This window comes from Polypterus senegalus, chromosome 8 (genome assembly GCF_016835505.1).
Source record: "Polypterus senegalus isolate Bchr_013 chromosome 8, ASM1683550v1, whole genome shotgun sequence".
In the NCBI taxonomy this organism is placed as follows: domain Eukaryota; kingdom Metazoa; phylum Chordata; class Cladistia; order Polypteriformes; family Polypteridae; genus Polypterus; species Polypterus senegalus.
In genome coordinates, this window is record NC_053161.1 from 188,782,127 (window position 1) to 188,847,617 (window position 65,491).

At 41.5% G+C, this 65,491-nt stretch overlaps 1 long non-coding RNA gene across 1 annotated transcript; it reads right to left on the reverse strand.

Annotated features, from left to right (window-relative positions):
* Positions 1–26,327: 26,327 nt before the first annotated feature.
* Positions 26,328–39,171, reverse strand: LOC120534536. The gene is made up of 4 exons (XR_005634788.1): positions 39,137–39,171; positions 30,975–31,148; positions 28,248–28,421; positions 26,328–26,981 (listed from the first exon to the last, which is right to left on the reverse strand). It is a non-coding gene; the product is annotated as an uncharacterized LOC120534536 (long non-coding RNA).
* Between the last annotated feature and the right edge of the window lie 26,320 nt (positions 39,172–65,491).

The window sequence follows — 65,491 nt, forward strand, 5'->3', positions numbered from 1 at the left end:
CCTATTAGCAACATTTACAGAAGCCAGAGATAACCAATCTCTTCCACAAACCTTTCGCCAAGCACTAATCACTGTTTTTCCAAAACAAAATAAGGACTTATTACAATGTGCATCATACAGACCAATTTCACTTCTGAATAACGACGTTAAAATACTCTCTAAAATCATAGCTAGAAGGATGGAGAAAGTGCCCCTCGTAATATCACAAGACCAAACTGGATTTATTAGGGGCCGACACTTATCTTCAAATCTTCGACGCCTGTTTAATGTAATATACTCACCAACTAAATCAAACACCCCAGAAATATTATTATCATTGGATGCAGAAAAGCATTGACATGATTGAATGGAAATACCTTTTTACTACTTTGGAGAAATCTGGGTTTGGCCCGAACATTTGTGCATGGATTAAATTACTGTATACTAACCCAGAAGCTTCAGTTTGCATCAACAACATTTGCTCAGACTACTTTAAACTAGAACGTGGCACTAGACAAGGATGCCCTTGTCACCGCTGCTGTTTGTGATTGCCATTGAACCACTGGCAATACATTGTCGAAATACTGATCAGATAAAGGGGATTAGCAGAGAAGGACTGGAACAGAAAATCTCATTATATGCAGATGATATGGTACTGTATTTTCGGACCCAGAAAATTCTCTGCCTGCAGTCTTAGCAGCACTCACAGAATTTCAAAAGATCTCTGGTCTCAGAATTAATCTGAATAAAAGTGTACTCTTTCCAGTGAATTCTCAAGCATATAATATTAGATTAGATACCCTACCTTTTATCATTGCATTCCAATCGGTGAGCTATCCAGATCTGCATTCACGATCGCAGCTTTGCTCCCTTTTTCGCTCTCAGCCGGCGACGATGAAGCGGACCGTGGTCCCGAGGAGTCTGTGCTTTCGCCCATCTGATCCAGGTCTGTCTCTGAAAGGCCGTATCTTGAACTGGGGCTTGCTGATCACAGCTTGGGTGTAGCTTTAGTTTTCGATTCTTTCGAACCCCCCTTCTTGTTGGCCATGTTTATATGTGCTTACATATACTTTAGCAGTCCCTCTCGGGTTGAATAAATACAGGATATCTCAGGATAATAGGCAAATAATATGAAAAATAACACCGCTGCTAGCGGAGCTTCACTTCAGACGTCCATCTCTCGCATCGGATGAGACCAAAGCTCTATATCAACAAAATGTTGCCGGCTGCATGGAAAAGATTAAACAAGACTTGCATAGATGGTCAACCCTTCATCTCACACTAGCTGGAAGAATTAACACTGTTAAGATTAATATTCTTCCTAAGCTCCTTTTTTTATTTCAAAACATTCCAATATACATTAATAAATCATTCTTTAGGCAATTAGATTCAACAATAACCTCATTTATTTGGAATTCAATACATCCACGCATCCAGAGAGAGACCCTACAAAGAAAAAAGGCAGAAGGCGGCATGGCTCTACCTAACTTCCAGTTTTATTACTGGGCAGTAAATATACAGGTGATAAGAACCTGGAAACAAATAGAAGAACATACACAGGCTTGGACTGCAATAGAAGTTAAATCCTGCAGTACTTCTTTGTATTCCTTGCTCTGTGCTCCAATAAACACACGTTATTGGTAATATACAAATAACCCAATTGTGCTCCACTCACTTAGAATATGGAACCAATGTAGAAAGCATTTTAAGACGGAGAAGTTTCTATCTGTGGCACCTCTGCAAGAGAACCACCTCTTTCAACCTTCACAAACATATGCAGTTTTTAATATCTGGAAAAAATTTGGAATGAACTTGCTTAGAGATCTTTATTTAGACTACGTCTTTGCTTCCAATGAACAATTACATTCCAAATTTAACATTCCAGCTACACATTTCTTTCACTATCTTGACTCAAATCATGAACTTTTTTAAACAGAACCTTCCAGATTTTCCTCATCTTGCACCCTCATCCATGCTGGAAAAAATATTGCTCAATCTCAAGGACTTAGACTCCATCTCTACAATATATAAAATCATTTTACAATCCCTCCCTTTCAAAGATCCAAGAGGACACTGGAAAAAGATCTCTCAATTAATATATCAGAAAAGGAGAGGAAAGTAGCAATGCAGAGAATTCACTCGAGCTCCATATGCGCAAAGCATACAATTATACAACTTAAAATTATATATCGAGCACATCTGTCTCGACTAAAACTCTCCAAAATGTTTCCAGGGCATGATCCAACCTGCGAACGCTGCAATCAATTCCCAGCCTCACTGGGTCACATGTTCTGGGCCTGCTCCAAATTAACATTATTCTGGACAAAAATTTTTAATTACCTTTCAGACAGCCTTGGACTCACAATCCCTCCTAACCCATTAACAGCTGTGTTTGGGGTTCTTCCAGAGGGTTTAAAGTGGAGAAAGACAAACAAATTGTGATTGCATTCACTACACTTTTGGCACGCAGACTCATTCTGATAAACTGGAAGAACCCAAACTCTCCTCTTTTAAGTCAGTGAGAAAATGATGTGTTATACTATTTGAAACTGGAAAAAATCAAATACTCAGTTAGAGGATCCGTACAGACTTTGTTCAAAACATGGCAGGATCTAATCAGTAATATTTTAAAATAAGTTCATAAAGCATAGAGAATTTATTCATTTAGGTATGTTTACAAGCCTTAAATTTTATGCCGTTTAGCTTGCTCTCTCTCTCAGGGGTGGGGATCGATCTGTTCTTAACTCAATTTTTCATTTTGTAAAAACTTGATTGCTTTGTATGGATTGCAATAAAATGAATAAAAAATATATATTAAAAAAAATAATAATAATAATAATAATAATAATAATAATAATAATAATAATAATAATAAAATTAACAACAACTGCTCAGACTTTTGTACGTACATGCTACCGAAAGCCAAATGGACCGTTTCATTTTAGTTATATTAGCGGTGTCCCACTGTAAAAAAAATCACAACTGGTAGAAGGACAGAACGCTTCAAGTGAGAGAAAAACTTACAGCTTGATCGTTTTTTGCCACGGGCAAAGAATGAAATTTTCTTACTTCAGGCAGTTTGTTTGCAGTGCTTCTACTTTATAGCCTACACATCCATAGAAAATCCTGCTGAACCTTGAGAGAAGTTTTTACTCTTCAGATTATACACCGTTAAGTCTTCTGAAGACCCTGCTCACTTCCTCCGGAGGATCTGACAGAGGCGGGCTCCATTGATGTCAAACACGTATCCGAGTCTGATATCGTCTGTGCCACTGCACATGGCCGACTACAAGGTGCGCACGCTTTTGTAACTGTCTCAACAAACTCATCATTTTCAATGACATTTCTTACAACCTGCCCTGCTGTGTTAATTTTCATTACAAAATACAAAAACTATCAATTCTGATTTTATTTTTTTATAACACTCTTGAGAAACTTCACTCACAATCGATCGTTCTTGTGAAGAATGTCTCATAAAAAAGTAAATATACTGCACAAAAACGATGAGTATATGCATGGTATTAAAAAATTAGTTGAACTTCATATATATATATATATATATATATATATATATATATATATATATATATATATATATATATATATATATATATATATATATATATTTAATATCTTTAGGTTAACCTATTTCATTCCACTGTATTATGACCCCATAGAGTTTATTATACATTTGCCTGAGTCCTTTCACTCCATTATTTAGGAATGATGTTATATATTCAAGTTTTAACTTTATATATTCAGTAATGACCTTATACATTCCAATGATGACTTTATGCAATCAGGAATAACTTTACATATTCAGAAATTCGTTGTTATTTGGCCGCTTGGCACCATAGTATATATATATTGTAAAAGATGCAACAATAAACAGCATAAAGGTTTGGGGTTTTCCGGCCCCGTATATTGCAGACGATCCACAATTCAAAAATCAGGTAAAATATATAAACAAACAGGTTCATATGCGCGACGCCATTCTAGGCGTCGGCGGCCATTTTATAGGGGAGGAGCCGGAAGTGGAGGAATGCTGGGAAGGAACCGTGAGGGAGGATGGGATTGATGACGTCAGGACAAGATGGCGGAGGAAGGGCGGAAGTGGACGTACTGCGGGCAGGCTTATGATGGCGGAGCGTCTTGCTTCCTGGAAGACAAAGGAGAAAGGTTAGTACCGCCACTCCCTGCCGGGCTAACGTCTTGTGAAGCGGTTCAAGGTCCGTCCGCAGCCTCCTAATCGCGGCGTGCGTGACAATATATATATAGAGAGATGGGACCCGCTGTCCATCACAATATATATATATATATATATATATATATATATATATATATATATATATATATTGTGATGGACAACCGGGTCCCATGCCCAGCCGGGATGCCTCTGCTGCATACGCCCCGGGGGAGCCACCATGGACAGTGCAATACCTTCCCCGGGGCGCCTGGGGGCAGTCTCCCTGGCCGTGGTTCCTTCCTCAGTCTCCCCGCGTGGCTCCATGGGACATGGAGTCCACCACAGCCCGGTTGGGAGATGGGGTATCCGCTAGGGGGTGCTGCGGAGAGCCAGCCGCCACAAGGGACAACTTACCAGCCCCACCCGGAGGTGCAATTAAGACCAGCTGGTCAGGCACCTGGAGCACTTCCGGGTGGGCTATAAAGTGGGCCAACTTCCCTTCATTCTTGGCCAGAATCGGGAGGAAGAGGACGAGGTTGCCTGGGAGGAGTGGTGGTGCCAGGTAGGGTTGATCATAGTTTGTGTGTTGTGCTTTGGGACTGTGTATTGCCTGTGGGTCACAGGGAAGACATGCGCCCACGGGTGAAGAAAAACAATAAAGCCTGTGTGTTTTGTACACAGGCCTCTGCGTGGTCTGTGCCGGGTCGGACGCTATATAACACTTTTTACTATATATATATATATATATACACATCAGCAGTTATCTAAAATTGAATTCCAGGCAACAGATTAGTTGGCCTTTCATTTCCTGAAAGTCATCGACATTTCTACATCTGCTCCCCAATGACTGTGTCTGCCTTTACTCACAAAGCAGAATCCACTTCTGTACAAAGTCTGCCAATTGTCTGACAGTGTCTGGCAGTATTCAGAGTGCTCAGCCAGCCAGTTATACATGTGGACAGGAGAACATGTGAATTAGCACCAAGCGATTCTGTGAGTGAATGTGGCTCATGTGTAATGTTTTCATAGACACAGCAGATAACACAAGATAAAATACAAGAATTCATTGTCTGTTTTCTTTGTTGGTGTACACATCACTCATCAGATATATGCGATTCAATGTGAAGTTGTGTGTGTATGTCATTTAGAATGTGTAATAGCATTTCACTTACATTGGTCTGGCAGTTCTCATATTATAGCAGTTGAGGACCAGCAGTTTTTGGTACACATTGAATTTTCTGGAGAGCTACTTGCTCTCATCAGGCATATCCAAACTCTCCCACCGCTACTCTTTGATTTCTTCATTCACTATGTGCCACTTTGCAGGTTCTCCCTTCCCATTATAAAATTTATGCTGACTTTGTATTTCATGGTGTTTAAACAGACAAACAAACAAATACATGAAATGAAACATTTCAATGCCGTTTCAAATAAGTTTCTTTTTGTTTTTCACCTAACTGGAGTGATGTCAGTTTTCAGGGTTGTTTTTGTTTCTCTGGCTAAAGGAGCCTGGCTGGTAACTCAGAGGTTGTCGGTTCAAATCCTGGCAGTGCCAGAAGGGATGCTACTCCATTAGGCTCTTGAGTAAGGCCCTTAACCTGCAATTGCTCCAGGGGCACTCACAGTACAAATAGCCAACCCTGCGCTCCTCCTTGTAAGTCACTTTGGATAAAAGTTTCTGCCAAGCAAATAACTGTAAATGTTTTCTTTATCAAGTGTAATGAAACAATGTGAATAATCATGATTAGGACTTTTTTTGTCAGTATTCTTGTGTGTTATCACTGACAAAATCATATCAGAGTGAAAGCAGTGCACTAAGCGTCAAACTTATTCCTTTTAGTCAATGGGAGTAGTCAATGCTAACCTGCCAACAGCGAGGCTCACTTCATCTCCACTTACAAAAAGTGATGTACCTAATTAGCTGAAGGGCTCAAGAGTTTCTGTAAAACATCGCGAAAATGTCTCAACCTGAGCAAACATCAGCTACTGTACAAGCTGGGTGATTTTTTTTTTCTGTTTTTTTATTACTAGTTATTGCTTTATCTGTGAATATTTATAAGTCACATTAATTTCACTCTGCCAGGCTTCCAAGTGTAAACTTAATCATCCCAACTTCAAAAAGATGACAGAGCTCTAATAAGGAAATTAAGTGCAACACGAAGGAAATTGAAAAAGCTCATGTCTGTATTCTGACAGTAAGTAACTGAAATTAAACTGAACTTCACCTTCAATGTGTTTGTTGTGAATAGTTTTAGTACGGCGGTACAGCAGATGGAAGGAGTCCAATGGGAAAACATATGAGGTCAAACTATTTATAGATGTTTGAAATATGCAGGTTGAATACTTTGCCATTAAACTACTATATGTGTACCATTTTATTTAAATTAGATCAGCCATTCAGATATTTAAAGGAAGCTTGAAATTTTTATTTTGGCTTTATCTTGAAGTCTGAAATAAAGCCAACCACAATCAGAACAGCATCTGGGTCAGACAATAGGCAGTGTGTCACATCAGCTCAGTTATGACATCACACACACTGTAAATTGTTCACGCATACATAAAACAGATCAGGCAGCACTGAAAAGTGTTTTATGAAGTAGGCTTTCAATACACATGAATTAGGATTGGGTAGTGAGAGTAGCATCACTGCTGAGAGTTAGTAAGATCACGTGACTGGACAGGGACACAGACGAGGTAGAGTGCGCCAATCACGTCTCTCTCTGTCTCTCTTGACCTGACATCTCGTGACTCGACTGTACAACACAGGGAGAGAGTGGCGGGGTTTGACCCACTAGTCCTAATAGCCAGTCCATCCATGTAATGGAAGGTAAATTCATGACGTGACGAATTTATAGAACTGCTGTTAAGAATGTTAAGAATTTAATCCAATGCCTGTAATCCCTCCCTAGTCACTTCTTTATTTATTTATTTATAAGAAAGCCAGGGAGAGTCTTTCAAACTCACTGCTGAAAGGCATGGCGTTATTAACGAGGTGAAAATAATCAAAAAATGCTTCAAGTTTAGTTTGAACTGTTGAACCAATTTTAAAACTGACCTAGAGTGACATCTTTAAAGGTCCCTAAATGGTTACCTGCTAACATTTCCAGATAAAGTCCTGAAAACAGCTAAAGAACTTTCCATTGTAATGTTACTGCAACATTGCCAAGTGGCGTTCTTGTAACATATATGTGACCTTCTGATCAACACTGTAGTAACATTACATTATGAACTGGTGAAACGTGTAGACGTCTCTGTTTGCAACATGTCCTCTTGTTTAGATTTACAACACAGCACAACAGTAACAGTAACAAACATTAGCATCTGAGCTCAATGAGGCCAGTGATTAAAATACAGAGCAGGACACAAACCTTTTAGTTTCTTTTCATAATTGGTGACAAGAAATGCCCCCCAAACAATACCTTAGCATGTTAACCCTTCCATTACATGCACACCCTGCAATACTCACCCCTAGGACCCTCAGCAGTGACAGGCTGCACACTTCTGGACCTACAAATTACAGTCTGGACCTTTCATTTGGCTTCACTCAGGTTGTCCACCACTGTGAGTGCCACACAAAGATGACCTACAGGATGTGAATCAGATATTAAAGCAACCGCTAATGTCTCGGTGACTTGTGTCAGTGAATACAAGGTTTATGTCAGTGACGTAAAAACAAACTTTATGTCAATTTGACATACACAGGTTTGTTCTTCAGAGAAGCAACACTTATCAAACACTAGGGCTTAATTAAATGAAATCACACAGCCTTAACAGTTTAATTTCCACACAGCAGGCTTCATGTCAGGTGGGCTCCCTCAAGCAGTTACAGAGCTAGGAGTCTTTTCTTCCTGAGCCAGCAAAGTTGCTTCTGATCACTGGAATGCTGTTGTAAGTGACAAACTTAATAATAATGTCCAAAAGTAAAATGAAAAGAGAATAAAAGGTGTCCCCAAAGACACTCTTGTATACAGTTTATATGCTGGTAAAACGAGATGACACATTTAGTCTCATATCTTATATGAACCAAGAGTTATGCCCTGCTAAAGTCAAGGAACAGATCACCTGCCATTGGTCTTGTTCCTAATACAACAACACTTATAGTCATCCTCACAAGACAACCCCCCAGTCATTTGTTTTATATCTCCACACAAACACACACAGTGTTTCAGAGTGGTCAGCTCATACAATCCACACTTGTGGCACTAGATGAACATTTACTCTCAATGTGTGTGATGCAGCGTTTCTCAACATTTAAGTATTTGCGACCCGAGTTTTCATAACAGTTTTAATCGCTTCCAACGTTTTTCTGAAAGGAGCCCACTAATACCAATTTGTTCTTTTTTAATTAATGATATATCATAGATGCATAATTTATTATACCTACTTAACCTTTATCAACATTTATCTAACTCTATATTTATTTTTCTAGTATCAGAATGTAGTTTAAGTTAATTTGTTTTGGTTTCAATAGATGTATTTTTCATATTTTCGATTCTTGTTTTCTTTTTTTTACATCTTTGCGCACCCCCTAGGGGGGCCCACCCCACAGGTTGAGAACCACTGGTGTAACGCCCATCAGGGCGCAGACAGTTCAGCATCTGCTGACATTCCTGTCTACAAACACTTCAGCTCGTGTGAAACTCCTGTCAGATGTAACGTCACTCACAGAGTCAGCCATTGCATTATGAGCTCTGCGGTCTTCTTTACATATTTTATTCATTTACAAGGTGTATCTCATCTACAGTAATAATCTCATCTAATAATATTATATCCCTTTTAACACACCACATATATTTAAATATCATGAATCTTTGTTTGCACATGGTATAAAAATCATTATTCTAACCCTTTTATATCTTGTTATGTCAAAACATGGAGTATCAGTATGCCCTTATGATAATAATATTTATGTTTCTATTTTTTATTCTTCTCGACACAAATCTGACATGGTTGTTTTATTGCACAGATTTCATTTCTGTGGTATAAAAATATAATCCATATTCCCCCAAAATCCATCTCAAAACCTATGAAAATAATTAAAGTAATGTGACATTTATAAGAAAGGTGACATGGAGGGAATGACAGAGAGAAAAATGTGAGATGAAAGGACCACAGTGCTAGTTTGAAATATCAAAATGAAAATCTTCCAACATCTTCCAGCAGGCTTTCCAAGATGCTTACAATCCAATCCAATGGTGATATTCTCAATGCAGTTTGAGTAACACATTCAGATAGAGGTGAGAATTCCTACATGGAATCCTGATTGGAGTGGGAAACTTCTCTAAACCCTTAACTCTTTGTGTTTGACCATCGGCCTCGTGGTGATAACCAGGCATTAAGTTGACAGTACCACTCAAGCAATCACAAAGACTTCTCCAAAACTGAGGCATAAATTGTGGTCTACAATTTGCAATGATTGATTAAGGAAACCCATGTAAGCACGCAATACACAAGAGAAACTTCAGGAATTTCCTTTCTTGAAGGAAGTTTTTAGGGGGAATGAAATTAATATATGTAGAGAAGTGATCAGCCTCTACCAGTAAAGATGTAAATCCCGTAGAAGGAGCCAGTATGTGATAAAGTCAATAGAAACCTTCTGCTGTTATTTAAGATGGAGCAAGAATGGGCTGCCATAACTTTACTTAAACTTAACACCCTGGTGAAGATTTAGGTCAGGTACAATCATTGAAGGCTAAAACATCATCTCTTGTTACTTTGCACATATTTTCCCATTTCCACTATCTCTTTAAAGTGGACAAGCCATGGCGAAGACAACTCTCTAGGGGATGAACACCTCAAAATCAGTGTTCCAGGTCCTCTGGGTGGGTTAAGCACAGGGCTTACAAGACAGTCTGAGAAAAAATGTAGCAAAGTCAAATAATGAAACAGGTGGGATGGCAGATCATAAATAAAAACAACATGAGGCTGCTGCAATAATTTATACATGACCAGTCCTTGGGGCTTCACGTTTTATATATTTCCACAGTTACAGTTACATAACATGAAACTTTAAGACAGACACGGTAAGAAAACTGTGTGTTTCCACGGCTTTATTAATCCACAAATACCAACTTATAAAACTTCTTGATCCCTTTAATAATAATAAAGATAATATTTTTTTTTATTATTTGTATTTTCATTTGTGTGTATGGATGTTTAATTTAGGTATGCATGTTTGGATTCAGATATATGTTGTCCCTTATACTGTATTTTCTCCTTCCTAGTCTTATTATATTTAAAAATCATGTCTATGTAAGTTTATTGATGAAAAAAAATGACTTTCCCACAATGGGAGAATAAAGTTAAAGTTACAAAGTTAGTTACAAGTCATGTAGTGAGCATTCAACGTCCTTGTATCTCCTGCCACCTACTTATTTTAATGATCAGCTGAGTTTGTTTCACCTTTAAATCTTTGATGTTTTTTGTATTTCTGGAGTTTCTTAGCACAAATCAAAACTTTCACACACCTCAACTCATTTTAATGACTTTACACAGTTACTTAAGGAACTTTGCAAGAGTTAGACCTCTTATACCATTTTAAGATGCTAAGAAATTAACTGAAGCTTTTGTTTTTAGTCGACTAGATTACTTTAATGCACTTCTAGCAGGACCACCTAAGACATCAGTCCTCTTCTATTCACTCAGAATATAGCAGCAAGAATCTTAACTAGAAAAAGAAAATCTGAGCACATCACAGCAGTCTTAGCATCGTTATATTAGTTAATCGTGTCCTTTAGAATCAACTTCAAAATATTATGAATGGTGTATAAAGCTTCTAATAATCCGCCCCTTCCTATATTTTGGTGTGTCTGCCCCCCTACACTCCAAGTCATGGCTTTAGATCTTCTAATAGTGGTCTGATTATAATTCTATGAGCCAAGCAAAAAAGAAGCGGTGAGGCGGCCTTTTGCTGTTATGCATCTAAAATCTGAAATAAGTTACCAATAGAGATACGGCAGGCTAACACTGAGGAACATTTCAAAAATCCCACATTTTAAATTTTTCTTTTGTAAAGCTTTAGTTTACTTCTACTCCTGATACCCTAGCTATGCACAGAACTGTCATTCTCTTTAGTGAATTTGCACTCATTAATCTTTATATTTCTGTTTTCTTTTCTACGCCAACAACACCACCTGATCAAGGTTCTGTGCAGATGCCTGTGATGTCTGAATGAAACTCATCACAAGACCTGCCGCATCAGATCAACCAAGATGAAGCCTGAAAAGAACCAATAAAGAGCAACTTAGAACATTTATGTCAGGCAGACTGCCCAGTGGCCGCTCGGAGGTCTTCTGGCCTGGGACCCTTGTTTTTTTTTTTTTCTGTCATTTACAGACTTAAAAACAATTTTCTATTTAAGGACTCTACTTCTCTTAATTATACATCTTTTCTATGTTAGTGTGCATTTTCTATTCATCTTTTGTTTGTTATTTATTCCTTAGTATTCTTTTCTAAATGTAATTTGTTTTTCTTTGCATGTCACTACTGCACTGACATGTTGCAAACCACTTTGAGAGCATCCTTCATGGGAAGTTGTGAAACAGAAATAAATGTTACTGTTGAATTAGTATGCATGAGAAAGACACTTTATAAATAAAATGTATTATTATTATTATTATTATTATTATTATTATTATTATTATTATTATTATTATTATTATTATTGTCAAGTCATCTGGGTTTACTGCATCAGTGTCTGCCTTAACTTGAAAAAGGCCTTTAGCCTGATGATGAACAAGTTGCAAGAGCGGTGGCACAGTGGTAGCCCTGCTGCCTTGCAGTAAAAAGACCTGGGTTTGCTTCCTGGGTCCTCCCTGTATGAAGTTTGCATGTTCTCCTTGTGTACTCTGGTTTCCTCCCACAGTCCAAAGACATACAGGTTCGGGGCATTGGCAATTCCAAATCGTCCCTAATGTGTGTGTGCACCCTGTGATGGGCTGGTGCGCCCTGCCCGGGGTTTGTTTCCTGCCTTGTGTTGTCTGGGATTGGCTCCAGCAGACCCCTGTGACCCTGTAGTTATGATATAGCAGGTTGGATAATGGATGGATGGAAGTTGCAATAGTAACAACAGGATTAGTAGCAGGTTGATAACCTTAAATAAACAAAGAAATTCCAAGAACACTCATATTTTCATTCATACTACAACATTTTTGCATACACATACACTCCTTTATTATTCGGACACATGCTAGTCAGTACAAATAGCTATGTTTGTGTGATATCATGCACTAACTTACTAACATTTTTCATAAATAACAAGCCGTCACTAGTCATAAATCACATTAAGTACGGGAGTTTTATAAAATACCAGTGATGTCTCCAAAATCAGCTAAAAAAGCATCACAGAAGAATTGGAAAGCTCAGTGTATTATTTTTCTTTCACAATTGTATTCTCAAAGCCTTCTTTTTACAACTGAGTGTCCCTTCCGTGTGGCAGCACACTGACCCCAATCTCCTCTGACCCTCTTTACACTTCATTTTTATTTAAATAAACATCCACATGATCATTCTTTTTTCTTCCTATTCTTTTCAAATGCATTAAATTAAATAATAATGCCTAAAACTCAGATAACTATTATTATTATTATTATTAAGTAATTTTGGGCATTATTTTTGACTTTAGCGTGCCATTTAAAACACCTATTACATTGTTTTTTTCGTTTTAAAAAATAAGCAGGATACTGCAAAATTAATTCCTGCATTTGGAGAAGGTGTTTGAAAATTACAGACCAAAGAGGGAGAGATAAGGATTTATAGAACGGCAAATGATAGGAACAAGGCTGGCAATGATTTTAGTCAGATAAAGCAGGTGAAAGATGAGCACAGTGTGGTCTGGATTGAACATGATAGGATCAGGAACAGATGGAAGAGGTACTTTTAAAAGCTGTTGAATCAAGAAACTCCAAGAGTAGTATCTGAGGATGGTGTCCAAAATGAAGGGTTACTACCAATTATAAGGAGGGAGGAAGTAAAGGAGACAATGAAAAGAATGAAGAAAACATCAGGACTAGATGAAATACCAGCAGAACTGTGGAAGAGTTTAGGAGAAGAGGGAGGAGATGTCCTATAAGATCTAATGCAGAACATCTATGAACAGGAGAGAATACCAGAGGGATGGAGGAACACTATATAGGAAAGGGCGACATTTTTGATTGTTGAAACTACAGAGGGATAAAGCTGATGTTTCACACAATGTAAAATTGAGAAAGAGTTAAAAACAAATAGCTTAGAAAAGATATCACCATAGGGGAGGAGCAGTTTGGTTTTATGCCTGGGAGAGGAACAACTGATGCAGCCTTTGCATTGAGACACTCATAGAGAAGCATCAAGAAGAACAGAAAGGACTGCATATGGTGTTTAATGATGTGGAGAAGGCTGATGATGGAGTGCCATGGTAAGAAGCCTGGAGGTGTATGAGAGAGTAAGGAGGACCAGAGAAGTGTGTGAGGATTGTCCAGGATATTTAAGGGAGTGAGGACTCTGGTTAAAAGCAGTGCTGGGGTAACAGATAAGATCTCAGTTAGAGGAGGTCTGCACCAGGTGTCTTCTTGAAGTCTTTACCTCTTTGATCTGGTGTTGGATGTGTTGAGTTACAGGATAAAAGACCAATCCCCCTGGTGCAGGCTTTGTGCTGATGACACTGTGTTGTGTATCACCAGAAAAGGCAAAGTGGAGAGAAAGTTGGAAGAGTGGAAGAACTTTGGAAGACAGAGGATAAAAGGTAAATAGGAAGAAGACAGAATGTATGAGGTGAAATGATGATCAGGATTCAGAAGTTTGTCTGCAGGGAGAGCTGTTGAAAAGAGTGGATCAATTTAAATGTCTATGATCAATGGTAGCCCAAGATGGAGAATCAGATGCAGAGATAGGCCATATACTGCAGTGGGGATGAAACGATTGAAAGAAGGTTTCAGGAGTACTGTGTGATTGAACAATTAAGGTGAAGGTTAAGGTGAGGTTTTTAAGACAGTAGTAAGACCAGCAATGATGTGTGGAGCTGAGACATGGACAGTAAAGGAGTGCAAGTTGGATGTGGCAGAAATGAGAATGTCGAGATGGATGTGTAGCATTACAAAAAAGGACAGAATAAGAAATGAGACAATCAGAGGTACAACAAAAGTGTGAGAGATATCTAAGAAAGTAATGGAAAGTAGCATGTGGCATTATCATGTGATGAGGAGAGAAAATGAACATGTGGGCAAAACAGTGATGGAAATGGAAGCCAATGAGAAGAGAAAGTGAGGGAACGGAGGTGGTGGATAAAGTAAAAGAAGATCTGAAGGAAAAGGGCTTGACTGGTAAGGAGGTGCAGGACCAAGCTATTTAGAGAATGTTGATAAAGCACATCAACTACACATAGGAGTAGGAGAAGATGAAGAGGATGAAGATGAATTCAGGTGTCAATTAATTAAAAATGCTGCTTCAAGAATTATTACACAAACCAGAAAGTACAAACACATAACTCCAGTCCTGAAGTCCTTGAACTGGCCAAATCCTCCTTTTAACATATAAAATCTTAAATGACTGAGGCCCTGCTTACTTACCTGAACTTGTCATTACTTACAAACTGAAGCACATATTAAGATCTCAAGATGCTGGCCTAATTAATATTCCAAGGATTAATAAAATAACGGTGGGTGGTCGAGTTGTTAGTTCCAGAGCAGTGAAGCTGTGAAATGATCTGTTCATTAATATTAGAGATGCCCCTTTGGCCTCAGGCTGAAGACTCACAACTTTAGTCCAACGTACCCTGACTACAGCTAATGATTGGAAGTGCATACTGCATCTCTGTTTGTAAGCCATTTGTACAAAAATAAAAGTAATACATTATTTATAAATCTTTATTAATCCTCCTCTGTTATATAGCTCTTCTTGATGTCTGGATGTTTCACTTGGTGCCACTGCTCCTGCTCTCCTACGTATGAAAATTCATCTGAGATGAAGAAGCATTGGACTCATCAGATGGAAAGAATCTTTGATCAAATTGTATGGCCCAGCATTGAGTCCATTTTCAAATGACCAGGAGCAGGTGAGCAGACAGTTAGCCGAGGTCTCCAAGACAGAACACATCTGACTTTATTTTTAACTTTCTCTGTTCTAACCAATCATGGACCCTCATTTTTTTTTTCTCAGCTGATGCTGCTGAATGAGTTTTTCTTTTCCTCTCCTGCAGTGTCACCAGGCTGTAGTTCAACAGTTCTTTAATGAACAGACAGAGCTGGGCTCCATTTATGTTAATCACTACAAATCTTAACAGACAGTTCAAAAGACACAATTACTGGTCACACAGCTACTTCAGTGTCTACTCCTGTGTTACAGATTAACATTTAGTGAAGCTTATCAGACAACCTGAGATGGCCACAGTTATTATAGTCCTGAAATGGATAAACAAAGTGCAACATGATGTTGTATTCATATGCTTTAATTCATTATCAGCAATTACAATGGGGCATTCTAACCGTAGGTCAGATATTTTAGAGAGTGGACATATCTGGAGGTGAACCTTTACATCTGTGGGGCCTGAGGAGCTGCAGCATAACTGCTTATTTCTTATTATTTGGATTAACAGAGCCAACATCAAAGCAAAGAAGTCACTTCAAATTAAAAGCATTTTCACACCTAGTTTATTTTGATTGTTCTTTTTGAACTCTGGAGCATGTAGTCCAGAGTAGTCGATAATTGTACACATTAATCGCTCTTCACTGACGACCGAGAACTTTTAGAGATGTTGGTCTTAATAAGTGAACTCTGGAGCTGTCTGTGTGATGTATGACTGTGATTCAATATCGAACTGATGTCTTCTTCTTCTTACCAGCAAATACCAACAAATTATTTCTAAGAAATATCAGGTGTACTAATTGATAATGTTCTTGACATAGTAAATTCGTCATTAGATACTGGGGTCTTCCCAGACTGTCTTAAGAAGTTAATCCCCTACTTAAGAAACATAATCTCGACCCCTCGGCTCTTGAAAATTTTACACTCATCTCTAACATTAAGTAAAGTTCTAGAGAAGGCAGTCATTATGCAGTTAAATGACCACCTAAATAAACCTGCTATTCTTGATAAATTTCAGTCGGGTTTTAGAACAAATCACAGCACAGAAACTGCACTCGTTAAAGTAGTAAATGATTTGCGGGTGAATGCAGACAGAGGCCATTTATCTGTTCTCATCCTCTTACATCTGAGTGCCGCATTTGACACCATTGATCACAACATTCTTAGAAATCGCCTTAGTCAATGGGTGGGCCTCTCTGGCAGTGTCTTAAATTGGTTTGAATCCTACCTGACAGGGAGAAAATTCTATGTTAGTTGTGGTAATTACAACTCGAAGACACATGATATCCAATATGGTGTTCCACAAGGCTCTATCCTGGGTCCGCTGCTTTTCTCAATCTACATGCTTCCGTTAGGTCAGATTATCTCGAGGCACAACGTGAGCCACCACAGCTATGCTGATGACACACAGCTGTACTTATCTATAGCACCTGATGACCCTGATTCTCTTGATTCACTAACACAATGTCTGACTTGTATCTCAGAATGGATGAATAGTAACTTTCTCAAGTTAAATAAAGAGAAAACTGAAATCCTAGTGATTGGCAATAATGGATATAATGAGGCTATTAGAAAAAAACTGGATACAATAGGATTAAAAGTCAAGACGGAGGTTAAAAGCTTTGGGGTAATTGTTGACTGTAATCTGAATTTTAAATCGCATATTAATCAGATCACTAGGACAGAATTTTTTCATTTAAGAAACATAGCAAAAGTTAGAGCTCTTATATCACTGAAAGATGCTGAGAAATTAGTTCACGCGTTCGTTTTCAGTCGACTAGATTACTGTAACGCACTCCTCTCAGGACTACCCAAAAAAGACATAAATCGTTTGCAACTAGTGCAGAATGCAGCTGCTAGAATCCTAACCAGGAAAAGGAAGTCCGAACACATTTCTCCAGTTTTGATGTCACTACACTGGTTACCTGTGTCATTAAGGATTAACTTTAAAATTCTGCTTAATGTTTATAAAGCCTTAAATAATCTCGCCCCATCTTATATATCGGAATGTCTAACATCTTATATTCCAAATCGTAACCTCAGATCCTCAAATGAGTGTCTCCTTAGAATTCCAAGAACAAAACTTAAAAGTGATGAGGCGGCCTTCTGCTGTTATGCACCTAAAATCTGGAATAGCCTGCCAATAGGAATTCTCCAGGCTGATACAGTAGAGCACTTTAAAACACTGCTGAAAACACATTACTTTAACATGGCCTTCTCATAACTTCACTTTAACTTAATCCTGACACTGTATATTCAATTCATCATAATAACTATTCATGGTGGCCGTAAAATCTGTACTGACCCTTGCTCTCGCTTCTGTTTCTTTTTCCGGTTTCTTTGTAGTGGCGGCCTTCGCCACCACCACCTACTCAAAGCATCATGATGCTCCAACAGTGATGGATGGATTAAAAGCCAGAAGTTCACATGACCATCATCATCAAATCCTTCTGTGAGAACCCTAAATCCAAAGAGGACTGTTTCATTTATGTTAGGTAGAATGCTCAGAGGGGACTGGGCAGTCTAATGGTCTGGAATCCCTACAGATTTTATTTTTTTCTCCAGCCGTCTGGAGTTTTTTTTTTCTGTCCACCCTGGCCATTGGAACTTACTCTTATTCTATGTTAATTAATGTTGACTTATTTTATTTTCTTCCTCCTGACTACCAGTAGTTCAAATTTGTCCTCTCTGGAGGACATATGTAAACCTGAATATCTCCAACCCACTGCATACTACTGAATTAACTCCTTTTGCCATCTACTGAGGACATTTAGAGCTTTTCAATGATGCCAAATGTGAAGGGGTGGGGCTTTGGTACCTTTCTCTTTTTCATTAAGGAAAATGGCGTCCATCACTGCAGGCACATTTTATGGGAAGAGGAAAAGTAAGTGCATTGTACTTTTTATTGAGCAAATTCTGGCTTGAAATGTTGGTGGCATATTTAATGTAAGTCTTTTAACAACACATTTAAACATTGTCTGAATAATTTTAACTGTATTTTAGTGTAGTATTTAAGTGTTAAAAAAATGTCCTCTGTAGTGGACATTTGTAGTTATTTCCTCCACTTTGTTCTGAATCCATGACCAGAAATCGGTTTTACAAGCTGAGAAATTCCATTAAGATCGTCAACGACCTTGATGTTCCAGACGATGAAAAAAGAAGTGATCTCTTGTGGAGAATCAGGCCCCTCTTGACCAAAGTAAGGCAAGGATGTCTAAATCTGCCTAGAACAGGAAAATTGTGCATTGATGAGCAAATGGTTCCATTTACTGGTCGCTGCCCAGTGCGCCAGTATGTACCGGGCAAACCATACCCAACTGGACTGAAGGTGTTTGTCTTGGCTGCACCAAATGGTCTGGTCTTGGATTTTGTAGTCTACCAAGGCAAGACTACTTTCAGAGATACAGGAGGAAAAGGCATTGGAGAACAAGCTGTTCTTCATTTGGCAGAGTCTGTTCCCCAAGGAACCCACCTGTTCTTTGACAGGTTCTTTACAACGGTCAACCTCCTCGACACCCTGATGACAAAAGGGCTGACAGGAACTGGAACCCTCATGAATAACAGGGTTCCAAAGGAGTGCAAGATCATAGGGATAAGCCCTTCAAAAAGAAAGGAAGAGGGACATCAGAGATGGTAGTTAGACGAAACCCTCCTGAACTTGCTGTCATAAAGTGGTTGGACAACAAGCCAGTTGTCATGGCATCCTCTGCCTATGGCATTGAACCTCAGGACACACGCAGAAGATGGTCCAAGAAAGACAAAGGTTTGTCCAGGTGTCAAGGCCACTGGCAATTGCTGAGTACAACACCAACATGGGTGGTGTGGACTTGGTTGACCGAATGTTGAGTTTCTACAGGATGGCCTCTCGCACTCGGAAATGGACAGTGCGTGCAGTATTCCACTTTTTTGACTTGGCAATCACCAACTCGTGGCTTCAGTATAAGAGTGACTGCCAGTTTCTGGGGAAGAAACCACTGAAGTTCCTTGACTTCAAACTGCTCCTTGGTGAGGAGTTGATTACCCGGGCTCAAGCAGGAATCGCAAGTGACAGCGAAGATGACTACACTCCCCCACGTCAAAAGTGGAAACGGCAGCCAAATGCAGCTCTGAGACACTATGGCGCCATCCATCTTCCAGAGATGGTGGACGAAACACATGCATCAAGGTGTCGCAGATCTGGCTGCAAGAGCAAAACATATGTGATGTGCACGAAGTGCAAAGTATTCCTTTGTGTTTCCAAGAAGGGGAATTGCTTTTTGAAGTATCATACCAAATAAGCACAACAAAGCAAAATAAAACAGACAAACAAAAGTTATGATTGACAGTTATGGATGTTAAACTCATTCTTATGTTGACTTTTTTGTATTTTCTTTGGCACTAACTGATTGCCATCAAGATTCAGTTTCACGTGTATGGCGTTCCGATGTCCACTGTTGTGGACACATGATATCTGGAAAATAAAAACTTTTTTTTGAAAAAAAATGTTTTCAGTATTCTAATTACCCTACAAAGATTAGAGAAGTTAAAAAAAAATGTGATTGGACAATATTTTTTTTCCTGGTAGTCAGGAGGGGTTACAGTGACTTTTATTTTTCTATTCTTCATTATGTAAAGCACTATGAGCTACTTTTTGCATGAAAATGTGCTATATAAATAAATGTTTTTGTTGTTCTTCTTTCGGCTGCTCCCGTTAGGGGTCGCCACAGCAGATCACCTTCTTCCATATCTTCCTTTCCTCTGCATCTTGTTCTGTCACACCCATCACCTGCATGTTCTATCTCACCACATCCATTAACCTACTCTTAGGCCGTCCTCTTTTCCTCTTCCCTGGCAGCTCTATCTTTAGCATCCTTCTCCCAATATACCCAGTATCTCTCCTCTGCACATGTCCAAACCAACACAATCTCGCCCCTCTGACTTTATTTCCCATTCGTCCCACCTGAGCTGACCCTCTAATGTACTCATTTCTAATCCTATCCATCCTTGTCACACCCAGTGCAAATCTTAGCATCTTTACCTCTGCTACCTCCAGCTCTGACTCATACTTTCTGGTCAGTGCCACCATCTCCAACCCATATAACATAGCTGGTCTCACTACCGTCCTGTAGACCTTCCCTTTCATTCTTGCTGATACCCGTCTGTCACAAATTACTGCTGACACTCTTCTCCACCCATTCCACCCTGCCTGCACTCTCTTTTTCACCTCTCTTCCACAATCCCCATTACTCTGTAATGTTGAGCCCAAGTATTTAAACTCATCCACCTTCGCCAAATCTACTCCCTGCATCCTCACCATTCCTCTGACCTACGTCTCATTTACACACATGTATTCTGTCTTATTCCTGCTGACCTTCATTCTAATCCACTCCAGAGCATATCTCCACCTCTCCAGGGTCTCCCCATCCTGCTACCTACTCTCACTACAGATCACAATGTCATCAGCAAACATCACAGTCCACGGGATCTCCTGTCTAATCTCGTCTATCAACCTGTCAATCACCATGGCAAATAAGAAAGGGCTCAGAGTCGATCCCTGATGTAACCCCACCTCAACCTTGAATGCATCCATCACTTGTACCGCAGACCTCACCACTGTCACAGTTCCCTCGTACATATCCTGTACAACATTTACGTACTTCTGTGCCACTCCCAACTTCCTCATACAATACCACAGCTCCTCTTGAGGCACCCTGTCATATGCTTTCTCCAGGTCCACAACGACGCAATGTAACTCCTTCTGGCCTCTAAACTTCTCCATCAACTTCCTCAGAGCAAACATCGCATCCATGGTGCTCTTTATTGACATGAAACCATACTGCTGTTTACTAATCATCAACTGACTTCTTAACCTAGCTTCCACTACTCTTTCCCATAACTTCATGCTCTGGCTCATCAATTTTATCCCCCTGCAGATACTACAGTCCTGCACATCCCCCTTATTCTTAAATATCAGTACCAGTACACTTCTTCTCCACTCCCCAGGCATCCTGTCACTTATCAAGATTCAATTAAACAATTTGGTTAAAAACTCCACTGCCATCTCTCCTAAACACCTCCATGCTTCCCCTGGTTTGTCATCTGGACCAAAGGCCTTTCCATTCTTCAACCTTTTTATAGCTGTCCTTACTTCCTCCTTGCTAATCCATTGCACTTCCTGATTCACTATCTCCACATCATCCAACCCCCTCTCTCTCTCTCATTCTCTTCATTCATCAACCTCTCAAAGTCCTCTTTCCATCTGATCAACACACTCTCCTCACTTGTGAGTATGTTTCCATCTTTATCCTTTATTACCCTAACCTGCTGTACATCTTTCCCAGCTCGGTTCTTCTGTCTAGGCAATTGGTCCTTTTCTTCTTTCTTAGTGTCCAACCTCTCATACAACTCATCATACACCTTTTCTTTAGCCTTCGTCACCACTCTCTTCACCTTGCGCCTTATCTCCTTGTACTCTTGTCTACTTTCTGCATCTCCCATACCATCCTACTTCTTCTTTGCCATCCTCTTCCTCTGCATACTCTCCTGTATTTCCTCATTCCACAGCAGGTTTCCTTTTCCACCTTCCTCTGTCCAGATGTCATGCCAAGCACCCTTCTTGCTGTCACCCTTACTACATCTGCTGTAGTTTCCCTACTGTCTGGTAACTCTTCACTGCCACCCAGTGCATGTCTCACCTCCCTAAACTCAACCTTGCAGTCTTCCTTTTTCATCTTCCACCATTTTTGATCCTTGGCTCTGCCCTCACTCTCTTCCTCTTCTTGATCTCCAATGTCATACTACAGACCACCATCCAATGCTGCTTAACTACACTTTCCCCTGCCACCACTTTGCAGTCATCAATCTCCTTCAGATCAGCTCTTCTGCATAGGATGTAATCTACCTGTTTGCATCTTCCATCACTCTTGTACGTCACCCTATGTTCCTCCCTCTTCTTAAAATATGTATTCACCACAGCCGTGTCCATCTTTTTGGCAAAATCCACTATCCCCTGACCTTCTTAATTCCTCTCCTTGACACCATACCTACCCATCACCTTCTCATCTCCACTGTTCCCTTCACCAACATGTCCATTGAAATCTGTTCCAATCATCCCTTTCTGTCCCTTGGGTACACTGTTCATCACTTCATCCAACTCACTCCAAAAATCTTCTTTCTCACCCATTGCACACCCAACTTGCAGGGCATATGCACTAACAGCATTCATCATCACACCTCAAATTTCCAGCTTCATAATCATTACTCTGTCTGACACTCTTTTCATCTCCAAAACACTCTTGACATACTGTTCCTTCAGAATAACTGCTACTCCATTTCTTCTCCCATCCACACCATGATAGAACAATTTGAATCCACCTCTGATCCACCTGGCCTTACTCCCTCTCAATTTAGTCTCTTGCGCGAACAATATATCAACCTTCCATCTCTCCATCATATCTGCTAACTCTCTCCCCTTACCAGTCATGCTGCCAACATTCAAAGTTCCTACCCTCAGTTTCACTCTCTTTACCTTACTCCTCTACTCCTGCCTCTTGATACTTCTTATCCCTCTTCTTCTTGTTCTTCTTCGGCCAACAATAGCCCAATTTCCACCAGTACCTTGTTGGCTAACAGTACTGGTGGCAGTCATTGTTAACCCGGGACTTGACCGATCCGGTTTGGAAATTTGTATTGCTGTCTGCATATTGATTTGGCAAAATGTTACACCAGATGCCCTTCCTGACGTAACTCTCCCCATTTATCCAGGCTTGGGACCAACATGAAGAAATACGCTGGTTTGTGCATCCCCTGTGGCTAGGACTGATGTAACTACAGGAAATGCTGCACATATTGGAATAATTTATTGTAATACTAAATTATATTGCAATGTTGGTTATTTGAACATAATAAATAAATCTTCATGTGCATAGCTAGAAAAAATCACCAAATACAACAGCAGTCCATCTGATTAGTCATTGCACCTGACTCGGCCTCAGAGTTTCTTTATGTTGCTCACCATTAGATCTCAGCTGATTGCCTTAAAACACAAACCCCTTGTGATCGGGTCGAGCAGACCACATTTAGAGTTGATCAGAAACTCATTTTATGTATAACTGATAATCAAAGCCCCTCATCTTAACCCATCATAGTGACACACACAGCTGGTGTCCTCTCACTGCATTTTCTCCTCTGGTGTGCTGTGGGCACTGGAGACACATTAACTTTGACACCACATAGTGAATGTGAAGTGGACATTGTCATGAAAGCAGACCACACTGGCCTACTAGTGATAGCACAGCCTAAAAAATGGATTGGGTCAGAGACGGACTGGAGAGATTCACATCAAAAAATCCTAAAATTGGCTTGTGATGATGTGACTGTCAGTTTGTGAAACTTAAACATGGAGTCATTTTTAAAGGGATTTAATGTAAATTACAGAGTTCACCTCCTTGTGTACTGCTGGATGGCACAGGGTACCGACCTTTTGAAGAGTCACATTTATCATCCTAAAGTGAATGTTATTAACAAATATTTACAGCCTTAAAGACAGTAGAGATGTCTAAACACTTGTAGTAGTGTCACTGTCAACATGGAATTGAAGTGGTCACATCAGTGTATGTCCTCATCAGAGCTCGTCACCTTCTGTGGAGTCGTCCAGATGAAACGTGTGCTTTCTGTGGCAAAGGAAGTCACACATCACTGTCATGTCCTCTTGTAGTTCTCAAGTCGTCATCATCTGTTCACAAAGCTGCATTTGGTAAATTTACCACATCATCACCGCAAATACAGTGGGGCACAAGATCAGCTCTTGTCCACCCTTTGTGATGATTTTTTTTGTGAGAAAATTGTTTCTGCCCAATGAAAGACCACAGCACATCAACAGGGCGTTTATTGTGACTTGTGGTTCACTTGAAAGTCTGCTGTGTGAATCTCAACAGAAATAACTGGGGACTGAAAGAAAGTCACTGATCTTCTGCTGATTCGACACAAAGCCAGCAGACTGCGAGTGTGAAAACACCTTAGAAATGGAGTGGGATAGCATGGAGTAAAAGGGGAAGAAAAAGCCATCATTAAAAAATCAGTTCAGTCACAGAGCTGGGATAAAGAAAAGAAAGGAAGATGCCCTCATGAAACAGAGAGAGTGCTGGGAAATAAGAGTGTGAGAAGTAAGAGAAGGGAGGAAATGATGAGAATTACAACACGATTATATCTTAGACATGCTGGACGGAGTGGCTCTTTATTCAGAGTGAATACGCTTGACACGAGTGTTTGTAGAAAACGCATTTATCTAACACTGTGGGATTTTCTTTATATTGAGGGCTGTGCTGTGCACCAGGAGGAGAGAGGAGATTTGATCTGAGAAACTGAGATATTTAGGACAGCAGAAGAAAACAGTGACACTTATTTTAAAACAGCGTAGACAAAGTGACCAACCTGAGTGCTTATTGGAGTGTTCAAAAGGCTTTGGACTTTATGATTTTGTTTTTCTTTGTTGAAAGTTACAGCAGACTCCAGCACAGTAGGTGGCACTAATGCACTCTATGATGTTCTGCCAACTGGGCTGGGGGATATTTTTATTACAATTAAATCATTGAATTCAAATTAAAGTTTTAAAGCAAAATTCAAACATGAAAATCAAAAGTTTTCATTTATTTATTTTTTTGAAAACCAAATACTACATTTATACAATCACTATAGTTTGGTCAGCTGGTTACTTGTGAAAATTCAAAACATATTAATGCAAAGAATATGAGGATGTCAAACAAACTGAATTAAAATGTTAATTTGCAAAAAGACCCCAGCAGTTCAAAGTGTCAGCAGGTGCAGTTTATCTCAACAGTTAAAGCAGAAGAGCAGAATGGAGCAAATGTGAGAAGATAAAGCTGGTTCTCCTTGACAGCTCAGCGGTCTTCTTCTAACTGCTTCAGCACACACTGCACAAGGCGTCCTCCATGATATAGAGCAGGATTATGTGAGGAAGAGAGAGGGCTTGTCTGGGGCTGCATGGGGGGCTGGAGAATGTGACAGAGGCGTCCATCATGCCTTCCTGAACTGAAGCAGTGGGAGGACAATGGTGGAGTGTCATACTTTAAGTCCATCTGTCTGCACTCTGCTCCTTGTCCAACTGTCCTGGTGAAGCCCACTTTCACGCTGAGGTCTCACACTCCCTTATCCAGGCCCTCAGTAATTGGACTCACTCTTCCACTCACTCTTATTTTCCAGTTATGTTTGGTGTCCCTCCATTTGTTGAACCCATTCAGACCAATTCAAGGTCACTGGGCACTGGAGCCAACTCTGGGTGGGCTGTCAGTCCCTCACACTTTCTACACCAGCAGACCTGAGCTCTCCTCATCTTTTCTTTTTGCTCTTGTTCTTTTCAAATTGCTCACTTGTTCATGCCACTGCTTTCTAAAGAGGACATGAGTGGAGGTGACAGTGAGGTGATTAGTAGGGAGTGACAAAGAAGACAAAGAGACCTGTGCCTTGTGTGTGTTAAGGTGTCACAGAAGTCCAAACCATCACATGGTAGAGTCTGTTCAGTCACAAACAGAAGATGACATGAATTGTGTACAAATGAGGCAGTGACAAGGAGTGGAGCAGACACGGGTTCAAACAACACCACATAATGTTAAGGAGCAGTATGTTTATAAGGTTTCAGCTCAGACCTCCATCAGCTTGACCTGTGATGGCCTGGTGCCAGTCCAGAATTTGTCACTAATGCCAGGATTAGCCTCACTCTCCATCACCCTCCAACCACACTGCCCACCTGTGTTTGCTCCTGCTGCTCCCCTTGGTGGGCTTTGTGACACCAGATGTGGTCCTCTGGCTGGTGAAACTCAGGGGTCTCTGGTCTGAGCTTGTGGAGTTTAATGACAAGTTCAGAGTGACAGGGTGAAGAAACACAAGTGAGTTTAAAGAAGAAGCACACAGGCTGAGAAGAAGACATGGAGAGTTTATTGAATGTGGAGGAGAGCTGAGGGGTGTTTTCTGATATGAGGCGCTAGCTCCCTGGTTGGAATAAGTTCTTTTAAAATTGCAGCATCTTAAGTAACCTGAAACTATAAAAATATAATATTAAAGAGGCAATATCCCTCCCATAGTAATAAGGCGATAAGAAATCACATAAGAGAACATAACTTGGCTTTCTTTAATGATGATTTACACAGCATTACAGATGAAGATAGCAAGACTTTTACCGAGGAGAGATCTTAATGTATACAGTCTGCCATTTTTGTCGCTGCACTGGAAAGATTTTCAGGATCGGATGGCATAATCTTCCATCCATCCGTCAGCTTCAAAGGTGTGCTGGGCAATGTTCCAAGGCTTTCTACTTTTTCTCCATTTGCAGGCCCTAACTAAGGTAAATCACGCCATTCCAAACAAGGCAAAGAGAGGATTCAGTTTCATGCTGACTCTGACACACAGAAATAGTACAATGCCCATTTCCTAGTTGTTCTTGTCTTGTCTTAATGCTAAGCCCCTGTGTGCTAAATCTGGCCTTGTGATAGCTGAATTTGTGAGAAGAAGCAGATTTATAAAATATTTATTGTACAGAGCACAGTGACATATTTAACATATAAACTCATTACAAGGGGATTATAAAAGAATAAAGAGAAGAATTTAGAGGGACTGGACAGGGGCGCCGTCACTGGGGTCAGTTGAACACCACGTCCAGTTTTCATTTGTGTGAATATTCACCTGCCGTCCAGTACTGTTCAGCTCCTCCTGTAGTGAACTCAGGTTCTTCTTCTCACTCTCACTGATTTCATTACCAGACAGCCTGTGAAGGACACAAGTGTGAGTTACAAACATAAGAGGACCCCACCTCACACACTGTACTATCACAGTGACACGCCCACTCAGGTCAACTTCCAAGAATTCTCCTCAGTATCCCTAAGTCACATGACATGTGTGTCACCCTGCCGGTCACTCAGTTCTCTGTCCAGTCAGGTCACCATCCTCTGAAGGGCTTTTGGTTTCATCTCATCTCAGTGAAGGTGTTCTGCTCAGGTTGGGGGTCCTCCGTGGCTCCTACTGACAGTTTTATTTTTTTTTTATTCTCCTTAATTGTTTTTCATTTTTTTTATAAAATTGTTCTGTTCATTTATTATTTGTTTAATTCTGCATTATCAGTTATTTTTATTTAACTTTGTTATTATTGAGTATCTATGTGAGCATATTACAGTCCTGTCATGTATTTTGTTGTTAGATCCCAAGATGCAGGACCACCTGCACCCCAACTCTCTAAAGGCTGCGGCTCAGTTGACTACTCTCTGCTGTTTGGTGGTCTTTGTGAGTATTTTACTCTTTGTTTTTTATTCTGATTATTGTCTTTGAACCTTTGGCTATTGAGTTCAGATTCTCTTACAGTTTGTGCTCCTGTTTGTCTGCGGTGGGCCTGCCTGGGGTGACATTTGTTTGGTGGGCTATTCTAGAGGCATCACCACTTTATTATATTGTACTATTAGAGCAATCACATCAGAAGGTGGTCTGTCCAGGTGACATGGTGTTGACCCCTCTGTGGTCACTTCCTGTGTCCTGCTCTCTTCATTATTGTTCAGTCTCTCTTTATTATTTTCTTTCCCACTCCTTCTCACTCTCATGTCTTCTCTTATTTTCTGTCATCTTGTTTCTTCTTGTTGTCACCTCACCACCCTGTCCACTAACATTGACTCTTCTCTTTCTTGTTAGTTCCAAGTGATCCCCATAACCTTGTCCACCCTCTCCTCCTGTCCTGATCCTGTCACCTCTCCTCCCTGTGTCCTTGTCCCTCTGTCTGTCCACCTTTTCTGCTCTTCCTTTTCTCAGTTCATCTCACACTCCTCCCCTTTGTTGTTCTCCTTCTGTTGTCTCTCATTATCTTTGTTGTCCTCCCTGTCAGTCACTGCAGTCCAGCTCCACTTGTCCACTGCTCTTTATCCTTCTTGTCCCACTACCTGTCCTTCTCCTTCCTTCAGTCAGTCCAAGTGGTGTCCTGTGATCAGTCCGTCCATCAGGCCATCAGCTGTGACTTCATAATCCCACACACCTCACCGTGTTTACTCACCAAAGTGTCTTTAATTTACAGCTGGTGGTCCGCAGACCCTCACACAGCTGATGAGCTCCTGAATCTCCCAGTTTGTTGTTGCTCAGGTCCAGTTCAGTCAGCTGTGAATGTGGAGAAGAGAGGACTGAGGAGAGAGATGAGGAACATCCGGAGGTGATATGACATAACAACAGGCTGTGGAGTTAAAGAAAGAGAAGTGAGGACATGAGGAGGGACAGACAGAAGGCCACAGGTCTCAAAGGGTCAATGACTGCTGACATTTTTACTTTTTACTGAGCCTGTTTGAATCCGAGACCACCGCTGTTCTTATAAGTAAGTCAACAAACACCTGAGAGGGTCTCCTGCCTTCATGCTGTACTGACAGGTGAGAAGTCATTGAAACAGACACACGGACATTAATATTGAACATTAACCTCAAAGAAATGAGACTGACAGCATCCTGCACTTAAGAGGCCACATGGACTTGTAGAAGGTGACAATGGTGAGGGAGGGTGACAAAGTGGGATTTCTTTGTGTCATTCAGGACTCAGGATGTGTAGACATTTTGTCTGATTTGTAGGACATCATGCAAAGACAACTGTGAGACATTCTGGTCACTGCAGAGTTTAACACTCAGCTGTTTGTCACGATGGACTCTCCTCGTGTCACAGTAATTAGGTGATGACGATGACACTCTGTTGGTTTAAAAGGACAAACACTGGGCCTGACTTTAGGAGTGATGACATAATGGACATGGAGAGCAAGACTGACATGTGACACTTCTGTCCTCGGCCACTCAGACCTCACATACTGATCGGTGACATTGACCAGCTGACCTTTGTCCACTAAACACCTCAGTGGTGCTGAGCTCAATTTTCTTATTCCTTCTACTAATTTGCAATAAAGCTGGAGGACGAGCTTCAAATGGGCTGTCAGCATCCCAAAGTCCAGTCCAGTGGGCACAGAGGTGGCCTGAGTAGACTGTGAAGAGACCCCCATGACTGCTGACCACTGCTGTCCATTCCCAGCTCTGCCCATAAGTGATTTGATCAAAATGACAGCAAAGGAAATCCGCAGCACTTTATCAGCTGACTTCATGGGACATGTGGGGATTCACAAGAGTGACATGTTTGTGTCCTCACAGTTTGAATTTGTCACAACAGCAGCTCATTTCTTTATGTCATGCCTTTTCAATGATGTCTGTTTTATAAAAGTTAGGACAGGCCAGTGGACAGTAAGGGGGTGGAATACAGATGGTGGGGTCTTTACAAGGCTTTTATTAATAATTTCAGAAATAATCAAACAAAATGTTACAAATATGAAAATCAATGGACTTGGGTTTGAATTGTTGCACCGCAAAGGCCATCAGTCACACAGACGTCACAGATTGGTAAGGCGTCATCTCATTTGACAAAGATTGGAGACAAATGAAGAATGAGAGCAACACAGTCACAATGTCAGGTGCCAGATATATCAATAATAATAATAATAATAATAATAATAATAATAATAAAATAACAGTTTTTGTATTCTCCTTAATTGTTTTTATAACATTGTTCTGTTCATTTATTATTTGTATAATTCTGTACTATCTGTTATTTTTATTCTATTCAGTTATTACTTTGTATCTCTGTGTGTTTCTTGCACTTCTCTCACATTCCTTGTATTTTGTGGTTTGATCCCAAGACACAGGACCACCTGCCCCCCAACTCTCTAAAGGCTGCGGCTCAGTTGACTACTCTCTGCTGTTTGGTGGTCTTTGTGAGTTTTTTACTCTTTTGTTTTTAATTCTGATTATTGACTTTGAACCTTTGGCTCTTGAGTTCGGATTCTCTTACAGTTTGTGCTTTTTGAATGTTGTTAGCTTTGGATTGCTTTTGGCAGCCCCTTTGGCTCTTTAGTTAATAAACCTCGTCTTTTATGAAGACCACTTCTGGACTTGTCTCTGCTCCAGCTGGAGTTTTCACGGTTCTCCCTCTGGTCAGACTCACTTCACGCCTCTGAGACTCTTTTTGATTTTATTTTGAATTTAAAAGCCTGAGCTCCTTTGTGAGGCCTAGTCAGGCCTGAAGCCTCCTGTTTGCCTGGAGTGGGTCTGCCTGGGGGTGACATTTGTTTGGTGGGCTATTTAGAGTCCTCACCCCTTTGTTATATTGTGCTGTTAGAGCAATCACAACAGAAGGTGGTCTGTCCGGGTGACATGGTGTTGACCCCTCTGTGGTCACTTCCTGTGTCCTGCTCTCTTAAATTAATGTTCAGTCTCTCTCTCTATTATTTTCTTTGCCACTCCTCCTCAGTCTCAGGCCTTCTCTCATTTTCTGTCCTCTTGTTTCTTCTTGTTGTCCCCTCACCACCCTGTCCACTGATATCGACTCTTCTCTGTCTTGTTAGTTCCAAGTGACCCCCATAACCCTGTCCATCCTCTCCTCCTGTTCACTCTGCCTGCTGTCCTGATCCTGTCACCTCTCCTCCCTGTGTCCTTGTCCCTCTGTCTGTCCACCTTTTCTCAGCTCATCTCACACTCCTCCTCCTCTTTGTTCTCCTTCAGTTGTCTCTCATTATCTTTTTTGTCCTCCATGTCTGTCACCTATGTCCAGCTCCACTTGTCCACAGCTCTTTGTCCTTCTCATCCAACTGCCTCTCCTTCTCCTTCCTTCAGTAAGTCCATGTAGTGTCCTTTGATCAGTCCGTCCATCAGTCCATCAGCTGTGACTTCATAATCCCACACACCTCACCCTGTTTACTCACCACAGTGTCTTTAATTTACAGTTTGGGGTCCTCAGACCCTCACACAGCTGATCAGTTCCTGAATCTCCCAGGTTGTTTCCGCTCAGGTTCAGTTCAGTCAGCTGTGAGTGTGGAGAAGAGAGGACTGAGGAGAGCGATGAGGAACATCTGGAGGTGAGACGACAATAAGACAGGCTATGGAGATAAAGAAAGAGAAGAGAGGACATGAGGAGGGACAGACAGAAGGCCACAGAGCTCAGAGGCTCAATGACTGCTGGCATTTTTACTTTTCACTGAGCCTGTTTAAACCCGAGACCACCGCTGTTCTTATAAATAAGGAAGCAAACACCTGAGAGGGTCTCCTGCCTTCATACTGTACTGACAGGTGAGAAGTCATTGAAACAGACACACGGACATTAGTATTGGACATGAACCTCAAAGAAATGAGACTGACAGCGTCCTGCATTTGAGAGGCCACATGGACTTATAGAAGGTGACAAAGTGGGGTTTCTTTGTGTCATTCAGGACTCAGGATGTGTAGACATTTTGTCTGATTTGTACGACATCATGCAAAGACAACTGTTAGACATTCTTGTCACTGCAGAGCTTAACACTCATCTGTTTGTCACGATGGACTTGTCCTCATGTCACAATAATTAGATGATGACGATGACACTCTGTTGGTTTAAAAGGACAAACACCGGGCCTGACTTTAGGAGTAACAACATAATGGACATGGAGGACAAGAGTGACATGTGACACTTCTGTCCTCAGCCACTTAGACCTGAAACTTGTGAAGCTTTTGCTGTATTTTTTAATTAAAAAATGATTGATCTTTTAAATAATATAGTACATCTCCCCAATACTGATCCTCTTAATCCCTGGTTCTCCAAATTAAATTACCTGGATAGATTTACCTGAGTTATATAAAATCATTTCTCAACTGAAATCCTCCACCTGTGTCCTTGACCCAATACCTACACGTTTTTTCAAAGAAATTTCTGGCCTGCTAATTGAGAATATTCTTGACATCGTAAACTCATCATTAGATACAGGGGTCTTCCCAGACTGTATTGTTTCACTGGCCCAATGTCTTATTTGTGTTTCAGAATGGATGAGTAGTAATCTTCTCAAACTAAATAAGGAGAAATCAGAAATATTTGTGATTGGTAAAAATGGATATAATGAGGATATTTGAAATTAACTTGATCTGTAAGGCTGGAAAGTCAACACGGAGGTAAATAATTTAGGGGTAACTATTGTCTGTGACCTGAATTTTAAATCACATGTTAATCAGATTACTAGGACAGCATTTTTTCACTTAAGAAATATAGCAAAAGTTAGATCCCTTATAACTTTGCAAGATGCTGAAAAATGTTCACGTTTTTTTCAGTCAGCTAGATTACTGTAACGCACTCCTCTTGGGACTACCAAAAAGACATCAGTCATTTAAAATGAGTGCAGAATGGAGCTGCTAGAATCTTAACAAGGTAAAGAAAATCTGAGCACATTTCTCCAGTTTTGATGTCACTGCATTGATTACCTGTGTCATTTAAAATTGACTTTAAAATACTGCTGATGGTTTACAAAGCCTTAAATAATCTCACTCCATCTTATATTTCAGAATTTCTTTCACCTTACACTCCAAATCGTAACCTTAGATCCTCAAATGAGTGTCTGCTTAGAGTTCCAGGAGCTAAACTTAAAAGAAGTGGTGAGACGGCCTTCTGCTGTACTGCACCTAAAATCTGGAATAGCCTGCCAATAGGAATTCGCCAGGCTAATACGGTGGAGCACTTTAAAACACTGCTGAAAACTCATTAGTTTAACATGGCTTTCTCATAGCTTCATCTTAGTTTAATCCTTATATTCTGTATATTCAATTAATTATCATTATTATTCATGGTGGCTCCAAAATCTGTACTAACTCCTACTTTCTCTTCTGTTCTTTTTCTGGTTTTATGTGGTGGTGATCTGTGTCACCACCCCTAATCAAAGCACGGTGATGTCCCTACATTGATGATTAAAGACCAGAAGTCCACATGAGTGTCATCATCAAGTTCTTCCATGTGAACCCTGAATGCAATGAGGACTGATTGAGATCATTGATGTTAGGTAGAATGCCTAGAGGGGGGTGGGTGGTATTGTGGCCTTGAAACCCCTGTAGATTTATTTATCTTTTCTGTCCTCCCTGGCCATCGGACCTTACTTTTATTCTATGTTAATTAGTGTTCCCTAATTTTATTTTTATATTTTGTCTTTTTTCTCTTTCTTCATTATGCAAAGCACTTTGAGCTACATCACTAGTATGAAAATGTGTTCTAGAAGTAAATATTGTTGTTGTTGTCAAGACAAGCGAACAAAAATGAAGTGCAAATGCAGCTGTAATGAGAATCAATTCTCAAAGTGCCGCTGAATGCAGCAATATAAGTAGTGCAAACACATGAGCAGGCCAGTTCTATGTATTGTCACACATGTGTCCTCACCTGGAGATGACCTTCCTGTCTCTGTGAGGTAAGTGATACCACTCTGAGACGAGAGGGGGCGCTCACACTGACTGTCTCTCCTTATCCACCTGCAGCTCTGAGAAGAAACCAAATGAGGGGAACTGACTCAGCCGCAGTGCCCAGAGCTGCCCCTGTCCTTCTGGTGGGACTCTTGAAAAGCTGCTGACCCCCCAGAGGATGAAGTCTGTAGTTGGATCCAGAAACTCAACATGAAGCAAGCGCCATCATGTTCAGACAACTGCAAACTAAATTTGTCTATTGGTCAGAAAAGGTGTGTTTTGTTGGGCCATCACATCCACTTTTGTTTTGTTTCATTTGACTTCATTAAAGGGGGACAGCCAGTTGGTACCCCGACATTACAAAGCAACTTGTGCAGGTCTGTCCTCCAGTCACCATATCAGCAGACCAATATTGTCTGTTTGGATTATGTGTATTGTCCTTAATTATGTCCATTATATCTGGATTTATCTATCACTTTATATATAGTTTATTATAACTGTATACTTTTACCTATTATTAGTTGTCTTCATCATCATTTTAAAATTGTTTTCTTTCTTCCTTGTTTATTATTTCTTTATATTTCTATGTATTTGGCTTTGATAATTCATTTCTATTGCATACAGGGGCAGATCTACTATGAAAGTAATGAGGTTTAACCTTTAGGGCTAAGATGGGACTTTAGTCCACCCACTTGATTGGGTGTCTGCTGTATGAGAAGGGGCTTTAAAACATTATGACAATAATTAAATAGTGGCATTCAATACAGAATATTACTTAAAATTTTAATTTATCTTGTTGCTGATTGTGAAGGGGCCCATATAAAAATTCAAGCTACAGAGCCCCAGAGATGTATGCCTTATATATTCTTTTAAGTTGTATTACTTTAATTTGTATTTATATTAAATTATTCCTCTTTACAAATGAATATGCTAGAAGTGTGTATTATCATGTATTGTTTTCAAATATTATTACTGTAATTCCTCTTGTGTTATATTTAATCATTATCGTGGTGTCTGACGGAGATGTGGCTAACCAATAACATTCCTGATGTGAGTGTGGACGTTCTGGGGTCACAATCGAAAGGAGCTGACAGGGACACTAAACGCTGTGGCAAAAGCAAAGGTGGGGGACTCACAGTATGTATTATTATCGGATGGAGTAACCCAGGACATGTAACAGTTAAGGAAACAATCTGCTCTTGGTACATTGAACTGTAAGTGGTGGGTGTTCATCCATACTACATGCCCAGGGAGTTCTCATGCTATCGTAGTCACTGTTTATGTCATCCGCCATGTAACATCATACTCTTAATCACCGTGAGACTTCAGATGCAATCCCTGAATCTTTCATTGCCATTTCTGTTGATTTCAATCATACTACACTGGACTCGAATCTGACTTCACTCTTTCAGTATGTTGATTGTCCCAGCAGAAGGAACAGGACAATTGACCTTCTATATGCAAATATGAGGGATGCTTACCAAGCGACTCCCCTCCCCCCACTGGGTAAATCTGACCACAATCTGGTGTACCTACAGCCTCAGTACAAGCTGCAGGTTCAATGACAACCCACTACTACACAAATGGTCTCCTGAAGCTGGAAATGCTCTTAGGGATTGCGTTGAGTCAAATGACTGGAATGCAGGAACCACATGGAGAGGATATTGAGGGGATTACAAACTGTGTGACAGAGTACCTGAACTTCTGTATGGGTGACACTGTTACTCCTGTTAAAACTATAAGTTGCTTGCTAATAATAAGCCCTGGGTTACCAGTGATGTTAAGGGCCTTCTTACAAGAAGAAGAGAACTTTCAAAAACAAGGAACAGGCAGAGCTCAGGAGTGTACAGAAGGAACTTAAGGTTCAACTAATGGAGGCTAAGGAGTCCTACAGGAAGAAGGAAGAGCATGTGCTGCAGAAAAATAGGGATGGTATGAAGACCATCACAGTTTATAAGCCAAGGAGCAGCTGTATAGCAGAGAACCATGTGGAGCTACTCACCCACCCCACCTCAAAGCTGCCAGTATAGATCATGTAGCCCTCTCCCCCCTACCAGGGAGGCAGCATATCAGGATGTGTCAATAGCCCCCCTTCTTCTCTATCCACTGTTTCTCACACCATCACTGCTGATGAGGTTCAGAATGGATGAATAGTAACTTTCTCAAGTTAAATAAAGAGAAAACTAATATCTTAGTAATTGGCAATAATGGATACAATGAGGCTATTAGAAACAAACTGGATACATTAGGATTAAAAGTCAAGACGGAGTTAAAAAGCTTAGGGGTGATTGTTGACAGTAATCTGAATTTTAAATCGCATATTAATCAGACCACTAGGACAGCATTTTTTCACCTAAGAAACATAAGTAAAGTTAGACCTCTTATATCATTGAAAGATGCTGAGAAATTAGTTCACGCGTTTGTTTTCAGTCGACTAGATTATTGTAACGCACTCCTCTCAGGACTACCCAAAAAAGACATAAATCGTTTGCAACGTGCAGAATGCAGCTGCTAGAATCCTAACTAGGAAAAGAAAATCAGAACACATTTCTCCAGTTTTGATGTCACTACACTGGTTACCTGTGTCATTCAGGATTGACTTTAAAATACTGCTTATGGTTTATAAAGCCTTAATAATCTCACCCCATCTTATATATCGGAATGTCTGACACCCTATATTCCAAATCGTAACCTTAGATCCTCAAATGAGTGTCTCCTTAGAATTCCACGAACAAAACTTAAAAGAAGTGGTGAGGCGGGCGGCCTTCTGCTGTTATGCACCTCAAATCTGGAATATCCTGCCAATAGGAATTTGCCAGGCTGATACAGTAGAGCACTTTAAGAAACTGCTGAAAACACATTACTTTAACATGGCCTTTCTAAAACTTCAATTTAACTTAATTTAACTTAATCCTGATACTCTGTATGTTCAATTCATCATAATAACTGTTCATGGTGGCTCTAAAATCCGTACTGACCCCTACTCTCTTTTCTGTTTCTTTTTCCGGTTTCTTTGTGGTGGTGGCCTGCACCACCTCCACCTACTCAAAGCTTCATGATGCTCCAACAATGATGGATGGATTAAAAGGCAGAAGTCTACGTGACCATCATCATCAAGCCCTTCTGTGAGAACCCTAAATCCAAAGATGACTGTTTCATTTATGTTAGGTAGAATGCCCAGAGGGGACTGGGCGGTCTCATGGTCAGGAATCCCTACAGATTTTATTTTTTTCTCCAGCCGTCTGGGTTTTTTGTTTTTTCTGTCCCCCCTGGCCATTGGACCTTACTCTTATTCGATGTTAATTAATGTTGACTTATTTTGTTTTCTTATTGTGTCTTTTATTTTTCTATTCTTTATTATGTAAAGCACTTTGAGCTACTGTTTGTATGAAAATGTGCTATATAAATAAATGTTGTTGTTGTTGTTGTAGAGGAGAACTGAGAAAGCAGCTGGCCCAGATATGCCCAAGACTGAACCCCTTCAGCCGATCTTTAACCTGAACCTTTGATATTGTGGGGGGGAGGGGGGTCCTCACACTGTAGAAAACCTCATGCCTTATCCTGGTTTCCAAGAAAGTGAGATCTAGTGAACTCAATGACTTCACGCCTGTGGCCGTCCCATATCATGAAGATCCTGACTACTTCTTTATCTCCTCAGACCACAGGTTATTCACACACTAGACCCCCCCAGTTTGCCTATTTGCCTATCGAGAGAAGTTGAGTGTGGATTCTGTATGTTCTCCAGCAGACCCACTTGCATGCTGACAAAGGATGTAGTGCTGTGAGGGTCATTTTCTTTGACTTTACCTTCACCTTCAACACCATCCAGGCCATCTTACTGAGGGGCAAGCTGTCCATGGTTAGAGTGAACTCACAACAGGTGAACTGGATTACAGATTACCTCACTGGAAGACCCCAGTTTGTCGGAAGACCTGTGCAGACTGTAATAAGAAGCACAGGAGCTCCACGAGTGACTGTTCTTTCCCCTTTCCTCTTCACCCTGAACACATGGGACTTTAGTAACAACTCTTGGACATGACACGTGCAGAAGTTCTCAGATGACACTGCCATTGTGGGGTGTGTCAGGGGTGGACAGGAGAAGGAGTACAGGGGTCTGGTGAGTGACTGTGTGGGATGGTGTTGGTCAAACTAACTGTGGCTGAACACCAAAACCAAGGAGATGGTTGTGGACTACTGCAGGAGGCTGAGCTCCTTTAACATATGAATGTAAGAAACTCCCGCAGGTGTTCCATCAGTCAGTGGCTGCCAGTACTCTCTTCTACGCTGTGGCATGCAGGTTGCTTGAAGAATAGAGATGCTAAGTGTATTGACAAGCTGATCAGGTGAGCAGAATCTGTGGCTGACATGGAAATTGACTCTCTGGTGATGGTGGCAGAGAGAAGGACACTGTGCAACCTGCTATCTGTTATGGACAATGAACATCACCCACTATACACCACCATAATTAATCAGAGGAGTTTGTTTATTGGTAGGCTGCTATCACAGAACTGCAATATGGACAGATATGAAAGATCTTTAGTCCTCACAGCCATTAGACTCTTTAACTCTATCTAACAGTGGTGGACAGTGGTTGAGTTCTGAGCCTGTGTTGACATCAGTGAAGATCATGTGTGTATAACAATATCAAAAAGGCGCTATATACTGGATTATTGAGAAAGTCATGTGATAGCCTACGCTTATCAGGTGGTGACATTCTTGTTTTAATGTCCCACAAGAGGCACAAGTGTGAGTTACAAACACAAGAGGGCGCCACTCCTCACACTGGAGTATCTCACTGACAAGCCCACTGAGGTCACCTTCCCAGAATCCTCTCAGTGTCTCTGACGTCTACTGCACAATATGTGTGTGTTCACCTGTCAGTCACTAAGCCCACTGACAGATATTTGTCGATGTCCTGTGTAGACCTGAGGGTCATGTCTTGTTGAATGATTTCGGCCTGTTCAGTCCACTTGGCTATAATAAGCGATCGCTTCCTGTGTCTCCCACCTTACTGTCCACACTGCCTTCAGTCCTAATCCTCTCCTCCCTGTGACCTTCTCTTTCTGTGTATGGCTGGCTGGTCATTTCTACTGCTGCTGTCCACCTTTTCTCCTGTTCCTCTGTCTGTCCTCCTCTCTCTCCTTTCTTCTGTTCCTCTGCCTTGTCCTCCTCTTTTATTCATCCTTTTCTTCATTCTGTTCATCTCCTTCTCTTGTCTCTCTTTATCTTTGCTCGACTATTCTCTTTGTCCTTTTTTATCACTTCAGTCCAGCTCTAGCTGTTGTGGCGGACGCCTGGGGTCCATGGAATGTGCAATACCTCCCCCTGGATGCTAGATGGCATTCCCGTTGGGCTGGAACAGTGCCTCTGTTTCCCACAGGGCTCCTTGGGAATTGGAGTTGGGTGCAGCCCTGTTGGGTCCTGCAGGCGCCGCTAGGGACTCCTGAGGCCGTATGGGTAGTGTATTCACCACACCTGGAACTGCAGGAACTCGGCAGTCATAAGGGACACCGCAGTCTGTCCTGATTAAACACAGCATTTGTGTTGTGAGAGTGGAAAAGTCAGAGTGATAATGTGACAAGAAATAAAATTCATGAGACACACACACACACACAGACACACACAGACACACACACACACACACACTAACACACACACACACTTGTTGTTCACTTACTTCAGTTTCTCTAATTTGCAGTTTTCACTCCTCAGTCCCTCACACAGCTGATCCACTCCTGAATCCTCCATGTAGTTTTTACTCAGGTTCAGTTCAGTCAGTCGTGAGTGTGGAGAAGAAAGAGCTGAGGAGAGAGCAGAGCAACATCTGTAGGTGAACCAACAATCAGACAGGCTGTGGAGAAAAACAGAGAGAAGTGAGGGCATCAGGAGAGACAGTAAGACAGACAGACAGACAGAAGGACAAACAACACAAAGGTTCAATGGCCACTTGTATTCTGACTTTTCACTGAAGTGCAGTGTGAACACGAGACCACTGCCATTCTTATAAAGTAAGGCGCTATATACCTGACAGGGTCTCCTGCCTTCACGCTGGACTGACTGGTGCCAAGTCATTCAGACTGACATGTGGACATCAACACTGGATAAGAACGTCACAGACATGAGACTGATGGTAGCCTGAATTTGTGTGACCAGATGGACTTGTCACAGGTGACCATGGAGTCAAACTGGAATTATTGCCTGTCATTTACCACTCAGGGCTGGCAGCTCTAGTAGTGACCAGCAGCAGGTCTGTTTGTCTCTGTCTTTAATGAAATTTTTTATTTATTGTCATTAATTTTTAATCATGGGTTCATTTTCTTCATGGGGATAAGGGAATATATGTTTCACTGAAGTAACTCAGCCGCAGGGGATGCACAAACCAGTGTGTTTCTTCATGCCGGTCCCAAGCCTGGATAAATGGTGAGGGTTACATCAGGGAGGGCATCCGGTGTAAAATTTTACCAAATCAATATGTGGACAATACAAATTTCCATACAGGATCGATCGAGCCCCGGGTTAACTATGACCACCACCAGTACTGTTAGCCAACCGGGTGCTGGCGGATATTGGGCTACTGTTGGCCGAAGAAGACGAGGGGGGAGATGTGTCCGGAAGCAGGACGAGAGGAGGAAAGTAAAGAGAGTGGAACTGAGGGTAGGAACTTTGAATGTAGGCAGTATGACTGGTAAGGAAAGAGTTAGCAGATATGATGGAGAGAAGGAGGGTTGATATATTATGAGACTAAATGGAAGGGGAGTAAGGCCAGGTGGACTGGAGGTGGACTCAAGTTGTTCTGTCATGGTGTGGATGGAAGGAGAAATGGGGTAGGAGTTATTCTGAAGGAACAGTATGTCAAGAGTGTCAGACAGAGTAATGATTATGAAGCTGGAAATTGGAGGTGTGATGATGAATGTTGTTAGTGTATATGCACCACAAGTTGGGTGTGCAATGAGTGAGAAAGAAGATTTTTGGAGTGAGTTGGATGAAGTGATGAACAGCATACCCAAGGGACAGAAAGTGGTGATTGGAGCGGATTTCAGTGGGCATGTTGGTGAAGGGAACAGTGGAAGGTGAGAAGGTGATGGGTAGGTATGATATCAAAGCGGGGAATGAAGAAGGTCAGCGGATAGTGGATTTTTCCAAAAGGATGGACATGGCTGTGGTGAATACGTATTTAAAGAAGAGGGAGGAACATAGGATGACATATAAGAGTGGAGGAAGATGCAAACAGATAGATTACATCCTATGCAGAAGAGTCAATCTGAAGGAGATTGAAGACTGTAAAGTGGTGGCAGTGGAAAGTGTAGTTAAGCAGCATTGGATGGTGGTCTGTAGGATGACGTTGGATATCAAGAAGACAAAGAGAGTGAGGGCAGAGCCAAGGATTAAATGGTGGAAGCTGAAAAAGGAAGACTGCAAGGTTGAGTTTAGGGAGAAGGGGTGACAGGCACTGGGGGGCAGTGAAGAGTTACCTGACATCTGGGCAACTACAGCGGATGTAGTAACAGTGACAGCAAGAAGGGTGCTTGGCGTGACATCTGGACAGAGGAAGAAGGATAAGGAAACCTGGTGGTGGAATGGAGAAGTACAGGAGAGTACACAGGGGAAGAGGATGGCAAAGAAGTTGGATAGTCAGAGAGATTCAGAAAGTAGACAAGAGTACAAGGAGATAAGGTGCAAGATGAACAGAGAGGTGGCGAAGGGTAAAGAAAAGGCGTATAATGAATTGTATGAGAGGCGGGACACAAAGGAGGGAGAAAAGGACTGGTGGGCTACAGAGAGGGACCGAGCTGGGAAAGACTTGCAGCAAGTTAGGTTGGTAAAGGATAAAGATGGAAACAAACTCACAAGCGAGGAGAGTGTGTTGAGCAGATGGAAAGAGTACTTTGAGAGGCTGATGAATGAAGAGAACGAGAGAGAGAAGAGGTTGGATGATGTGGAGATAGTGTATCAGGAAATGCAACAGATTAGCAAGGAGGAAGTAAGGACAACTATGGATAGGATCAAGAATGGAAAGGCTGTTGGTCCAGATGACATACCTACAGTGCATCCGGAAAGTATTCACAGCGCATCACTTTTTCCACATTTTGCTATGTTACAGCCTTATTCCAAAATTGATTAAATTATTTTTTTCCTCAGAATTCTACACAGAACACCCCATAATGACAATGTGAAAAATGTTTACTTGAGATTTTTGCAAATTTATTTAAAAATAAAAAAATTGAGAAAGCACATTTACATAAGTATTCACAGCCTTTGCCATCAAGCTCAAAACTGAGCTCAGGTGCATCCTGTTTCCCCTGATCATCCTTGAGATGTTTCTGCAGCTTAATTGGAGTCCAGCTGTGGTAAATTCAGTTGATGTGACATGATTTGGAAAGGCACACACCTGTCTATAGAAGGTCCCATAGTTGACAGTTCATGTCAGAGCACAAACCAAGCATGAAGTCAAAGGAATTGTCAGTAGACCTCTGAGTCAGGATTGTCTCGAGATACAAATCTGGGGAAGGTTACAGAAAAATTTCTGCTGCTTTGAAGGTCCCAATAGGCACAGTGGCCTCCATCATCCGTAAATGGAAGAAGTTTCAAAATCACCAGGACTCTTCCTAGAGCTGGCTGGCTATCTAAACTGAGCGATTGGTGGAGAAGGGCCTTAGTCAGGGAGGTGACCAAGAACCCAACGGTCACTCTGTCAGAGCTCCAGAGGTCCTCTGTGGAGAGAGGAGAACCTTCCAGAAGGACATTCATCTCTGCAGCAATCCACCAATCAGGCCTGTATGGTAGAGTGGCCAGATGGAAGACACTCCTTAGTAAAACGCACATGGCAGCCCACCTGGAGTTTGAGAAAAGGCACCTGAAGGACTCTCAGACCATGAGAAACAAAATTCTCTGGTCTGATGAGACAAAGAACTCTTTGGTGTGAATGCCAGGCATCATGTTTGGAGGACACCAGGCACCGCTCATCACCAGGCCGATACCATCCCTACAGTGAAGCATTGTGGTGGCAGCATCATGCTGTGGGGGGCAGGAACTGGGCGACTAGTCAGGAAAAAGGGAAAGATGACTACAGCAATGTACAGAGACATCCTGGATGAAAATCTGCTCCAGAGCGTTCTTGACCTCAGACTGGGGCGACGGTTCATCTTTCAGCAGGACGACCCTAAGCACACAGCCAAGATATCAAAGGATTGGCTTCAGGACAACTCTGTGAATGTCCTTCAGTGGTCCCGCCAGAGCCCAGACTTGAATCGAATTGAACATCTCTGGAGAGATCTTAAAATGGCTGTGCACCGACGCTTCCCATCCAACCTGATGTAGCTTGAGAGGTGCTGCAAAGAGGAATGGGCGAAACTGGCCAAGGATAGGTGTGCCAAGCTTGTGGCATCACATTCAAAAAGACTTGAGGCTGTAATTGCTGCCAAAGGTGCATCGACAAAGTATTGAGCAAAGGCTGTGAATACTTATGTACATGGAATTTCTCAGTTTTTTTTATTTTTAATAAATTTGCAAAACCGCAAGTAAACTTTTTTAACATTGTCATTGGCATTATGGGGTGTTGTGTGTAGAATTCTGAGGAACAAAATTAATTTAATACATTTTGGAATAAGGCTGTAACATAACAAAATGTGGAAAAAATGATGCGCTGTGAATACTTTTCTGGATGTACTGTATGGAAGCATGGAGGTGTTTAGGAGAGATGGCAGTGGAGTTTTTAACCAGATTGTTTAATGGAATCTTGGAAAGTGAGAGGATGCTTGAGGGCTAGAGAAGAAGTGTACTGGTGCCGATATTTAAGAATAAGGAGAATGTGCAGGACTGTAATAACTACAGTGGGATAAAATTGATGAGCCACAGCATATGGGAAAGAGTTGTGGAAGCTCAATTAAGAAGAAGTCAGGTGATGATTACTGAGCAGCAGGATGGTTTCATGCCAAGAAAGAGCACCACAGATGTGATGTTTGTTCTGAGGATGTTGATGGAAAAGTACAGAGAAGGCCAGAAGGAGTTGCATTGCGTCTTTATGGACCTGGATAAAGCATATGACAGGGTGCTTTGGCCAGAAACCCTAGGAAACAGAGCTGGAGGTGGCAGAGTTAAAGATGTAAAGATTTGCATTGGGTGTGACGAGGATATACATGATTAGAAATGAGGACATTAAAGGGTTAGCTTAGGTTTAATGGTTTGGAAACAAAGTCAGAGCTGTGAGACTGCATTGATTTGGACTGGGTATATTGGTAGAAGGATGTTAAGGATGGAGCTGCTTGGCAAGACGAATAGAGGAAGACCTAAGAGGTTTATGGATGTGGTGAGAGAGGACATGACCTCTGTCATTGACCAGCTGACCTCCATACACTAAAGGTCTTAGTGGTGTTGAGTTCAGTTTTTTTACTCCTTCTATTGATTTGTAATAAAATAGGAGAACAACACTCAACATAAAACATCAGGTGGAGAAAAAGTTCAACCTTCAATCTGATATTAGTAACAATCACAGTAAATAATACTAAGCATGACGTCACATGCACAAGAACCTTAGACATTGTGCCGCTTTATTCACTCATTTCATTACAGACATACGGCAGTTGAGTAGCCTTATTACTGAGGTGTAGAAACTGCTCTTAAATCTCACTGTTCAGGTGTTCATAGTTCTGTAGCACCTGTCTGAAGGAAGAAGGGACAAAAATATCCATGATGTGTGACTGGGGTAATTTATGATTCATTTTATATTTCCTAAAGAGTGCTTGGCAACGGAGGAAGTTTTTTCGAAGATGACAGATCAAACACATTCATCTCCCTGCAACACCCTGTTTTTTGTAGTGGTTAAGGTTTTGAAATTAAAACCCTGAGGTTATGGGTTAAAATCCCACTACTGACACTATGTGACCTTGAGCAAGTCACTTCATGTGCCTTTACTCCAAAAGGAAAAATAAAGAAATGTAGCCAGTTGTGTCTCAGATGTTGCATGTCACCTTGGATAAAGGTATTAGTCAAACAGTAACTAATAATAAAAATAATGACCAGCCTGATCTGCAGGTCTTCAAGTCCCCCGCTCAGCTCTGCACCCTAGTCCTAAAGCCCTGTCACTGTCCTCCTTGTATTTTTGTTCAACTCTCACTTCTTTACCCTTGTCCTACTCCTCTTTTCCAAAGTCCTCAGTTCCCATCTCCTTTTCTTTCTCCCACTCCTGTTTCCCATAATTCCTTGTGTCACTCTGGTCAGCTCTTCTGCCCCCACTCAGTATTTCTCCTTTAAATTTTCTTGCCACTGTGGGGCTCAGGGTCACAATGCTGTCTTCATTTATTTAATGTGAGTCCACCGCACGTCCATCTGTCTGTCTGTCCAAATCTGACACTGCAGTCTGTCCTGATTAAACACAGCATTTGTAATGTGGATGTAAAATAGTCACAGCCATAAAGTGGCACACACACTCTCTCTCACACAGACATACACACACGTGTTGTTCACTTACTCCAGAGTCTCTAATTTGCAGTTTTCACTCCTCAGCCCCTCACACAGCTGATCCACTCCTGAATCCACCATGTTGTTTTCTCTCAGGTCCAGTTCAGTCAGTCGTGACTGTGGAACAGAAAGGGTTGAGGAGAGAGCTGAACAACATCTTGAGGTGAGACCACATTGACATAGGCTGTGGAGAAAAAGACAGAAGTGTAAAGAACATAAGTTCGGTCTGTTGTGGTGTGCAAAATATATAAAACGTGGTCTATATTTTCATTAAATTTTGCTCAAGACAAAACAACAGATGAACTTAAATACTTGCATAGACAGTGTAATAGCTAGCCCAGCCACAGACAGACACAACACCACAATGTCCATAATACACATGTTTATTTACAATTATTTACACAACTATTTACAGTTTGCTCAGTCCTTGGTCCCTCGGGCCGCCTCCACTACTCCCGGATGTGCTCCTGGTGCCTGATGATGAACTTCCAGCAGCACTCCCCACTGTGGTGGAAGTGCTGCCCTTGCAACCAGAAGCACTCCAGGCATTAACTATCCCTGGTCTGTCAGCACTTCCTTGTGTACCAGAAGCACTGTCCCCCAGAGATCAAGGACCATCCATATACCCAGGGAAGAGAAGTGCTGCGCTAACAGTCTGAGATAGACGTAAGACATTGCACATTGTTATAGCCTATAATAAGCAAGTCTCTTGGAGTACACAGGAAAATGGACTGTGTATGTGTTATTCATATGGTACTTGTATGGGTTAAAGTACTAGGACATAACGTGTTTGTGTATACGTCTTTCACACGGTACTTTTGTGGTTAGGGTCTATGTGCATGCATAAATATCTATGTATGTGTGTGTTAAAATTAAGCCTGGCCAACATCATTAACTTGATGTAAAATGTAAAACTTTGAAGTAAAATGATTGGTTAAGTGTAACTTTAATTTAGGGAAAACGTGATTTAGAAACCATTAACAGAAATTGTACATAAATTTAAAATAATTTGGAAGGAAAATACAAATATGCTAGAAGAAAAAATGTGCAAGCCAAATGTAAAACAGGAAATGCATGTCTATGGTGTACTGTATATAATTACCATATTATTTGAAAATCAATTAGATAAATTAATTATAATTAGATTTTTTGTGGATTTTAACATGTTAGGTTGTATTTTCTTTGTCCTGTTTTTTGGTAAAGTTACCACTGTTTAAAATTTTGCAAGTTTATGTTATGCATTTCTGGCTGTGAGTTGTGACAAGATGAGTCAGTCCTGAACTCCAATGTACAATAATGATATGGATAGGACTTCTGTGTTATATACAAGGTAATCTTCCTGTGTCATCTCATTTTCATGTGCTTATTTTCTTTGTTTCTGTATTTTAAACACAGCAGTAGTTCTGGTGGATACTGATTTAATACTTAAATAAGGAGCAGTGCCCTTTGTGTGAGCCGACAACCCAGCGGTATTTTAGTCTTGTGGAAATTTTGATTTGTATTATTTGGAACTCTCTAGTTCATAACATGAGGATGTGGACAACATCGAGACCAAAATAAAGAATGGACAACGTGGGATTGTGGGACAAGAAAAACATCAGACTGAGCAGAAAAGACAAAGAGAGAATAAAAGTGACACTGTGGGCGAGAGGCTCAGGGTCACAATGCTGTCTTTAAGAATTTAACAAATAAAGAGAAATCTGCAGCTGTGTCCTCGTCACGTCCATCTGTCTGCCTACGTGACACTGAAGTCTGCCCTGATTAAAAACAATGTTTATATGGAGGTGGAAAATAAAGAGCCATAAAGTCTGAAGATATAAATATTCAAGAAACACACACTCACACACAAAGACACAAACACTTGTTCACTTACCTCAGTTTCTCTAATTTGCAGTTTTCACTCCTCAGCCCCTCACACAGCTGAGCAACTCCTGAATCTCCAATGTCGTTACCATTGCCCCCTACAACTAAACTGTTCTCATCTCCCAGATTCAGTTCAGTCAGTCGTGAGTGTGGAGAAGAAAGAGCATAGTGGAGAACTGAGCAACATCTGGAGGTGAGACCACAAAGAGAAAGGCTGTGGAGAAGAAAAGAGAGAAGTGAGAACATGTGGATGGACAGACAGACCATTGGGGGTCTCAATAAGTGACATGATGACTACAAGCAGGCATGGATGTTCAGGTGTGTCACTGAACAGCAGGCTGCTGCTAGCATTTGAACTGAAACTCAATTTGAACTCCACACCAATGCTGCCCTGCAAGATGCTATATACCTGAAGCATCTTCTGTTTGTTAGGGTTCACACATTATATTATATTTCAATGCTTACAGAAGCACAATACTGCTATTGATTGGAAATGGAAGGACATAAAGATAGCGTTATCATCACTAGAGTTGAAGCTCTATCCAAGTCTGGATTTAATACACAATACAATCTCCAGCCATTCTAATTTTACGAGTGCTCCTACTGGGAAAGGTTCCAAATATGTCTTGGATATATTTCTTTATACATCTATCACCCACATTATGTGTGTATATATTTATCAAAATTACTGTTGAATTGAATAAATTACCCATCACCATGACAGAGCACCCTTCGAGATCAGGTACTACATCTGATGCTACAAATTGAATTGCTTTATTTATTAAAATTCCCACATCTTCTGGTTTTCTTTGTATAGCTGAAGTTAAAAAATGTTTGCAATCCAACCTCTTTGCAGTCAAAACTGGTCCGTACTTATTAATCAAATCACCTGTGGAAATGCTGTGTTAGCCTTTAGGCCTGTGAGTTGGGAGAATATTTCGTTTTTACTCTTTATATCGTGATTGAGGCCTTTGATATTCCAGCTCACAAAGTTCAATGGCTGGTCAGAGAGACACTGCTTCTGAATGTTTGGGAACATTTTCTAATGTTAAGTAAAAGAAGTGTCTTTTCAAGATTTATCTTTAACACTGATTTCATGTTGTCACTGCCGAGTAGCATGACCCAGGAGCTTGTAACTTGTAACTTGCTTTACCCCCCATTTTACCGACCCACCCCTATTTTACCATTCAGGGGAGGACATGGAAGTGATGAAGAGCTGCAAAGACCTGGGGGTCTACATAAACAACAAATTGGACTGGTTGGACCAGAGAAGTGCTAAACAAGGAAGGCCAGAGCATACTGGACTTGCTGAGGAGACTCAGGTATTTTAATGTCTGCAGCAAGGATCTAGAAATGTCCCACCAGTCCATAGTAGCCATTGTGGTGTTCAATACTGCAGTCTCCTGGGATGGCAGCCTGAGGTCAAAAAAGTACAAGGCCTGAACAAACTTATTAAGAAAGTCTACTCTATCAGAGAGTGAACCCTAGACACATTGGAAGCTGATGAGGAAGACAGGATGATGGCAACGCTGTCCAAATATCTCATTCAGATTCTTCAAAAGGTTTTAAGGATTTCTGCTTCAAGTCATTGTCTTTGTTGTTTGTTTCCGGAGTCCCACAACTCCTTATGTATAAACTTTCTTCCTGGCCTCAGTTTAAAATTCATTTCCCCTTAATATCCACTAATGTCCTTAAGTATGTGAAACACCCTGAATGTTTTTGAATCTCTTTTATCAATGCCTTTGAGTATTTTAAATACCTGAATCAGGACCCAACACAGTCTTCTTTGCTCAGTCTAAGCAGTTTGAATTCTTGGAGTCTGTCATAGTAGGACATGTCGTTAAGTCCCATGATGCACTTGGCTGCTCTCCTCTGCAGAACTTCAAGTGCTGCTGTATCTTTCTTGTACTGTGGTGACCAGAACTGCACACAACACTCCAGTGATCTCAGCTATGCATTACATAGTTTGGGCAGAACACCTCTTGGTTTAAATTCAACAGTTGTAATAATGTAACCTAACATTTAATTTGCCTTTATAATTAATTCTGTACTAAACATTGCTTACTTGAGTCAACATAAGCCCTAAAATGCTCTTCAGAGTTCTGGCCCTGTAACTCAGTGTCTCCATCTTGTACTTATGACTGATGTTCATTTTGCCCACATGCAGCACATTTCAACATTCACTTCCATTTTCCAGGTGATGGCCCAGCTCTGAAGGTTGTCCAGGTCTTTGTGAATTCTTTCTGTTGCTTTCTCCGTGTCTGCCATCCCTCCGACATTAATGTCATGTTTGAATTTCAAACGTTTACAAGAATTTGTGAGGCCAGGGGTTTGGACCTCTCATCACATCAGTAAGCTGCAGCAGAACATGTGAATAAAGACATAAAAATGCGCTTGTCACAGATGGCTGGGGTCCTTACCCAGCCGGGAAGCCTGGAAGGACCGGAAGGGGACATTTATATCTTCTGGGTCACGAGAGGGCAACCACCCTGTGTCAGGAGAGGACCACGGGAGAGGAGCAAGGAGGTTCCAACCTGCTGGGACCTGTGGCCACTGCCTGGGGGCATTTCAAGCCTCAGAGAACCCAGGAAATGTTTACTTCCGCCTCACCCGGTTAGATGGAGGAATATCCTTCCAGGGACGCCTGGAGTGCTTCTGGTGCAAAGGGCAGCACTTCCGCCACACTAGGAAGTACTACCGGAAGAACGTCACAAGGCAGCTAGAGCACATCCGGGTTGAATTAAAAGGGGCTGCCTCCCTACAGTCGGAGAGCTAGAGTCGGGAGCGTGAGCAGGACGAAGCTCCCATAAGGAGAGGAAAGGCGGCCACAGACAGAGACAGAGAGAAAGCCCAGAAAAGGAGTGATTGGTGCTGGGAGCACTGTGAGTTGTATTTATGACTGTGTTTTTGTGCTTAATAAACATGTGACTTTTAAAAAGATGCGGTTTCTGACTGGTGGTGTCCGGGCAAGCCTCACAGCGCTATATACTGGATTGAGAAGAAAGTCACTTGATAGCCGGCACTTATTTTATAAGAAGATGTTTCTTTAAATGTCCACAAGAAACACAAGTGTGAGTTAAAAACACAAGAGGGCACCACGTCACACTCTGTAGTACCTCAGTGACATGTCACCTTCCCAGAAATTCTCTCAGTGTCTCTGGACATGTCACATAATGTGTATCACCTATTGGTCACTAAGCCCCCTGACTATTTCAGTGCACCTCCTCTACAGATCTCTGGCTTATGTCTCATTGTACTGACCATTTCTGATGGAAAGTGACCTTCACAGAAGACTCACCACTAATGATGGACACCTGCAGAGCTGTCTGTCTATCTATGGTCACCTCCTGTGTCACCTTACTGTCCACACTCTTTGAAATTTGAATCCTTCTGACTCTCCTCCTGCTCTGCTGTGATGAGTTTAGTTACATTTGTGACTATTCTTGTGCTGTGTCATTACTGAAGTTTTGATTGTTGTTGTTGTTTCAGCAACTCCTCTTGTGCTCTTTGGGGTTTATTTTTTGCCTTAGAGCATTATTTTAGAAAATAAGCCTTTGAATTTATAAAGATTCTTCATTGCCCTTTTTGGTGACTAGTTGGAGTTTGATGGCTCACCCCTCTGGTGGGCTCTTTGATTTTATTATTTGGACTTACGTGTTTGGGAACTCTCTAGTTCATAACAAGAGGATGTGGAGAAAGTCAAGACCAAAATAAAGAATGGACAATGTGGGATTGTGGGACAAGAAATAAAACAACATTCTGAACAGGCGTGACAACAAGAGGATGAAAGAGACCATTGTGGGCAAGAGGATCAGGATCACAATGCTGTCTTTAAGAATTTAACAATTAAAGAGAAATCTGCAGCTGTGTCCTCGTCACGTCCATCTGTCTGCCCAAGTGTGACACTGACAACTGTCCTGATTAAAAAACAATGTTAATATGGTGGGTGTGGAACATAAAGAGACATAAAGTCAGAAGAAATAAAATTCAGCAGACACATAAACACTCACACATAGTCACACACACACTCACTCTCTTGTTGTTCACTTACTTCAGTTTCTCTAATTTCCAGTTTTCACTACTCAGCCCCTTAAACAGCTGATTCACTCCTGAATCCCAAATGATGTTTTTGCTCAGGTCCAGTTCAGTCAGTCGTGAGTGTGGAGAAGAAAGAGCTGAGGAGAGAGCTGAGCAACTTTTGGAGGTGAGACCACATGAGGACAGGCTGTGGAGAAGAAGAGAGAGAAGTGAGGACATGAGGACAGACTGACAGACAGACAGACAGACAGACTGTCGGTGGTCTCAATAAGTGACATGATGACTACAAGCAGAGCTGGATGCTCAAGTGTCTCACTGAACAGCAGGCTGCTGCTAGCATTTGAACTGAAACACAATTTGAACTCCACACCAATGCTGCCCTTCAAGGCGCTATATACCTGAAGCATCTTCTGTCCGTCAGGTCACCCTGAGTGATGAGAGGACGTCAGCCATCACACTGGACAGGAGTGTCACACAGCAGGACTGACCTTGTCCTCCACTTGAGTGTTCAGATGCACTTCTCTGAGTTGGTGGCAGCCGAGTGACAAACTCAGATTTCTGTCCATCATTCAGGACTCAGGGTGAGGACACAACTGAAATGATTGACAGGAAGCCATTTACAAATACCAGCCTCTCCAGATGTTCACTGACAGCAGCTGTAAATCAGTCAGCCTTTATTTTATAAAGCGCTAGTCACAAACTGACAACACAAACAAGAAGACAAATAAACACAACGAGCACAAAGATAAATAAGTGACAAAGGAGAGGTGATGGGACACGGGGGGATATGACAGTTCAGTCCAGGAGGGACACACAGACGGTCATCGGATGCTTAGTGACACTCCACTCTGTCCAGCCATCTTCTCTAAGGCCTATCAGCCACCTGAGCTCAATGGACAAACTCCACTCAGCCGGCAAGTGACACGGGTTCAAGGTGACGGGCTTGTTGTGTCATATCGAGGGTCTCTCTCAGTTTCACCTCATACACCAGCTCTTTACAAATTAGAATTTGTCTGCAAATATCGATGAAGACATTCCAGATAAAAATATGGATAGAGACAAAGCCATCCCCTTTATTTTATTTAGCGCCTTTCAATCCAAAGTCACTTTACATGTCCAGCTCTCTCCTTGTATTCTTACTCTGAGCACAGACAGGTGACGTGACTCACTCTTTGTTATTGTTATGATAATTATGAGTTGCAGAATTACTGTATTACTTCTTTTGAGATAGTCAGCTATTTTATGTTATCCGTGATGTCACCTTATAATCCTTGTGTTTCCGTATTTTGTGTGTCTGTTTGCTACAGAGTGACAGAAAGGGTCACATTGAGTGTTGTGTCAAAGGTCAAGGAGCTTTGGGCTTCTGCATTGTCTGAATTTGCACATATTAATAAAAGGATAAGCTTGTGTGTTTAACAGTTTGAGTTTACGACTGGTGCTTTGGTTTTCAACTGTGAGTTCGGGTTTCACTTTCCTTTCACTTTTGGCACTTTGTGTTTTTTGATCTTTCCTGTTCTGATCTCTTTTCTTTGGCTCTCGATTCCCATCTTTCTTCCAGTTCTCTTTTCTTTTTGTCAATTTCATCAGAGACACAATATAAACTCGGACCATTTCAAATAAATGAAGCAGCGAGAGAAGACTGGTTATCAAAGATATCAGGGACCTTGAGTGAGAAGTTAAAGATTTAAAGACACAAATGACAGAAATCATGACTACTTTGTGAAAACTGTATCAGATGTCTCTACTTTTAGCTCCCGTAAATCAGGGGACTGCCAACTTGTTTTGGTGGAGACCCTAAAAATAAGGACTGCGTGTCAGAAGGTGTTTGATCCTCCAAACCAGGCTGATGTCACTTACTGTCAGTCACAGCTCGATGACAAGCCACTCGAATGGCCATCCGCTCTCATCAGTGTGGAATGAAAAAATACAGCTTGTCCCTGTGACATGTAGCAGTTACAGCTTGTCCCTGTGACATGTAGCAGTTACAAAATGTGTATGTGACATTTCTATGTATACCCTTGTGTGAGGTACAGAGTGTACTGGGTGAGCAGGTCAAAGGAATCTGCCCAGCACAAGTCTGTTATTATAGTTCCTGTTTGTCTCAGAATCTGCCCTTTAACCAGTTTTTTATTATAGTTCCTGTTTTTAAAGCTCCAAATAAGGTAACTTCTTCTTTTTTATTTTGTCAGCAGTAAGAAATATGTACCGCCTCTATTTTTGGTATAATAATGTCATTTTGCTCAACTCTGTAAGCTATAAAAGAGCAAAGAATTTCCTGTACGAGGGCTTCTCTAGTCTAGGTGCAATAAAGTGTATATTACTGATTAATTTTATCTGGTGTGAGACTCCTACTCTGTCCGGGAAATAATGAATAAAAGAAGAATCGTCCACAGTTTTTTGGCGCCCGAACGCGGGGCAGGAGACGATCGGCTGACTCCTTGATCGGTACCCGCCTTATGGATCTGTCTTCTTTGAAGCAGACTGCCGCTACTGTGTGCACCGGCAGCAGAGTAAACAGCTCCGATAAAAGTTAGGACTGTCCTGTCCTAGGACGGCTTCTGAGTGAGAAGTCCCCGGTCTCCTCCTGACTCCGAGTGGAGTACTCTGCATGCGCACCAGACTAAATACCTAGACTAGGTAAGTACCGTCGGGGTTTCCTTGGTGGTGGGTATGATAAGAGTGATAAGTAACTGACAGTTTTTTTAAACTGACACTAGCGGCCCAGGATATTAATTATCTACTCGAGGTTTTTAATTAACTGTTGGGAAAGGATGTAGGAGTCCGAACTGGGATATTAGTGGGATAGGCATTGGGACGGTTACAAGGTGCGTGGCACACCTAAGGAAAAGAGCCCATTGCCCGTCAAAGGTCAGTCACGGACAAAGACGGTTAACAGTTAGGTAATTTAAGAGAAAAGGAAATCGAGTAGGAAAAGAACAGTGTACACTGAATATAGTTTCAGGAAAAGAAACTAGAAAATAAAAGATATAGTTTCAGGGGAAGAAACTAGGACAATAAAAGAAAATGGGTTCCGCTAGTAGTAAAAAAGTTAAGCAGGGGTCTGATGGGTCTAAGTTTATACTGGAAGGACTGTTTTCGGAGGATCAACAGACGTCGCGGAAAAATGGGTCACCAAGGAAACTAATTGAGAAAAAGACAGGCTTAGATTTTAAAAAGGCATGTAAGAAGTGGAATAAACAGAGCGGTGGGCGTTGGCCATTAGAAGGCACCGGTGATACGAGTGAGATTCAGGAAATAAGGAAAATATTGGTTGTTGCAAGGGAGGTCCGTATCGCATGGATATGTTTGATAGATGGGAATTGGTTATAAAAGATCGAAATTTAGAGGCGATCACTAGACAGAATGAGGTTCTGAGAGCCAATGAAGTTAAGGCCAGAAAAGAAAAAGATGAATTGCTTTTAGTTTTACAAACAGCCCAACCACCTGACACCCATTCTAAAAGAAAAAGAAACATCTATACCCTATATTCTATGGTTCTGGGACTCAGGCTCCCGAACCTCCACCCTATGATTCTCCAGGAGGTTCAGAAGGGGAAGAGGAGGTAGAGGGAGAACCACTAGAAATAAAACCCGAGCCCCTTATCGGACACAAGGGAGTTACCACCCGAAGACAGGCTAAGACACAGGCACCTTTCAATCCCTTACACGATGACCGACCCCATGTGTTTAAATCCTCTGTTCCACTTTCCCCCACTGCCCCTGACCCCGAGTTCCCTCCATCTACTTCTTTCCCATTAATGCAGATCCCTAATCCCCGCATAATCCCAATCAACCTACTGGTGACCAGAATCCCTTGACAATTTCCATTTCCCATATTTGGGACTTAAGTGAGCTAAAAGAGGTGGTCAGCTCCTTAGTTGACCCTAAAAAGGAGGGGGGACTGAAATTTATTGAACAATTAGAACAGTTGGACAGCATGTATAAACCAAACGCTGCTGAATGGACACAGGTCCTTCGTCGTAAATTGGGTCCAACTTGGGCTTCTGTTAATCATGGCACTGATAATAATGGACAACCGTGGACTTGGCGTGAGACCTTCCATCGAGGAGATGGTCAGAATGGAGATGCAGATTTTCAAACTCAGTGGCGTCTACTGAAAGCGAATTTAGATGACAAGTATAAAAGGGCACTGACTGGGCTTTGATTTCTGCTGCAAAACAGAAAAAAGATGAGACTGTGGAGGAATGGGGGCTTAGAATTCAAGATTTGATGGCTACCTATTCGGGCATAGAGCGGGCTGAGGACCACGCGTGCAGCCGTGCCTCCTTTGTCTCCGGTCTCCGTTCAGACATCCAATCTAAAGTCCGTATCTCATGCATTGGCTGGGAATCGGCTGCCTTTGAAGAGGTTAAGCGACATGCTGAACATGCTGAAAGGCAGACATTGCACAAGCAAGAACAGACCCAAGCTAAGTTGGTGGCTGCGCAACTAAATTACTACACTGGTGGACGAGGAGGCTTCACCGGTCCACGCGTGCCCGGGAGGCTCCCGAGGAAGAGGACGCGCCGGGTCGAGGTGGTTTTACCTCTTTGCAAGACCCTTCTCAACAACAACAGCTCCCCACTCCTTACTATTGCTATAATTGTGGTCAGCCAGGCCATTATAAAAGAGACTGTCCAAATCGTCAGATTAAGCCTCTTTTGACTACCCCGGAGATGAATTTACACCGGTTTCCCCGAAAACCAAGGCTGGCCCTAGGAATTTTCAGGGACCTCTAGCCACTCCATGTTTCCCTTCTTGACTGTGGATCCTGAGGATGATCCTCTTTTATCTCTGCATGTTAATGGACAAAGACTATTTTTCTAGTTGACACTGGCGCTACACGCTCTACTCTTTCTCTGGCTAAGGTCCCTGCCTCGGATGACACAATTACTGTTCTGACAGCCTCTGGACAACCACATTGCCTTAAAGTTTCACTCCCACTCCCTGTCCAAAATTCTCCTTCTGGTCCATCCATACTACACCGTTTCCTCCTTAATTCACTTTGCCCTGTTAACCTCTTGGGACGTGACCTCATGACTAAACTTTCCCTATCGATTACTATGACCCCCAAAGGCTTTAACTGTTCCACCCCTATGATTCTTTTTCAATCCTCTCACCCAACACCTTCCTTTGCAGCTTGGACTCTTTCCATTTCCCCACACACCATTTTATTAAAAGCCCTTAGTTCATTCCCTTCCTGCTTGTTTCCCCATCTCCAGGTCCCTGACACCCTTCACTGTACTGCCCAATACTTCCCTGCTGAAGTTGATACCCCTTGGTTGAAATCTTTTCTTTCCTCAGCTCCCACACCGCAAATTATACTTGTTCCCTGTTTATTCCTGTCCTCCACCAAAGCTGCTACATCTGTCCATCTCACCCCTTCCCAGCAAATTTACTATTTGGGTGACTCTGTCCCTCATATTTCTCTTGCCAAATCGCATGACACCCAGTGGGTGCAAATTGGACCTTGGGTTCAACACTGTCTTGACCGGACAGATTGGCAATATGTTGCCCTGGTGTCTTCGACACCTCTGACCATTTAATTACAAAGGTTGTTCTCCAAACTGATTTTTAGTCAATCGTAGTCTCTGCACACCTTCCCGTCATGTTCTGTTTTTCCCTTACAAGTTACATTTCCTCCATTGCCTTGGCTCGCAGATATCCCATCCTGCCTATGGTCTCAGGATAAAAACGATTTTGGCAGAATAGCCCATTGTGAACCTCTGGTGATCTACCCAAAATCCTCCTTCCGTGCTTTTACTTTTCAAAACCGCCGTTGGACTTGGACTGTTATGCCTCAGGGCTACACTGAGTCTCCTTGTGTGTATGGACAAGCGCTTGCTCAAAATCTTGAGGGTTTTGGCCAGACCGTGGTTCCACATTAATTCAATATGTTGATGATATCATGCTCTGCAGTGATTCGCAGGAATCATGTGAAACGGACACAAAGAAATTACTTCTTTTCTTGGCTGAAAATGGCCATAAAGTGTCCAAAGCTAAATTACAATTGGTACAAACAACTGTTAAATATGTAGGTCATGACATTACTAATGGCACAAGAGCTCTCTCCACTAGTCGCATTACAACCATTCAGAATCTTCCTAGACCGGTCACTAAACAACAGGTTATGTCTGTCCTAGGCATTCTTGGATATTGTCGACAATGGATCCTTAACTTTTCGGCACGTGCTCAGCCACTGCAAGATCTGGCCAACACTCCCGGCCTTCCCTTATCTGGCCACGTTCCTGGACTCCTGATGCTGAGACCGCATTTTCTGACCTAAAGACTGCCCTCCTTTCTGCCCCCGCCCTCGGTTTACCTGATTATTCTCGTCCATTCACATTGTTTGTGGACGAAAAGGGGGGATATATGAATGCCGTGTTGACTCAAATACATGGAGACAAACAAAGGCCTGTTGCATATTTTTCGAAAAAATTAGACCCAGTTGCAGCTGCTCTTTCTCCCTGTCTAAGAGCAGTTGCTGCTGCCACAGAAGCAGTCTTAGCTAGCACCGATATAGTACTCATGAGTCCACTGACAGTTAAAGTTCCGCATGCAGTTCATTCCATTTTAGTACAAGCAAAAACTTCTCATCTAACCACAGCAAGAGCCATCCATTATCAGAACGTTCTTTGCACTCTCTCAAATGTCACAATTGAAAGGTGTTCTACCCTCAATCCGCTACTCTACTCCCGACTAGTGAGGAGGGAGAACCGCATGATTGTCAGGAAGTGATTGCTCGAGAAGTTAAGCCGCGATTTGATTTGCAGGAAACTCCATTAGAAACAGGTGAAATCATATTTGTAGATGACTGTTCGTTAAGATTAGAAAATGGAGCTCCGTCGACCAGTTATGCTGTGGTCCAAGGGGACCACCTACTGGAAGCTAACCGAATTACCTCTAGCCTCAGTGCACAAGCAGCTGAACTAATAGCCCTAACTTGAGCATGTCAGCTGTCAGAAGGAAAAGACATAACTATTTACACAGACTCTCGCTATGCTTTTGGAGTCTGCCATGATCACGGGCATTATGGAAATTAAGGGGTTTTAAGACCAGTACTGGCAAGCCCATTCAACATCAGAAGTTAATTGAATCTCTGTTGGATGCCATAACTAAACCATCTAAATTGGCTATTGTAAAGTGCCAGGCACACACTGGCAAACAGGATCCTGTTAGTAAAGGAAATGAATTGGCTGATTACTTTGCTAAAAGAGCTGCTCATAATAATGTTCCAGTTTCTCTTTTCCAACAGAGTTCGGAGTCGGTTCTAGATAACCAGATGATTTCTTTACAGAGCTCAGCAACGGATCTTGAGAAGAAGAAATGGTCCAAGGAAGGCTCCTTGATTGAAGGTGTTTGGACCCACCGTCAGACTAATAAGCCTTTTCTTCCGAAAGCTTCCTTTCCAGGAATGGCGAAAATAGCCCACGGACTGGACCATGCGGGAAGAGATGCTATGATTCAGGATGTTGAGAAGCATTGGGAAGCAGTAGGGTTTTCTAGTTATGCAGATCAATTCTGTAAGAGATGTGCGCTGTGCCAAAGGTTTAATGTGGGAAAAGGCACGCAGGTAAGTCCCGCCGTTACCCCGAATCCAATGGGACCATTTGAGCATCTCCAAATGGATTTCATCGAATTAACGCCGTCAAAGGGATATCGGTACTGTTTAGTAATTGTCGATGTGTTCTCCGATGGGTAGAAGCATTCCCTTCTAAGCATAATGATGCCAAAACTGTGGCTAAAGCGTTAATAAAGGAAATTATACCTCAGAAACTGCAGACTGATAATGGGACACATTTTGTGAATTCAGTCATAAATGAACTAACCACATGGCTCCAAATTAATGTACACCACTACTGTACGTATCACCCACAGAGTGGAGGTATAGTTGAAAGATGCAATGGCACTTTGAAGTCAAAATTAGCAAAAATTTGTGAGCAGACAAATCTTTCCTGGCCTGATGCCCTTCCACTGGCCCTGATGGGGCTACGAGGGCGACACACTGACAATTGGGGCTATCGCCGTTTGAGATTCTTACCGGTAGATCCATGCCAGTTGGTATGGTTATAGGGAATGTGAACCTACATACTGTGGACAATGATCTTCTCTCTAGTCTTTCAGGTCTCCGAGCCTCTCTGAAGGAGGTCCATGAACAAGTGAAGCAAGCCTGGAGATCCACCCCTCCCTCTGAGGATTCGCCTATCCCATTAAGAACCTGGATCCTGGTTCGTGACACCCGCAGGAAACACTGGCACCAACCCAGGTGGCGAGGACCGTTCAAGTTCTTCTGTCAACCCCTCACGCTGTGAAAGTTGAAGGACTACCTGCCTGGATCCACGCATCTCATTGTAAAAGATGGCACCATTCCTCTGTCTTTTGATCCTTTTCCGTTTTGTTCTATCTATCCCTGTTCGCACCGAGAACCACAAGGATTCCGCGTTCTTCAGGGTACTACTCATTCTTTTACCCTGGACTTTTGTTCTGTTGCGTCCTGTACTGGTTCTCCACGTGATTGGACTTCCTCACAAAAATACGTTTGTGTCCCAGAATGTAGCTCATGGAGCGCGTGTTCGCTAACACCGGAAACCAGGACTGGGGGTATAACCCTAGACAAGCTACGCAACATGGTCTAAAGACTCGTTTTTCAATTATAAAAGGACACCCGTATGCTGAAACCTGTAAAGGCAATAATCCTATTTTATGCAATCTTTTAGTAGTTACTATTAAGAATGCTTCTTTACATGATTCTGGCATCTACATTCTTGGTGCCTATGTCTCTGGTACAGATCTGTTGGGAAAGTTCAAGATTGAGGTGTACTCCAATTCCCCACCTCTTCCTCTTTATCTTCTCCTGTTAACGCTTCTTCTTCTTCCAATACTACTTCTCCATTCTCCTCTCTGTCCGTCCTTTCCATAGAATCCACCTTCGAGGTTGAAACTGGGTACGGTGATCGGAACCGTTGGCTGCAATGGGTCCTGTATTCAGCTCGTCAGCTCAATCAATCCGACTGTTATGTGTGTGCCACTGCTCGTCCCCATCTCGCAACCACCCCCTTCCCTTTGTCCCATAACTCCTCCAACTCTCTTCCTTGCTTACTTTCCCTTTTTAATACTCCTTCCATTTCTCGAATTCCTCCTGCTCCCTCTCTTCTGTCTTTTCCCTCCTTCTCCATTCTTGGTTCACCTCTATGTTCGGCTCCTGGGGGCAATGGTTCAGATCTATTTTTGTCTCCCTTGCTGTTGGAGTTGTTCTACTCCTTCTTGCCTCTTGCTGCTTACTTCCTCTTGTCCGCTGTCTCATTGCTCTTGTGTTCCGTTCTGCTCTATCTAAAGCTTACCTCCTACGTCAAGAACAAGTTTTTCTTCTGGCCCCTGAAAGTGATTCCGAAGTTTGACCTGCCAGATTCCTTTTTCTGCTCAAAGGGGTCGAGTGTGGAATGGAAAAATACAGCTTGTCCCTGTGACATGTAGCAGTTACAAAATGTGTATGTGACATTTCTATGTATACCCTTGTGTGAGGTACAGAGTGTACTGGGTGAGCAGGTCAAAGGAATCTGCCCAGCACAAGTCTGTTATTATAGTTCCTGTTTGTCTCAGAATCTGCCCTTTAACCAGTTTTTTATTATAGTTCCTGTTTTTAAAGCTCCAAATAAGGTAACTTCTTCTTTTTTATTTTGTCAGCAGTAAGAAATATGTACCGCCGCCTCTATTTTTGGTATAATAATGTCATTTTGCTCAACTCTGTAAGCTATAAAAGAGCAAAGAATTTCCTGTACGAGGGCTTCTCTAGTCTAGGTGCAATAAAGTGTATATTACTGATTAATTTTATCTGGTGTGAGACTCCTACTCTGTCCGGGAAATAATGAATAAAAGAAGAATCGTCCACATCAGCTTTACTGTCGATGAATTGGTTTGCACATTTAGAGACATTTTGGATTTGTCTCTGAGATCAGAGGTGGCAGACAATCCATTGTTAGAATTCAGACAGGCCATTAAATTTTGCCCAGAGGGGACTGGGCTGTCTCCTGGTCTGGAATCCCTACAGATTTTATTTTTTTCTCCAGCCGTCTGGAGTTTTTTGTTTTTTCTGTCCCCCCTGGCCATTGAACCTTACTCTTATTCGATGTTAATGTTGATTTATTTTGTTTCATAATTGTGTCTTTCATTTTTCTATTCTTCAATATGTAAAGCACTTTGAGCTACTGTTTGTATGAAAATGTGCTATATAAATAAATGTTGTTGTTGTTGTTGTTAAATCAGTCAGTGAATATGAAGTCACAATTGCCATGCGAGACAATAAAGTTAACAGGAGGAATCTGCAGTGATGTTTCTAATTTAAAAGGCGTTAACTCCATAAATCAAAGACAAGCTCACTAGTCATGATGTGTGAAAAACATTAGGCGAATGAATCAGTCTTGGGCAATGAATAGGAGCGTAATGAAGTGAAGGAAAATTAGAAACAAAACACGAATGAGGTCCATTTTTAGGATCTTTAGCAGACAAAAAAAATCCAGCAGAATCTACGGAAGTAAGAAAAATGAGCGTCACTTGTTAGAATACAAAACACAAATTCTAGTGAATGAGGTAGCTGGTAAACTAAAGTGGTGAGAGTTGCTGGGATGGTTCCTCATAGCCAAACTCCTGTTTAAATCCCAAATAAAGACATCATGGTTATAATCGATTCCGGAGTATCAGAGAATGTTATGAGCTCCTCTTTAGTAAAGCTATTGTAATTAAAAACTATTCAATTACAGTTTAAACCTCACATGCTGTTTGTGGAAAGTGAGCCCTCTTGGAAATCACCAAAGACCACTTAAGCTACAGAGAGAAACACAAAACTTCTTCATGACCCCATCATCTGTTTCACATGTTATTTGAGGTTTTTCATGGTCACAGAAGGACAATCCCTCCATTGATTTGAAATGTAAGGAAATGAAATGTCTTCTGTGGTGGTTCTTGTTGATCTCATTTATTGTTATCTCAGCCTTTCTGTTATCCACTCGCCATTTTGTCTTCATGCTGTTCTGAATTTCAAAGCGTCTTTAATAACACAAATGTCCAAAATTACCAGCACATCACCAATATGACTGGCCGACTGAATTATCAGCAGGCTGCCATTACCAAAGAGAAGGTTTATGTTTTATCTAAACCTGAAATTGATGGCATGGAATATTATAGAAAAGAGAATTTACAAATGAATTCAAAAAGCCTTACAAAAGTACTATTTGTTAGAAAGAAAATAAATATGGGTCTACACCCATGTAACAATTATAATGAAATAAATGAAGTCACAAGTACACATACAGTGGGATGCAAAAGTTTTGGCAACCTTGTTAATAGTCATTATTTTCCTGTATAAATCATTGGTTGTTACGATAAAAAATGTCAGTTAAATATATCATATAGGAGACACACACAGTGATATTTGAGAAGTGAAATGAAGTTTATTGGATTTACAGAAAGTGTGCAATAATTGTTCAAACAAAATCAGGCAGGTGTATAAATTTGGGCACCGTTGTCATTTTATTGATTCCAAAACTTTTACAACTAATTATTGGAACTCCAATTGGCTTCGAAAGCTCAGTGACCCCTGACCTACATACACAGGTGAATCCTATAATAAGAAAGAGTATTTAAGGGGGTCAATTGTAAGTTTCCCTCCTCCATTAATTTTCTCTGAAGAGTAGCAACATGGGGGTCACAAAACAACTATCAAATGACCTGAAGACAAAGATTGTTCACCGTCATGGTTTAGGGGAAGGATACAGAAAGCTGTCCCAGAGATTTAAGCTGTCTGTTTCCACAGTTAGGAACATATTGAGGAAATGGAAGACCACAGGCTCAGTTCAAGTTAAGGCTCAAAGTGGCAGACCAAGAAAGATTTCGGATAGACAGAAGCGACGAATGGTGAGAACAGTCAGAGTCAACCCACAGAGCAGCACCAAAGACCTACAACATCATCTTGCAGCAGATGGAGTCACTGGGCATCGTTCAACCATTCGGCGCTCTTTACACAAGGAGATGCTGTATGCGAGAGTGATGCAGAGGAAGCCTTTTCTCCGCCCACAGCACAAACAGAGCCGCTTGAGGTCTGCTCAAGCACATTTGGACAAGCCAGCTTCATTTTAGAATAAGGTGCTGTGGACTGATGAAACTAAAATTAAGTTATTTGGGCATAACAAGGGGCGTTATGCATGGAGGAAAAAGAACACAGCATTCCAAGAAAAACACCTGCTACCTATAGTCAAATATGGTGGTGGTTCCATCATGCTGTGGAGCTGTGTGGCCAGTGCAGGGACTGGGAATCTTGTCAAAGTTGAGGGACGCATGGATTCCACTCAGTATCAGCAGATTCTGGAGACCAATGTCCAGAAATTGGTGACAAAGATGAAGCTGCACCGGGGCTGGATCTTTCAACAAGACAACGACCCGAAACACTGCTCAAAATCCACTAAGGCATTCATGCAGAGGAACAAGTACAACGTTCTGGAATGGCCATCTCAGTCCCCAGACCTGAATATAATTGAAAATCTGTGGTGTGAGTTAAAGAGAGCTGTCCATGCTCGGAAGCCATCAAACCTGAATGAACTAGAGATGCTTTGTAAAGAGGAATGGTCCAAAATACCTTCAACCACAATCCAGACTCTCATTGGAACCTACAGGAAGCGTTTAGAGGCTGTAATTTCTGCAAAAGGCGGATCGACTAAATATTGATTTCATTTCTTTTTTGTGGTGCCCAAATTTATGCACCTGCCTGATTTTGTTTGAACAATTATTGCACACTTTTTGTAAATCTAATAAACTTCATTTCACTTCTCAAATATCACTGTGTGTGTCTCCTATATGATAAATTTAACTGACATTTTTTATCATAACAACCAACAATTTATACAGGAAAATAATGACTTTTAACAAGGTTGCCCAAACTTTTGCATCCCACTGTAAGTATTTCCTTCCCCTTATCTCCGCCATATTAAATCAAGTATCTTCTTCTACTGTATTTTCTAAAATTAATTGAAGAAGTGCTCATAACTTAATTCATGTCAAGGATGAAGATGAATGGAAAACCAGTGGGCACAATGAAAACAGGACAATGTCCTTTATGTGAGCCAACAAAACCAATAGTATTTTAGTCTTGTGGACATTTCTCTAGTTCATAACAAGAAGATGTGGACAACATCGTGACCAAAATAAAAAATGGACAATGTGGGACAAGAAAAACATCAGACTGAGCAGAAAAGACAAAGAGAGGATAAAAGTGACAATGTAGTCGAGGGGCTCAGGGTCACAATGCTGCCTTTAAGAATTTAACAAATAAAGAGAAATCTTCAGCTGTGTCCTCGTCACATCCATCTCTCTACTCACGTGTGACACTGATGTCTGTCCTGATTAAACACAAAGTTTATATGGTGGGTGTGGAACATAAAGAGCCATAAAGTCTGAAGAAAAAAAATTCAACAAACACACACACACACTCACACACGTGTTGTTCACTTACTTTAGTTTCTCTACTTTGCAATTTTCACTCCTAATCCCCTGACACAGCTGATTTACCCCTGATTCCTCCATGTTGTTGTTGCTCAGGTCCAGTTCAGTCAGTCGTGAGTGTGGAGCAGAAAGAGCTGAGGAGAGAGCTGAGCAACATTTGGAGGTGAGACCACAAACAGACAGGCTGTGGAGAAGAAGAGAGAGAAGTGAGGACATGTGGACAGACAGACAGACAGATCATTGGGGGTCTCAATAAGTGACATGATGACTACAAGCAGAGCTGGATGCTCAGGTGTGTCACTGAACAGCAGGCTGCTGCTAGCATTTGAACTGAAACACAATATGAACTTCACACCAATGCTGCCCTTCAAGGCGCTATATACCTGAAGCATCTTCTGTTTGTTAGGTTTCACACATTATATTAGATTTCAGTGCTTACAGAAGCACAATACTGCTATTGATTGGAAATGCAACGATATAAAGACAGTGTTATCATCACTATAGTTGAAATTCTATCCAGTTCTGGATTTAATACACAAATCAATCTCCAGCCATTATAATTTTACGAGTGCTCCTAATAGGAAAGGTTGCAAATATGTCTTGGATACGTTTCTTTATACATCTATCACCCACATTAGGTGTGTATATATTTACCAAAATTACTATTGAATTGAATAAATTACCCATTACCATGACAGAGCACCCTTTCGAGATCAGGTACTACATCTGATACTACAAATTGAATTGCTTTATTTATTAAAATTCCCACACCTCTGGTTTTCTTTGTATAACTGGAATGAAACATTTGTGCAATCCAACCTCTTTTCAGTCGAAACTGGTACGCACTTATTAATCAAATCTCCTATGGAAATGTTGTATCAGCCTTTAGGCCTGTGAGTTAGGGGAATATTTTGTTTTTACTCTTTAGATCATGATTGAGACCTTTGACATTCCAGCTCATAAAGATCAATGGCTGGTCAGAGAGACACTGTTTCTGAATGTTTGGGAACATTTTCTAATGTTAAGTAAAAGAAGTGCCCTTTCAAGATTTATCTTTAACTCTGATTTAATGTTGTCATTGCCAAGTAGCATAGGCCAGGAGCTTGTCATTATGTTGGCTCTTACAATTGTAAAGGTAAAAAGCAGAGATCGATTGTAAGCTGCTCTCCCCATCCACACACTCC